We start from the raw sequence: 70679 nt of genomic DNA on the forward strand, positions 1-70679 counted from the left end.
CTTTGAACCGTGGACTTTATGCTCAGGATACAGCGCGCCTGGACGGTCCAGCGCTGTCCGCTCACAATAGGACGCAAACCACATGGTGACTTTGTGCTAAGCTGCAGCTCAGGAGCTCGACATGAATGTTCCAGAGGAGCGGAGGGAAGGAGGCGACGGAGGGACCGGGGGGATGTTGGTCAAGAGGAAGGTGGTGTCAGCCGTGAAGGGGGACTGGAAGAGGAATGAAGGGACAGACGAAGATGAGGCGGAGAAGGAGTCGCTGATGATGGAGCTCACCAGAATGGTGCAGAAGGTGGTGAAAGAGAGCAGCTGGTGGGAGAGGAGAGGCATCGATTGGAGCATCCTGGCGGCGGCGTTCCTGTGTCTGCCGCCCGGTAAGACTGCAACGCTGGAAACGTCCTCAGCAGCTCCCCGTCACAGATTTACATCATAACGATGCAAATCATTTTGGTGATGATGTAGGAATCTGACTGGCATTTGCTCTTTTTGTTACCTTGAACTATTGTTGGTTATCTCTACAATGCAGAGTTTATGCTGAAATAGATTGTAAAATCGTTGGGTTTTTACTGGTTGACCTTTGGCATGCTTTTTCAGAAGCATTAAAATGAAAACAAAAAAAAACCTGTCAGAAAAAAGGGAAAAATTGACCAATTGTTTATGAATATTCAACTTTTTTAACAAGTTGCTTTTTTTAAATCCAACCCAGCAGTCCAAAATTAGAATGAAAAAAAATCCGTTTTATGTCAAAGTAGTTTATGAAACCTGACAGCCACATCTGAGAGTCTGAAACTAGTCAAAAATAACCAGCAAGTGCTTCTCGCTGATGAGGCCCAGTTGCCTTCAGCAGTTTAATGTGTAATCCATACTTGTAGATGCACCTGAATCATTCGATCCTCATTATTTGTGACTTTTCCTTTAATCCACACAGCATACACACGTCGCAGTATACGAGGATAAGGAGATGAATATCAGCATCGGCTATCTTAAATCCAGCTGCTGTACCGACCCAAAGGAGCCTCGAGCATTAGAACTGACCAATCAGACCAATCATCAAGCTGCGTCTTCAGACAGGAAGGAGGCAGTTGTCATTCTTGTAAATAATTAATCGGGAGTATCGGGGTTGAGATATAGATACGGCAATCAAGAAGATAAGAATTTCAACCTTGATGCAGGAATAGAAGTAGAAACAAAACACAGAGATTTAATCACGACTCTTATCTTGTGTGTGGAATATAAGAATTCTGACCAAAAAAAGGAATTAAAAATCCAGATGCTCCAGGTAGTTGGAGGTAGAATGCCTTTATGTCGATGTGATGGAGCAGGCTTGTGTAAGTGGTCCGAACATTTGCTGGATAATGGTGTGGGTCTGTCCTCTCCTGTGCTGTCTCACAGCCTTCCTGCTGCTGGGATCCTCTCGGATCCTGTGTTTCTCAGCGGGCCTGCTGCTGATGGGCGTGGCTCACGCCGTCATCACCACCAAAGGGGCACATCTGGCCAGCCACGGGGCGCTGAGCGAGTCGCAGGCGTGGGGGAAGCTCTGGGCCATCTTCTTCATCGAGGTGCGATGCTCAGAAATAAACCAAACGCTGACATCGAGCACCCGGCTTAGAACATTTTTTTTTTGTTGTTGTTGGTTATAATTCTCATTTATAACCCTGATCGGTTGCAGCACTTAAAGCACCAGTTTGATATTTCAGGGAGGAAATCTAATTTTGCGTTCTTGCTTAGGTTGGAAGATTGATAAAGCTCTTACGTCTGCAGGGTAAACGTGAAGCGAGATGCTTCGAGACAAATAAAGTAGCAGAGCGACTAGAAAAGCGGGGGAAGGGGGGGGGGTGGCGTCCCAGGCGTTTAAGGTAAAGCGAAACCTGCACCTTTAAAGCTAAATAATTCATACAGCGAGGTTCATGCTCAAAGAAGCAGACCACTCGTACATAAATGTGAAATGCCTCCCTGTGCTTTGACTCCAGAAGCATGAATATTGACACGAGTGAGTGATTACCCCGGTGGCTCTGTTTAATGCTGGGAATCCGGTTATTAAAGCTGCTGGGACAGTTCAGTGAACTTGTGAACCCTGGATGTGTCTATTTACTGGATGTCCAGCAGCTCTTTAAGTAAACAGAACATCATCATAACATTTACGGCTCTTTCCCCTCGGTCTAATGTTCCAGTGATCAAACTGAGTGGAAAAAGAACGTAATGATTGATCTCCCGGCATGTTTTTGTTTTTTTTAACATTTAAATATCGATTGGTTTGTCTGCCAGCAAGAGTTTAAGGATATTAACCAGCATGGCAAATAATAACAGGCCAATAAAAGTACCGAGGCCCGTGAGCTTCCTCCGATAGCCACCGGATCCAGTTTCAGATCTGGGACGTTAAAAATCAATATTTTGAGGGTGTCTATGTATATTTGGACACGGTAGGGGTAACGGTAGATAAATGACGGCGCCACCAAAACGTATCTGAGATGAAGTGGATTTGAGGGTCGATGTCTTCTTTCAGAGGCCGGCTGAAAAGCAGCTGACACCGGATTACAAGTCGCCGCATCCTGCAGTCGAGTTTCCTGATTGATTTAACGGCATTTGTGGAAACTCGTTTGCATCCCGCTGCATCTTTTCGTGGACGCTCATAAGCTTGTGTTCTTCCACTCAGATCTGCGGCTCCTTCTCGGCGCGGGCCGCCATTCGGGGTCACATTAAGATGCATCACGCTCACACTAACGTCATTGGACTGGGGGACTCCAGCCTGTGGAAGGCCCCCTTCCTGCCCCGCACCGTCTACCTGTTCGTAGCGCCCCTGGCCGTGCCCATCATCACTCCACTCGTTGCACTCGGTAAGAGGCGCCGCAGGACCCACGATAGATACCTTCAAGCTGCCCCGCCTCTCTCGCTTGGGTGCGAGTTTATTGTCGTGCGTGCGACGGCCGTCTGATCCTCTCGCTTTGCAGCTCATCTCAGAGACTCTTGGGGCCACACGGACTCTTGGGGCCACACGGTTCGGACCATCCTGATGGTGTCGCTGGGCCTGCGTTCACAGCACTGGCTGCTGATCCGCGTGTCCGGCTTCCTGTCGCCTCTCAGCGCTTTGCTCTGCATGCTGGCGTGCAGAGCGATGTTCTCGGTGCCGTACATCCATGTCAACATTTTCCAGGTGAGGAATACCTGCAGCAGACCAGCAGAATTATGACTATAAGATGAATATTTTTTGGATCGCATTCTTACAGAACTTTTTGGAATCAAACTGTAGCTGAAGAAAACCTTCTCATTCCAGTCTCCGTCGCTTTACATCTATCTGCGGATTAAAATCACGTGATTCAAGTGAAAGCTCCGACCAGCACTGAATTCACACTGAACATACTAGAGCTGATTTACCGTTCCAAATAGTTATGATGGCAGCTTTTGTTCCACGGCCGTCTGAGAAACCTTTTTCCAGTGCAGCTTCGTGTGTGATCGGAGCAATCGGGGACCTAAACAGGATAAAAAAAAAAAAAAGGAACAAGTCATGCATGGTTTCTCCAGACCACACGGGTCAATGTGCATTGTTCTGTTCAAAGCGTGAGAAGGTGGATTAGAAAACACAAACTCTTGATGTGAAATCGGGAGGAATATGTACATGTAAAAGCAAACAATGGCCTGCTCAAATCACGTTGGCCATTCTGTTCAGTTTACTGATCATAAATCAGATAAGATATATTATATTATATTGTCGCTGTAGAGATGATTCATTTTATTAGATTTGGATTTATAGGAAAATTAATTTGGGAACCCTTCAATATTACAAACACCAGTAATATAGTTCATTATTTATGATCATATTATTTAAAGGTAGACACTTATTTAGAATAAATGAGCACTTTAATCAGCTTCTATTAGATATTATTAGCTATGAAAAGACAACTTCCACTTGGAAAGAAAAGGCTCGTTTTTGACTTTCTCAGCATCTTATTTTCTTCAGCAGATTAAATAGATTTTTTTTTCCCTGCTTATTTTCTGTGTGATTTCCTCGATAATTCAACCAAATCCGTCTGTGTAATCCGCAGCACATTGGCCTCCACATGTTCTCGGCGACCAGTCGACCCAAGAGGATTATCCAGATGACCCACGGGGTCCTGAACCTACCGCGAAACGTCCTGCTGGACTGGATGTTTGGACACTCGCTCATCAGCTGCCACGTGGAGCACCACCTTTTCCCTTTCCTCTCTGATCACATGTGTTTGAAGGTAGGAAACAGCATTATGTCATTCTGTAGTATCTTGTCCCTTTGAATGGCTAAAAGTTATTGATGCAAATATCGGTGTCTATAAATCTGATCCCGTGTCTCCAGGTGAAACCTATCGTGTGCAAGTATCTGAGTGAAAAGAAGCTTCCGTACCAGGAGGACAGCTACCTTTCCCGTCTGCGCCTTTTCTTCCACAAATACAAGGAGCTGATGGTGTTCGCCCCGCCCATCACAGAGCTAGTGGGAGTGCAGTGAAGGATTGATCCCACTCAGATCAATGACAGCTGATGCTCCCGAGCACAACGTCCAGTGTTTAGACTCTGAAATACGACACAAAGTTCCAATCTGTAGAATTTAAATTTAACATGAAATCTCTGTCTTTGTTTTATTATTATTATTAAATTATAGACGCAGATTGAGATTATTTGATAGATGGTACTTGTATAAATGCTCAACCAAAAGATGACGTGATTGGGTTCAATCACCACGGGAGGTTAAACACAGCTTTTGACCTATAAACCAAATCGTTTCACTCAGTGAGCTGCTCTTTGGTCTGCTGGTGCAGAATAGCGCCTCCTGTAACTTTGACGTGCAGCATCAGGAGCTGATGAAATATATGTTAATAACATTTTAAAAATATGATCAGAAATAAAACTCATGCTGTAACTTAATATGTTTACGATATCTTTGGGCTTTAATGCACTTTCCTGCACAATATATTGGATTTAACATTTTTAGAGGAGTTTTGATTTGTCCAATTGTATTCTCTCTCATCTTGGACTTCATAGAATTGTGGCTCCCTGCCTTCAGCTCCATATTTGCACTTCGCGGTCATACACACAGTATTTCCAAAATGTCCTTTAACTTTGTCAATGTTCGCAGGTCTACTGCAGATAATAGAAATGTCTTTTACTCATTTTGATTTTTACTGAAAACTAAGGTGATCTAGGGAAACAAATCTGCAACCAATGCTCCTCAAAAAGAAGAGCCCTTGTTTCCACGGTTACACATGTTGTTTTTATTGATGCAAATTCTCTGTGTTCTATGGCATATTCTTAACTGCACTGTAAGTCCACTAAGAACAGGTGTGTTTGTTTCTCATTTTAAAAAGCACTTTACTGTTACCTTATAATAAATATAAATTGTCTTCTATTCCAGTCTGCTTTCTCTTCATCCTGATTAAATGAATTATTGCGTGTTTATACACAAACATATCCTTTAAATATAACTTCCTGGAAGGTTATGATCAGTTATGACTTCACGACCATGTGAAGTAAAATAAAAATGTAAAAATCCTTCATTATTGTTAAAAATACTTTATGTATATAATGTTATGTGCTGTACTGTACATATGCCACTAGGGGGCAGCAGAGCAAACTTAACACTCGCTGTAGAACATTAGTAAATAGCTGTCTGTTTACTTTGACTCACTTCACAGGCAGCTGAAAGGAGATAATGGAACATTCAGCAAACATGAACAAACTTTAGCTTTTAACTGTACTGTGTTTATTACAAAATGATGAAGTCTAATATCCCTGAGAGAGTCTGGCCAACATTCTCTCTGGGTATCATAATAATTCTAAGTGTTTACACTTTGTCATTTGATCCACAGATGAGATGAAGTTATTGATTAGTGCAGGATGTTTGGCTCAGAGAAGCCTGCTAGTGGTGGTTGATGCTGCCCAGAGATCAGTACAAAGTGCCTCGGCCGTGATTACACGATAAATTTGCTACGTTAGTTCTCTCTAAAGTGTAATATATTATTTAGAACAGTGGGGCTTATTGATTATGCCTTTTAGAAATGTGTTTATTTATAATTTTCTAGCTCAACAGACTTTTCTCTCTCTCTCCCCTGACATCGCTCGAGTGGATGAAATCAAATGTTTGGAAGGAGGCAACAATTGTCTTTTATTTCCACACTGTCCAAATGGCTGGAAACTATTGATTCGCAATTTCATATGCAAATTAGTTCTTCAGAGCACGATTAAAAAAAACAAAACACTCGGGCCTGTTTGATTAAAGAGCAAACCACTCATCTGATTGGCTTTACACTCCTGTGAGTTACTCACATGCCCATGTGAGAGCCGCCCTACACTCCTCACACTCCACTGTGAGTGAACGTCTCATTCTAGCAGATAACTCTGAGCATAGTTCTCTGATAAGCGGCCGCTGTGGTCACACGGCGGTGTGACTGTACCTGCCCTGATTGGGATTTCTGATTCTGCTGATTCACTCAACTGCATTCACATTTGCTTTACGGATTTGCTCCAAGGTGGAGCAGCCGAAATGCCGCATGACAAAAGCCTGTGTGAATGATATTTAACAGAGCAAGTCAATGATCAGGTTATCAGCGTGCTAAAAGGAAATCTGCAAACAGTGGAAGCCGGTCGTGCTCAAACACAATGCATGTTGGGACTGCAATGCTGAAGTGCACTTCCTAGTTTGCAGTGTTGGCTCCACCCTGTGATTTCCTTTTTCTCCAGGAAAGGGGTGGGCGTGTTTTGGGGGGGGGGGGGGGGGCGTATCTGCTTGCATGTAAATGCATCAGGAGTGGTTAAGAGTTTAAACTGAACCTACTGTAGGGGCATGGGCTGACATCCTCGAGGTGTGGCTTTCTAGGCTCTTCATTGTGATTCAGGAACTCCTGGCAGACAAAAAAAAAAGTGGCTGAGCCAGTTATTTTCAGACGGTGCAAGAGAGAGGAGCCCGGAGACAGAGACTGGAGACATGGCAGATACGGCAGCTGAAGAAGCGGTTCCCGCCCCCCCTCAGCAGGTAGGTGCTACCTGCTCAGGTGCGGGGGGTGCTGGAGACAAGCCAGCAGCCGGTGGTCACTCTGTTTGTGGCTCCTGCCTCGAGGACAAAAGCAAAGAATGTCCCAAGTGTCTGCCGAGCCCTGACAAGCCCGCGCCTGGTGATGTTCCCACGCAGAATGGAACTAAAGTTGATGATCCGGTCATCAAGGGCAACGAGGATCAAAGCCCCGAATCAAAGACGGAGGAGACCAAGATCCAGAGGGATCTGAAGGAATCTGAGGATCCCAAGAAGCCCGGGGAGAAGAAGGCAGACGAAAAAGAAAAGGAGGTGGAGGAGGAACCGTTGGGCCCCGATGATGTGGTGTGTGACTCGTGTATCGAGAACCCCCGTCGGGCCCTCAAATCCTGCCTCACCTGCCTGGTGTCCTACTGTCAATCCCACCTCCGTCCTCACCTGGAGAACCCAAAGTTTCAGAACCACCGGCTGGTGGACCCGCTCCGGGACATCGAGAGGCGGACCTGCGAGAGCCACAAGTGGCCCCTGGAGCATTTCTGCTGCGCTGACGCCTGCTGCATCTGCCAGGACTGTGTGATGGAGGACCACAGGGGCCACAACACCATACCTGTGGTCGAAGCTCGCAGCCGGATAGAGGTATGTGATACTTTTCCCACATTCTGAGCCATTTCTTTTTTTTTTGGGGGGGGGGGGGTTATAAAACTTAAATGTCAAAGATTCCTCTGTCCCTGCTCCCAACCCCCCCCCACACACACACACTCTTTCTACAACATTTTTTGCAGAAACTTAAATTAATTGTATTAAGCAATATATATATAAATAAAAAAAACTAAATTTGACGCTGCCCTTCATCTGCAGTTGGAGCATCACAATAATCTTTCGCTCCCACTGCCCCGGCTTTCCGTGTGCCCAACTGAGCCGCTTTATGGATGCAGCTCTCATCACCAGTCGTGAGGGGATGAAGTGCATCTGCCAAATGCGCAGGTGTTCTCACATATCCTTCAGCGCAGCTTTAAAAGCAATGAAGACAGTAATTCTGACTCGACGTCCACACTAAAGCTCCTCAAATCATAGTCTGCTCTCTGTGATTAATGAGGATGTTTGTCAGTCTGGTAACTCAATCCACGGATCTATTTAGCTCCTCTGACGCCAAGGTGGAGCCCAAGTGTCATTCGTCTCATTGTGACATCCTGCGGCCCCGCAGGTTCGTGACATTCCTGCAGAGGTCCGTGTCTTTTAGCCGCCACCCATGTTATTAGCGATGAAGAGCAAACTCTGCAGGGAGGCATGCAGTGCCAATAAAAATATTCAAAAGTGGAAATATTACAAATGCTATTGCTGTTATTTAAAGTCATGCGTATAAATGAATAAATAAATAAATTATCCTGTATCGATGTTGTGTTGGCAGTTTTCTGTCACTTTGAATAATTGTATAATAAAGACACATGATTATGTAAGATTGGTCTTTAATTATTTTACCAAGGCCTTGGGACTTCAGTTAGACAAGCAGAACACCGGTTGTGATTGTCAGACTGAAGCCAAGGGCAGTGAGCACATCTCGCTTATATAGGCACACATTCTTTGGTTCTTGGAACAGCAGGCAGGTGTTTATGCAAGGGAAATTCTAAGTAACAATGTGGGAGGAAGTCATAATTTCTAAGTGTCAAACACGGAGACTAAGTGTCAAACACGGAGATGCAGTCCAGAACTGTTTATCACGAAAACTCTGCCGCACACGAAGGTCTTTCGGTGAAGCGTGAATGGGAACCTCTGCAGACAGTTATTGTCTTACTAACCGTCCCTGTAGATCAGTTACTTAACATTGTTTAATCTCCACTTAATGATTACTTGATTGCTTTTGCAATTATTAATTATATAATTGTCATTATGCTTAGTAATTATTCTATTGCCAATACAATATCAGCAGAAAAACATGGTCTTGGACTACTTCCTGGTCAGACCTCATGTTCCACAGTGGCACCGCCTAAATCCTCTTTTTTTTAAGAACTCATCACTCTTTAGCTGATCCTCCTTTCCACTGCTGCTTCGTGTGTCATCCAATCCCAGGCAATGCCTCTCGTGCATTGCATTCTAATCTCACAGGAAGGAACGGCTAAAACTATTTGAAATGTCGCTCACCTTTGTTCTGAGGATATTTCCAGTGTCCGCCTGTATAAATAGATTCCTTCTTCTGCACATTGTTCAACTCAAGTCGTTACTATTTCCTTCCCAGGTAGCAGGAAATGACATATTTTCTTGAATTTTCTGTCACAAAATTAAGATGATATTGAGGTGATAATTCTTCAAATACCGGAAGATCTGTATTTCAAAAAAAGTTGCCGGGACGTTTCTTTTTTCAGCTCCTTTTAAGGCTAAAACAGGAACGGCGAATAGATTCCTATTTCAGCTGTATGTCATAAATCCACACGTGTTGAGTAGCTGTGATGTTGGGATCCTTAATAGCCGCTGTCAGATATGTCACTGTGCCAAACAGTGGATTTGCTCGACCTGTTTAGAATCGTATTAGCTGTGATGACACATACCGACACGACGCTTCGGTTTCATGTATCACTGCGAATTATTCTGAGCTCGAACGGGTCGGTAGGTCAACACGTAAAATCAGCTCATCTGATTATCCATCCATCCATTTTATGCAGCAGGATTGGAAAGAGGGGGGGGGGGGCTGGAGCCTCTATCCCAGGCGGTCACCCTGGGGAGGATATTTAAACTCCATACAGAAAAGACTCAGGTCCTCAAGTGGGATTTGAACCCAGAAAACAACAGTCTAATCTGATACACTCATAGCTAGGTTCTGGTACAGATGGACTCGAATCAACATGATCGACTTTAGTATTTTTGCACTGGAAAGGGATGAACTTTGCCTCTCTAAGGTTTGAGTAAATATGAACTTTTACCTCAGGACTGCAAATGTGCACGAGAGCCGGGCAATTGTTTGTGCGTGGTAAAATAAATGCCACAAACAGCAACAGCGTTTCACTCTTCTAAAAAATTCTGATGTGTTGATGCAAAGAGGAAAGAGGAGTAGCTGCAACCGTGCACGGTTCTCCTCCTCAAATGAAACGAATGATGCCGTGTGCAGGGTGGATCCGTGACAACATGACCCCCCCGCCCCCCGCCACACTAGTTCAAGCAAAGGAAATGCTCCCCTTTAGGGCCTAAACTTTAAGTTCAAGAATTTAACTCATGCGCCAACATCAGCGCCGGAGATGCTTGGGCCTGCCCGAGGAATTCAAACACGGATCTGCAAAGAAGACGATGCTCTGAAAACCAGAACTATGGGCACGTAAACTAGCCCGTTACCCCTCGTATAATAAAGACGTCGCATTTCACATTAAAGAAGCAGCCTTAGAGTTGACGGCTGCCAAATATGTACTGTGTATATATACTGCCTAGGAACCAGCATACTTCCAGCCTGACAGCATGGCTGTGGGTTCGGCTGAATTCTTGTCTCTTTCTTTTTTTGCGTTCACAGAAGGAACTCAGGGAGAAGCAGACTGAGATGGTGAAGACGATGACGGCAGCGGAGAATGCCATTAACAAACTCCAAGTCAACACGGTCTCCATCGAGGTAAGCACCCCCCCCCCCCATGACAAATCTGACATGGGGCCACTGGCTGGATTCAAGTGAATGTCGTAACATTTAATGGACGTCAGTAGGCGGCGGCTATTTCTGGCATTAAAACAAAACACCTGAAGCAATGGACCACTGAAAACAGACCCTGTGGTGTGGGAGGAAATCCGTGTTTTAGTATTGTTGAGCAAGGGGCGGGGGCGGGGGCGGGGGGGGTCAAAGAATTCCCTCCATGAGTTTGCAGTCATGCAACATGACCAGATGCGTTCCCTGCTGGTTACCTGCCAGAGACTTTGAATGCATCACTGCCGCCCTCAGAATTTAGAGAATGTCGAGTCCATGCAACGTCATTTAAAAACCAAACCTCTGCTCCTCAGAATTCTGTGACAGAGGTGCGAGGAGTGATCGAGGCCCAGTTCCAGGAGCTGCAAGTGGTGGTGGAGAGGGCGAAGCGGGAGGTGGAGGAGATCCTGGAGGCCGAGGAGAACCAGGCGTTGAAGCAGGCCGAAGGCATCCGGGTCCACCTGGAGCAGAGGTGCACGGAGTTGAAGAAGACACAGGGGCAAGTGGAGAAGCTGTCGAAAAACAAGAATGACGTGGATTTCTTGCAGGTAACAACAGCCGGATCAACGCGGCTCATTTCACGGGGACAAAGCCGAAAGGCTGCTCTCATTCCTGAAGGACCCTGTGTTTGTTTGATAGGCCTATTCAGAATGGAAGAAGGAAGCCACGGATATCTCTTTACCCGGCATCTACATCGGCCTGACGGACCGACTGAATTCCTTCAGCCGTGTCATTAAAGACTCCACGGAGCAGCTGTGCGCCATGCTGGTGTCCTCATATATAGAAAAGGTTAAAGAGACGTGCAAGAACGGTAAGAAAACATGATACTGCCGGGGGGAAATCCTGCTCCAACCCAGATCAGCAAATAGTTGTCTATCGGGGCGTGTTCACACACGTGAAAGAATTTTCAGCCTGTGTCATAGCGTTAGAGTTCAGGTGCGCTATAAATCTGTGAGCGGTGGCTCACACGAGACACTTTACGTACCTACAAGCCACCTGAGTCACCTGTTTCGTATGTCTTCAACAGAAGTTGTAAGCCAGTGCATATTTTCTTACGACTGAAGCCAAATTTCATGCAATTAAATTGAGATTCAACTGTTTTTTTTCCCCTTCCACTGCAGACAAAATGGGAATAAAGACGACGGTTAAAGCAATCGTTGCAACAAAGCAAAACATGTCACTGCCCGATCCGAAGAAGCACGATGACTTTGTCAAGTGTGAGTGTTTGATTTGTTGAAATGCGGTTTTGTTTGGCTGAAATCCTGCATTAATGATTGCAGCCGTGATTTTAGAATATATTGACGTCGCATCAGAAGAAAGCTACGATTTTCGGCATAAGCTTTGTGCGTTTTAAGGTTGCGCTTAGATCGTTGTTTTTTTTAGATCATCAGCATCATTCAGCTCGGATAGATCTGCTAAACAAAAAGCATCAGGCTTTAAGATTAAAAGAGTCTGGCCCCTCCAAAGGGTCACAAGATAAATTCGAGTTGTATTTTAGATATTAAATGGGTTTTTTTCATCTGTTTTGAAATATTTTACTGCTGTTACTTATTTGGATTTCAGTCATTTAGAAGAGAAGTTCAAATGCCTCTTGAGTTCAACCGCAAATGAGAGAACTTGTTCTGCAGCTTACGGTTTAAAATGAACTGTGACGACACCTGCAGGGTTTCGCACCCTGTTAACTATTTGCTGTTACAACACGAGTAAACTAACATGCTCACAATCTTTTGACCAGATGCCTCTCACTTGAGTTTCGACGCCGACACAGCTCACAAGTTCCTGCGCCTGACGGAGGAAAACAGGAAGGTGACGAACACCACGCCCTGGCAGCATCCTTATCCTGATGTACCCGAGCGCTTTGAAAACTGGCGGCAGGTTCTGGCAACAGAAAGCTTTTACTTGGGACGTCAGTACTTCGAGGCCGACGTCAGCGGCGAGGGCACGCACGTCGGTTTGACCTACAAGAGCATCGACCGGAAGGGAAACGAGAGCAACAGCTGCATTACAGGAAACAACTTCTCCTGGTGTCTTCAGTGGAATGGCCGCACCTTCTCCGCCTGGCACAGCGATGTGGAAACACCTCTGAATGTGGACAAGTTCACCCGTATCGGCGTTTATGTGGACTACACGAAAGGTGTCCTGGCTTTCTACGGCGTGGCTGACACCATGACGCTCATCCACAAGTACCAGGCAGAGTTCCTGGAACCTCTTTACCCCGCATTCTGGTTGTCTAAGAAGGAGAACATTGTTGCCTTGGTGGCACCAGGGGAGCCATTGAGGCTCAAAAGCCCCTCTCCTCCCACCTCACCTACTAATAAAATGCTTCTTTCATGATTGGCAGCTTATAAATAACTAAAGCAGATGAAAATCAATTTCTAGATTACAGTTCAGTAATATTATACCAATGGTTTCATAAACAAAGCCTTATAACCAAAACATAAAAAATAATAAGATGGAAACTTGCCATCTCATGTATATTTGGGGTCAATTTGTATTTATTCTGTCTATGTTTAGGACTGTTGCATTTCACTGTACTGTGAATTCAGAGGTGTTCTCTATAGTCTGTATGCAAATAAACACAACATTTGCAAAATAAAGAGTTTTTGTTCACTATTCAGTGATATAAAATCAGAAGGTTCATTTAAATCTAATATGTGGGATCATTTGGATTTTTGTTATTGAGGATTTCTTAGGACATTATTCTATGGATAAATGGATTGGGTGGATATACAATAAAAATTGTTTTTGCCTTTGATAAACACTGAGTATATCAGAAAGTAGTAGAGTCATAATTGAATAAAGTTCATTCTAAAATAAAAATATAGATAGTAATGCTAAAAAACTCTAGCACAGTTTAACGATGCTAAACCAGTTTTGTATTAAGTATAAGAATGTAATGTGTGAAGATCTTTTAAATATGCATGAATTTTGAAAGTTTTTTCAACAGCTCAAAGGTCATGTTCAAATGTTTTAAAAATTAAAAATGTACTTTATAACTGTATACAATGGTGACAATTTGCATTGTTATACAATAAATCAGTTGTCTGGGGTATTATAAATACGCAATGCAAATAAAAATATATACAGTACAGGACAATCAAACGAGCCTCTATTGCTTTGTTTTATGTATTATTAAGCGCACAATGATGATTCTTTTTAAAATAAACTTTATTGACAACAAAGAGAAATGCAACTACAATACAGTACATAAAGGAAAAGAGAACAGCCATGCCATTTAAGTAATACAAATAATAATTTACAGTGAAAAGTATTTTAGAATTTATTTAAAGTTATTTAAAAAAATAATGTTTTTATCCAATAATAACGCCATGACGTGGAAGCGTACGTGGCACATTTTTGTCACGTGACCATCCAACTTAGCATGTAATCAAGGAAGAGCCACCTGAAATTCAACATGATAGCAGGCGTAAGTGATTTTTTTTTATTATCGTATGTTTTTGTCAAAAGTATGTGAATGTGAAAAATAGACGCCGTCATTTAATCGGCAGATTAAGTTTCGAGCACCAAATATTTCCCAGCTGCGAGGAGCTGTCATGCTAATGTTGCTAGGTATTGGGTTAGCATGCTAGATAATAGCATACAACAATACTTTGTTGTCCGACCAATGCTATTTAACGTTTTCAAAACCCACAACAGTATAGTCTTGTTTGTGTTAAATATCTGCAATATTATTTTTAGTGTGTCCACTTTGTCACCGGTAGCAAGCTAATGATAATTCGGGGCTGTAATGCTTATGTTCAGCTAACATTCAGTTAGCTTCGATGTGAATCAGGAGTTAAAACGCAAATTAAATCATCGACATTCCTGCCTGGAAACCCGATTTAGTTAATTGTTGTGTGTGGAGGGCCTATGTTTAATTAATGCAAGCAAAAGGTACGACTGCGGTTTAGTCTTCTGACCCAGGACTGCATACTGATTTATGCCCTTTCTTGTTGGTCCTCCAGGATACTAATGATGAAGACGTTGCTCTGTTTGATTCGGAGGAAGATGCGGGGAAAACTTCAAAGAAGACGAATATTAAGTGAGTTAATATTTTAAAGGTCTCTGTCACACAGCGGTGATGCTACATTGATTGTTTTTAGTCCGAGTTGTGATCTTTAGAGGAATAACTTTTATCCAACTAACTTCAAATGACCACATTTTACAACTAACCCATCCCTATAAAAATATTCAGAGGATTCCTGCATGACTGGGGGGGGGGGGGGTTACATGACCGGGATGGTGTCACTCTGATGCTGGTGGAAGTCGTTGTTCACCATTCTACAGTATTATGTGCCGCACTCAGAAGAACAACAACAGATGGCCCCTGCCCTGGTGCATCATGTGTGATGATCCAGAATCAGGATCAACATACCTGCTGCATCTCAGGAACAGGTTTAGACTGGTTACTGCTACCATAAGGAGGGGGGGACTGCTGCCTGCGGATGACACTCAAAGTACTGGTTGTCTGGGATACTTGTTTGTTTTTGCTAGTTAAACATTTAATAATCATAAAAATGTAATAACAAAAAAATGTTATTTTTTTGTACAGCAAAAGTAAACTACAAAATGGTGTGTTTTCAAATCTATGGATTGTATTTGTTGAACGGTAACTTTGTGTCACCTTCGGCTGCTGTGAAGAGATGGACATTTATTTATTCCATCTCTTAATCGATATTGTAACACAAACTAACGAATCACAAAAGTAAGAATGATTTGTAGGACAGTATTCTCTTTGTTTTCCCATTCCTCAACGGTATATTGATCACATTGAAATTCTGTTACCAGGCATCCAGTGGCCTCCTTCTTCCACCTCTTCTTCAGAGCGGCTGCCATCCTCGTGTACCTGCTTTGTGAGGTGTTCAGTGAAAGATCCATTGCCTGTATGGTGACAATAATCCTTCTACTGTCTTGTGACTTCTGGACGGTAAAGGTGTGGCTTTTGTTTCTTTTGCGCGACACATTTTCTGCAGGAAATCTCGTCACCACGTTGGTGTTAATTTAACTCGCAAAAAAAATCCATTTGTGTTTTCAGAACATCTCTGGGAGATTGATGGTTGGTCTAAGGTGGTGGAATCAGGTGGACGATGATGGACGCAGTCACTGGGTGTTTGAGTCGAGGAAGGTTCGATGCAGATCAGCTCTTTTCATGCTGCTTTCTCTGCTTTCTGTTACAGTAAATGGTTCGGCCCCACATAACCATAAAAAATAAAAAGTACTGACCTTGTACTGCGTGGCCTCGATAAATCAACTTGTTTACTGTCCGCAGCCCTTATAGTATTTGCAGCTGTCCTAACTGTGAGAATATCCTGTTGCTTTCAGAAAACTGGGAAGCAACAAGGATCAGAGTCTGAGTCCAGAATCTTTTGGCTCGGGCTGATTGTTTGTCCAATCCTTTGGATCGTCTTTGCTTTCAGCACCCTCTTTTCCTTCGAGATCAAGTGGGTGGTAAGTCCTTAGTTTTAATCGGTGGGATTTTGTTCTTTTAGAATTTTCTTACTGTCAACATTCATTAAAAAAAAAGGACTGAAATTGTTTTTGATCAACGCTGTTGCTCAGTTCTTAAGAAGTTTCCTCCCTGTGGAGAACATGATCAGGTTTTAACCTTGAATGATCTCGTCCTCCTTGCAGCCAATGGTGGTCATGGGTGTGGTGTTGCAAGGGGCCAATCTCTATGGTTACGTGCGGTGTAAAGTGGGAGGCAAGACCAGCTTAAAGAACATGGCTACTGATTATTTTGGACAACAGTTCCTCAAACAGGTGACAAAAACTTTAAACACATTGAATACCGAAATTCTTCTGTTTCCTAAATCCTCATGTGTGTCGTGCTTTTCATCCACAGACGCTGTCCAAAGAAGAGGAATCGTAAAGTGTAGCTTTGCAAATTTCCCAAAACGTTTGCATTATTGATGAAGGCACCATACTTTTAGCAAGTGGATGAATGGAGAGAAATCTTTTCAACACATGAATTCATATATTTTCCTTTTATTTAATGTTCGAATACAAAGAGTGCTCTTTGTGGTTTCTGTCTGAGGTCTGATGTCTGTTTCCAATAACTGAAGTGGAGCAATAAACCTTCAGCCTTTTAACTCCTACTTTATAACAAATGATGACTGGAAAGTGTGGAAGGGCTTGAAATGGGGAACTGTAGTTTGATGTATGCCAGATCCAGGAAATATCTCTACAAGTTTGTGTTGTCATTTCTTAATTTTAGTCTTTGTAAAATTAAAACTACTTGTTTGTCAGAAGGTTATTTTTGTGCAAAAACACTTTGTTTGTATCAGACATGGTTGTAAACAAGGATGTAAAGTATTCCAGGAGACTTGTAAATATGTATGTAATGAATCAGAACTAATTCTGCTAATACATCACTGACAATTTTCTGTACTGTATTGTCATTTTTAAGATTTATATTATTGTTCACTGTAGAACTTTAAACTTTAGCAGAAATGATACATGTAATAGAGTATAAACTAAATATACAAACAAATCGACAAACATAAAACGCAATTATACAGCGCTTGGTTTATTGATGAATGATCGGCACTCTGGTATTGATCGCTTATGGCTCGTCACTTCAATAGGCTGCAGCGACACCTAGCGACATGTTTGAGTCGACGGAAATGGTTTCAGTTCCCTCGACATGAAATATCTCGCAGTATCTTAAATAAATTAACATGTATATGTACTACCATTGTGCTGCAGTTCGAAATGATATAAAATTGCGAAAACCACAAACTACTTCAGTTTTGGTCCAAGCAACAGGCCCGGAAGTCATGGTTGTCAAGTTTCCATACAAACATACATACCGGAAATGAAGGATACGTCTGTCAAAATAAGGCTGCATTTTGCACACGCGTAAATGTGAAATTGTAATGGCTACGCTTTATGTTTAGAGACATTTGGTTAGGCCAATGCATTAATGATTTATATACTGATATACGCGAACATTTTACCGCCTTAAATGTTGATTATTCATAACAGATACATGGCACGTCAGATAACCACGGTGTTTTATTCTTAAAACCGGAGAGGAAATCGTGCTAATCGTTAATCTGCCTGGCTTAACTGCTCTTAGCTATCCATCCGGCATTAGCTGGATCCATTATTGTCGTCATATCAATGTGCTAAATTGACCTGTTAATCTCTATTATTTAGCTCCAGAATGATTCCTACCGAGGACGCGTCCGCCAGGAAGCGGGAGATAGAAGAGAAACTGAAGCAGGTCAGACATATCCGGGAGGAAGACGCGTTTTAGCCACATACGTGTGAAAGTAGCGCCATATTCTTTGTATATTATTGGGTTTTTTTGGACATAAAAAGCCACTTTCTGCTGACAGCGTGAGAGAAGTGAGTCGTTGCGTTTTTGTGTGATGTTCCAGGAGCAAGAGACGCTGTCATTCATCAGGGAGAACCTGGAGAAGAGTGATCAGCTGACCAAGGGAATGGTACCGGACACAAGACCTTTAAAACGGCCTTAAATAAAACGCAATCGAGTCAAATGTAGTCTCAAGTATTATTATTATTATTTTTAAATAGTGAACTCTCCCCTTTCCACCAGAAGAAATTATTTCTAATTCATAAACAGTCTTTTGTAGCTTTTTTTCCCCCCCGGCATCGCTGCAGGAAATTGATGCGACTCTCTTCCCGGAAGGTCTCCATCCTGTCTTCGTTTGAAAGCCGCCTGATGCAGCTGGAGAACTCCATCATCCCGGTCCACAAACAAACGGAGAACCTGCAGCGTCTGCAGGAGAACGTGGACAAGACCCTGTCCTGCATGGACCACGTCATCAGCTACTACCACGTGGCCAAAGACACCGATAGGATCATCAGAGAGGGGTGAGGGTTTTATTATTATTATTTTTTTTTGCCTTTCATTGTGCACGTGCATAAAAAGTTCACTATTTTTGTATCGTCCCCCTCAGGCCGACTGGCAGACTGGATGAATATTTGGCTTGCATTGCCAAGATTCAGAAAGCTGTGGAATATTTTCAAGATAACAATCCTGACAGCCCCGAGCTCAACACAGTGGTACGGCTTCCTGTCGCAGTCCAGATCATCTCTGTTGTGTAAATTTAAATAAAATAAAAAAATCCAACATTTACGGTTGTTCGGAAGTCCGACGTAGCTTTCCTGCATGACGTTGTTGCCCTGCCGCAGAAAGCGCGCTTTGAGAAGGGCAAAGAGCTTCTGGAGGCCGAGTTCCGCAGCCTCCTGACTCGCTACAGCAAACCCGTCCCCCCCATCCTCATCCTGGACGTCATCAGTGTCGACGAAGAGCTGGAGGTCCAGGAGGAGGTGGTGCTCGAACACCTGCCCGAAGCCGTGCTTCAAGACATCACCTGCATCGCCGGCTGGCTGGTGGAATACGGACGTAACCAGGGTGGGGAACCTTTGTGATTGGTTGGCTTCACATCCTCTTTCCGGCTCCTTCCCTCCCGGTCTCGTTTTAAATTTTTCTGTTTCCTGCGTCTCACACAGACAGATTTCCCCCAAAACGTGCGTATTGTAGCGATATGAGAATAAGTCTTCTCATCTGCCCTCCTGCAGATTTCATGAACGTCTACTTCCAGATCAGGTCTAACCAGCTGGATCGCTCCATCAAAGGCCTAAAGGAGCACTTCCGCAAGAACAGCGCCTCCTCCGGGATCCTCTACTCGCCCGCCGTCCAGACCAAACGCAAGGACACGCCCACCAAAAAGGCTCCCAAGAGACCAGGTCAGCAAAGTCGGCGTCTCCTCAAACCAAATCCATCATCCCCTCCATCGCTACGCTTCCTGTAACGCTGAAATCCATTCAGCACATCGATTAGCCGACCGTCCAGCCTCCGTTCTGCTTCCTGTATCCTCCACGTTAGCCTCTCCTCACCGGACCGTCGAGAACGGCCGCCCGATGTTACCCTGCGATTCGACAATCGGCTCCAACTAATGCTTCATCCTGTCCTCTTTTTATAATCCCCATGTTGTTACCTCACAGTCTACATCCCAGGTAAACGGAACGCCCCTGGCGTGCGCTTCGTGTTCGCTTCTGTTTGTCTGACGCCACTTTTCAGGGCCAATGAGCGTCGGCGTGCGAAGCGCCGCTGGGCCGCGTCGGTCCCTGCTCTCATTGCGCTGCTAGAGTCGATGGATGAGACCGAAGCCAGGCTCAAACTGGAGTGAATGTTGGATTAATGGGACGCCAAAGTCGCTTTGTGTTTGCTGCATGGGGTGGAATTTGGGCGGCTTGACGCCGGCCGGCGAGCCATGGGCAATGAAAACGGTGCGGGTAAACCAGCGGTTTTTCACGTTGCCGTAGAGACGACAGGAGACGAGAGCAGCTTTAAATGTGCTACATGCTTGCTAACGCGCTAACCACGCACAGATGCCATGTTTGTAGTCCTGAGATTTGTGTCTAAATGTAACAAACGCTGCTGTGAATGCTGGATATGTTAATTGTGATACTTGTGATGGCTGTTTATTAATCTGTTTATTCTGTTCTTACATGACCCCGTTTGAGCACGTGTCCCCGCCGTGTTCTGATGACGTAGCTGTAGTCGCTCTGTCTCTCACCTGGTCATCCCTGTGGGTGTAGCTGTGATGCTAGGCTATCCCCTCCCCCCCCCACCCCACAAATACACAAACGTCTGCTGCCCGTCTCGGTGGTGGTGTCTGTGCTTCACTTCCTAGTTCTCCTTTTTCTTCTGTTTTTCTTCCTGACACTGTTTCTTGGCTGTCTGGACTCGCCCCCCCCCCCCCCCTCCCCCTCCCCCTCCCCCTTCTGGACCCTGTCTCTGTGTTTATGGGACCAGGGACCATTCGCAAGGCTCAGAACCTTCTGAAACAGTACTCACAGCATGGGCTGGATGGGAAAAAGGGGGGCTCTAACCTCACTCCTTCGGAAGGTAAAGCACTTCAGTCTTCCCTCCGGTGTCTGTGCGACCCCCCACCCTCCTCTCCCCCCTCTTTGCTGACGGTGTTCCGGTGAAATGTTGTGCTTCTGGTTTATGTCTCATTCAGAGAAACAGGCGCAGAGAAAGCTCACAACAGCTTTAAGATCATTCAGTAAGAAATGAGAGATGGAACTACAAACGCAGGCACAATAAATAACCCGGTTAAAAGTTCCTGCGTCCGCTTGGTGATCCGGGTCATCGGCGAAAGGTTCTGAGTTCAACCGTGAAAAGTAAAAGTGAATCAGAGTTTTTAACTGATTTTTGAATCCATAAATGGGTTTTTAATGTTAAAATGTAACTTTTTTTCTGGATCAGATCCAGAATGCGTGAATTTAATGCATATTTTACGGTGAATAAAAAGCTGTTGTGATGTTTTACTTGAGCCTGATTTCTCTCATGTCCCTGAAACGCACACCGTCTAACGTAGGAGTCGCACACAAACACACAACAAAACCTCTCTGGGCCCCCCCCCCCTCCCTCACTTTACTTCAGCGGGTGTCTCCTGCTCCTCCCCCCACCCCCCTGCTGGATGCTTGGTGATGGTGGTTGGTGCAGATGGTTTGCCCTCCTCCACCCTGTCCCCCCTCTCGGCCTTGTTACGACCCCGGTGGTCTGACTAGGCCTGTGTTCCCGCTGCCCCCCCCCACCCCCACCAGGTTACGATCATGACCTGCGGGTCAAACACCTCTCTGACGCCCTGACCGAGAAGCACGGGGCCGCCTCAGGTGAGTGGCAGGAACTCGAGGGAAGCGGAAGGAACAAAGCGGGCCTCGTTTATCGTTTATCGCGGCTGTGACGTTCCGTAACCCCCCCCCCCCCCCCCATAGTTTACGTGTATTTTTACCTTTATAAACCCCCCCCCCCTGCACTCTTATCAACCCACCCTGTATTACCCTCCCACACGCCTACAAACACTTTTGTATTGTAATACAGTAACAGTAGTGTGTATTTCTTCTGCTCCAGAATACTCGGTGCTACTTGTACTCTTAATCCTAAATGAATTGCACTGTACAGTAATCCTACATGGAGTACAATAATAATAATGGTACCTTGACCAGACTAAAATGTGAGAGCAGAGCGGGGTACTCACCATTGAAGACACTGCAATGATGACGATGATGAAGGTGATGACGATGATGAAGGTGATGACGCTTTAGAGCTCTTCTGATGCTCTTTGAAGTTCTCCTTCAACATGTACTGTACCGTACTGGTACTGCATTTTATTTGTTGCAATACTGTATACGTGTTGTAATACGCGTTTTCATTATTTTTCTTAGGCTAGAAAATGCTTATTTTATCAATAAAATGCCAAAAATAATGGACATTTAAGCATTTATACACACGTAGTGAATCTATGGAAAGTGAACCGCGATACAGCGATGGGACGACTGCAGCCTAAAAACCATTTGAGCACATACAAATACTCAGTAACTGCTTCATGGCCACCGGCCAGAGCCCACGTCTCGATGTGAACTTGGACTTATTTATTTTATTTCCTGGCTGACTGGATCTTTGGTCATGTACCTCAGGAAAGGATGACGTGCTGGACGTCGAGATCGACTCCTACATCCACTGCATCAGCGCCTTCGTGAAGCTGGCCCAGAGCGAGTACGCCCTCCTGACAGAAATCATCCCCGAACACCACCAGAAGAAGACGTTCGACTCCCTCATTCAGGTCTGAACCGGCCTCACTGGGCGCAGCCAATTCTTACCGGAGGTTTTCACGAAGAAGTAGACGCATCCCTCCTGCCCTGCACGCGGCGTTTCCATTCTTTAGTCTACTTCCTGTCTCCTCTGTCGTCCACAGGAGGCTCTGGACAACCTGATGCTGGAGGGAGACAACATCGTGTCTGCAGCTCGCAGAGCCATAATGCGCCACGACTACTCGGCCGTCCTCACCATCTTCCCCATCCTCAGGCATCTCAAAATGTACAAGTCTGAGTTCGACTCAACGCTGCAGGTCTTTACAGCTCGTCCTGTTTTTGCTTCGCACTGCGTGGACACGGCGCGTGGGAGAATCTTTAAGCTCCCGTTGTTGTTGTTCTTGACTTTCCCTGCAGGGAACAGCAGCGAGCACCAAGAACAAGCTGCCGACGCTCATCACCTCGATGGAGACTATTGGCGCCAAAGCCCTGGAGGAGTTTGCAGACAGCATCAAGGCAACAGGCTCACTTTTTAATCTCTGATTATTTTTCTCTTTAGTTAAATGCTAAAGTTTCTCTCTCTGACCACAGAATGATCCCGATAAAGAGTACAACATGCCCAAGGATGGAACAGTCCATGAGCTCACCAGCAACGTAAGCTAATGCTCACACTTCAGGCTCAGCCCCCCCCCGCCCCCCCCCCCCGTCTCCATGGGAACAGCGGCGTTTGTCCAATCGATAAAGCCGAGGTGACGCTTACCTTCATCTCTCTCCTGCAGGCCATCCTCTTCCTGCAGCAGCTGTTGGACTTCCACGAGACGGCCGGAGCCATGCTGGCCTCACAAGGTAGAGCCACGCCAACGCCCCCCCCCCCCTGTCATCCGTCCTCATCCTAGACTTCCTGCTGCCCCGCTAGCATGCTACGCCGCTGCGTCCTACAGTGCAGCAGCGGCCCTGTGATTTTAACTCCGTGTCTAAAACTATCTGGATAGAAAAGCCGGCAGGTCAGAGGGCAAATGTGTTTTTAAGGATTAATTGGGAATATTTGCTTTCGAATCGACTCGACAAGAGAACGTTCAGACGGAATGTTGTGTCTGCGCATGGCGTGACCTCACCGGCGGGGCTACGGGTTCTGAAGCATGAGGCGGACACGTGGCCTTTTATTAGCAGTGAACGATCAGACGGACCCCTCCCTCGGTCAGAATCACGAGCCGTGTGTCCCAGCAGCGCCGGTCCCACACACACAGGTTTCCTCCCGTCCCTCATTCTATTTCTACGCACCTTTCATCCCCTCTTTCCTTTCCTTCTTCTTGCCTCATTATTTGTCCCTTCTCTAAGCGGGAGCATCTGTGTTAACCCCATCCTCACTCGTTCCAGGATCTTTCCGGGTCTCCGGCTCCGTCCTGTCCTCCTGTGCCTTCCCCCTTTTCCCCCAGTCCCTCCCTGCCTTGGCTGATGACTGTTTGCTTACTCTGCACTAACAGATCTTTTCTAACCTTTTTGCACTTGTGCCTCTTCCCCCCTCCCCCCCCCTCTCTTCTCTCTCTTGCCTTGGCTCGGCCCTTTTAGTACTGGGGGACACTTACAATATACCTTTAGACCCCCGAGGTAAGCAATTAAAAAAGACTGTGTGGAGGTCCCTGAGCAGCGGTGGAAGTACTTTGATCTTTATTGCTAAAGTAAAAGCAGCAGTACTTTAGTGGAAAAATACTCTGATACAAGTAAAAATCCTACAATCAAAGTCTTACAAGAGTAAAAATACACAAGTATAAGCAGTACATTTTACTTAGTCAAATACCTATATACCGAATTGCTCCATTCAAGGTGTTGCAAAGGATTGATCTACCTGTTTTGGTGCTGAAACGTTTTGCATTTCCTCCAGAGGTGAGTTCATCAGCGAGCAGCTACACCTCCGAGTTCAACAAAAAGCTCCTCAGTACTTATATATGTAAGTATCGAGGAAACACCCCTTCAAAGTTAAATGACCTGCTTTTATTTTGGAAGCTGACGCAGGAGTGTTTTTAACTCTCAGGTAAGGTGCTGGGGAACCTGCAGCTGAACCTGCTCAGCAAATCCAAAGTGTACGAGGATCCGGCTCTGAGCGCCGTCTTTCTGCACAACAACTACAACTACATCCTCAAGTCGCTGGAGAAGTGCGTATAGTTTTAACACTTATATACATATATATATATATATATAAAAAGACTGTGTGGTGTTCAAGATCCCCAACTGCTGCAGCTGGAGGTCTGCAGGAAGTAGGACATGAAGAAAGTCTAAAAAGTGAAGTCCTTTCTTAAACGTCTCCAGGTCCGAGTTGATCCAGCTGGTCACGGTGACCCAGAAGAAGGCCGAGAGTTTGTACAGAGAGCTGATCGAGCAGCAGATCTACATGTACAAGAGCAGGTAAATGCAGATTTTAAACTGTTTGCATCGTCCCGGTCACCGCCTGTTTCTGGCCTGATGGATGGAAACCTCTTGCAGCTGGCTGAGGGTCACAGAGCACCTGACAGACCGGAACATTCCAGTCTTCCAACCTGGCTCCAAGGTCAGAATCGTATTACCCGTTTGGGTTCGACCACAAGCGGCAACTTTAACATACCCGCTGTTTGTTGGAATAAGCATTTTAAATCAAAATACTTATTATTTTCATAATTCCTCTTTTATTTCCCATTAAATCAAACAATGAATTACACTAAATATCACTATTTACACCAACATCCATAAATTAAATTTTTTTTATGTAATTGCACTCATTTCTTCCTGCAGCTGAAAGATAAAGAGCGACAAGTGATTAAAGACAAGTTCAAGGTGAGGTCAGAGATCCCCCCCCCCCCCCCAAAGAAAATCACACAATTGTAGTGAAAGAAAAGAACAAACGGCGGCTTCCTGCAGCTGATCCCACCTCTTTTCCTCTCAGGGTTTTAACGACGGCTTGGAGGAGTTGTGTAAGATCCAGAAGGGTTGGGCCATCCCTGACAAAGAGCAGCGAGACTTCATCCGCCAGGCTCAGAAGAAAGTGGTGTCCGACGCCTACAGGGCCTTTCTGCACAGGTGAGAGAGGAGCTGGGAGTGAAAGTCGGGAGTTTGAGCGTCACGCTCCTGTTGTGGGTCTGGCTCGCTTTCCCACTTCTCTCTCTCCTCCTTTGCTCAGATGCGCCAACATCTCGTTCACCAAGAACCCCGAGAAGTATCACAAGTACCGGCCGGAGGAAGTCGAGGAGATGATCGAGAGGCTGTTCGACACGTCCGCCTGAGCCCGCAGCTGGCTTTCCCCGCGCTCCCTGAACACACCTCACAAGCTCTCGTCTCCAATCCCGTCACTCTCTCTCTGTCTGATGAGTGTTCTGTACAAAGATATCAACCGGATGTATTTATGTAATTTAGCCTTTCCAACAAATAAAGGGAACTCCGACTTGACTCTCTTTGTGACTATGAAACAAACTTCGAACTTCGTGCAATGGATTGGCTTCATCAGAAGGAAAACATTTATTTCAGAGGAGTCAGCGTGACCTGTTCCATTTCCCTCCCTAAAGCCGTAAAGCTTCTGGCCCTTTATATAATTTAAATGAACACACACACACCGCTAAATTTAACAGGTTTTACCCATGAGGATGTGGATGTCTGATTTTTTTTTCTCTCCCCGCAATCAAACATCCTGCAAAAATCCGTGGAAGTTCAACGAGTCTAAACAGAGCTCTGCGTCTATCATTTAAACGGACATGTTTCCTGTCCACCAGTAGAGGGCAGCAGAAGCCCGATGAATGACAAGTTTACTGACTTGTCTGACTTCATGCTGTGGCCCAAAACACAGAATTCATGAGGGAGGATGCTTCAGATGGGCTGAAGATTCTCGTTCATGTTTACATGCTTCCCATAAGTCTGCCCGTCTGTCGTCGGAGTGCAGCAACGACTGACATTTGCACTGTGCGCCTCTCAGAATTTGTTTAAAAAGTAAGAAATGACAGAAAATGAAAGTATTGACCAGCTTGCGGCTGCAGGTGCTGAATCATTGCAGGCACTAACCAATAATTCAACGGCATATATATCTTTTTTAGGTGATGGGGAAACACCAAAAGTCAATTTGAGACGGATTTCGTGACTCTCCAGACTGGTCCACCACAAGGTAATGCTTAAAGTTATCAGATCAAGACTAACCTGAGTCACATTTTAGATGCCGTCTGTGGCCACCATAAGGAAAAGAACGGGAGCCCCTCGAGCAGGAAATGACATCATCTGCGTGCGATCATTGACCGAGCAGAGCAGGAATGCTGAAGGAAGTCTGCAGGGTGAGGGTGGTAAAGCACACGCCAGACGGCTGGCGACCAAACACGGGGCTGTTTCATCTTGGTTCAGATGGAATGATCAGACTGTCTGGACCAGTCAGGTGAGCGCAATGAGCTCTGGAAAGGAAGTAACAGCGCAGATGGGTTTGACACACCTTTTGTACCTGCAATGGGATGGCTCCAGTGGACGCGTCCTAAAATATCACATGGAAGTCGAAATGTCACCGCGGTGCACGAATATCAAAAGAGAGAAGTTGGATTGATTGGACACTGGCAAGCGAAGGGTGCAATTACAGCTAATCATTTTGCGCTTGGATATATGAATGGCAGTGGCGCCCATTTCTGCGTATCCTATGGGCCACAACCCACACATCATGATTCCCTCATTAAGTATGACTCCAACCCGCAAGTGTCAACACTTCCAGCGAGGCGGATCGGGAAGCAGCGACCTCAAAACATCTGCTCTGTACAACAACACAGCGTGCCGTTCATCCGCCCATACAACAGAGAAAAGAAAAAAAAAAAAACATGACAGAACTCCACAGTGGAACCGGCGGATAAATCTCCAGCTAACGGACATATTGGAGAACGTCCTGACACACACACACACACACACACACACACGCACAAAGCCCTTCTAATCCTCTCAACTCCCTGCCGCCATGCCTCACTGATGGTCCCACACATTATAAATAGCGTACACTTTTAATATGCGCCCGTGTCCAGTGGATAACGTCAGCGCTTTGGGAGAAAGGCTCAAGGAGTGTTTCATTATAAACCTGCACCATTAAAACTCGCTGGCTTGGTCTGGATTTTGGCTCTCACGTCCCCTTCTCAAACTTTTACGAGGCCAGTTATGATCCTAAATCGATGAAGGGAACTGAGATGGAGGAATTGGGTAAGGTAAGCCGCTGCCACGATCCCACGGGGGTAGCGGTGTGGGCTGTGGCGCCTTCGCATACTCATTGTTCAGCTTTTTCGGGTTGATGCTGCATCCTCAGGTACCGCGCATTTGTTAGTCGGACAGACATCGGCATGTACGCAAGTAGCAATTTCACACTTTAGCATGTGAAAAAGTACAGAAAGTGCTACATAAGCATTGAGAGTGAATATATTTTAAGTATTGTGTGTGAGTATTACACACTAGATGGTTCAGTGCAGTGACACAGAGGGCAGCCTAAAGTCCGCCAATGTGACTTTAGCATTTTGTTGCGCATAAAACATCCTTAAACAATAAACTGGGGGAATTTAACGTTGAACACTGCTTGATGTGATTTACTTTACAGATTAAGTTCATACAAATCATAAGTTTTTAGCCGCCAAATAAATAAATATAGGCTGTTAGGAATAAAGCACAAGCTTTTTTTTGAATTGTGTATTTTTCTCAAGCAGCCCACAAGAACTTTCGATCCATACCAGTAAACACATTTTCCACACACGATGATGACACGGCTGACGATCAGCTGGAATTTGAGGTTGTTCTCCGGTCATGTCGAGTTGGGGCGTATTATTTTGGGTCACATTTTGTTCTATAAGGAGTTACTTATGAACACGCTTCTACGTAATAGTTTAACCTTTATAAGGATTAGCGAGAACCTGGATGAACGAGAATCTACGTCATTGGGTCGCAGCGAGCGAATAGAAAAACCCCGAAAGTTGAGAGACCTCTTTGAAATCCTTAGAGTCGCTAGTCAAACGAAAAAAAAAACAAATAGACCAAACTGAACCCTGAATCTGATGCAACATAGAAACACGTGTGCACTGTGATCAAGGTCAAAGGTCACAAAGGTCAAACGTCGAGGCATGCAGGTGGCTCGGAGAGCTGCGAGACGAAGTAAAGCAGGGGAAGCGGAGACTGAGAAAACTGCGAGAGAACCGCAATCACGCAAACTGTGTGGTTTGCTGCTTCTCGCCGAGACGTCTCACTCTGCATCCCAGACTTTCTCCCAGTTACCCAACCCCCCCCCCCTGTCATCTCCACCGGCTGCCCTCCCTTTTCCCGCTCTCGACCGCACACAAGTGGTTTGAATAAGAAGTCTGCATGACTGGGCCGGAGCTACAGATGAAATCCTGAGGAGTGATAGTTTACTTAGCCTAAATACCCCCCCCCCCCCCGATTAGACAAATTGAAACATTGTTGTTATGCGGTGGAAAACTCAAGGACATATTGGCCCAGTCTCTTCGCCCCTTTCCGGAAAAGGCAAGCGCTCGCAGGACTTCCGCCATGCGAAAACCGCAACAACAATAACAAAACAAAAATAATATTTATAAGCTAAAACCCTCCACAGTGAAACAGAAAATGAATCTTGTCACACAGAGATGATTCACAAAGGAGGCCGGCGCACGCGACTCAGGCTTCTGTAACTTCTGAAAAACATGTCCGGCCACAAACCTTCTGTCTTGACTTATGGTGTGCCTCATGATGTCACATTTTCCCCTCTCATTTGGATCACAAGCAGAGGCCACATCAGCGCGCTGCTCTGAAATGATTGCAGCCCGCCCCTCTCGGAAAGGGAGAAATCAATCGCAGCGCCACACTTTGCGAAGAAACCGATTTCAAACGGTTTGACTTCCGATTCCCACACCGCTTAGAGCACAGACGACTTTTAAAAGCGCCCTGGCGTTTAAAAATCCGTCGTTTGTTAGGCCGTGGAGACATTTTTCTTCTAGCCACCTAAATGTTGCAGCACACACACACACATGCACACGGTTAATAACTTTGCAGCCGCAGTCATTCTACCAGACTGGAGCTAAACAGCAGTGGGGACTTGTAAAAACAAAAAAAGGAGCGGTAGCTGCTTGATCTGTGTGTTAGACTGGGAAGTCTGGTGTCAGCAGTCACCGGCTGGACTGGGACGCTCTGCATCGCTGACACAGTTCTTGCAGTGAAGCCATTTTTACCCCAAATATCATCATTATTGGAAATTCTAACAAATACCAGAGGATCAGCCTCTGATCCATGACTGATGGGCAGAGTTAACTATCATACCAAAATGCCCCAATCAAATTAAAATGTTTTAGAGGATAAGAAAAGAGGCAGATTAATATATATATATATTTTTTTGCATATACCACGGTATTACCAAGCAGGTATTTACCTGTAAAAATAAAGGGGCTACCAATTTCGTATTTTCCTCCTTGGTTTCCTGGCATGCATCAGCGTAGAATGCCTCAACAATGCTGTCGGCCTCCTCTTATGCTTTATTTTTTGCAGACGGTGATTCAGCAACTGAACAAAGGAAAGCGACTCATACCCCACACGCATTACGTCACTGTTTTGTTCACCTCTGGGTGAAGCAGCCTGGAATTATATGGCTTTGATTTTTGGTGCAATTAGAGCATCGGGTCCTTTTTTTTTTTTTAACCACCTCCCCTTGGAGTTCATATGTTGCGAATGTCCGACTAAACTAATAAATAAGAAATAAATACAAACCATTTTATTCGGGCAGCCACATCCCTTACATTTTCAAAGCATCTGGCATTGAGACAAAACTCTTCCTATGTGTAGGTAATCTGTTGAGAAAGTCCGGCGTAGCAACATAGTGACCAGAACTAAAGGAGCAGAAGCGCTTTCCACCCGTGAAATTATTTCCAGCCTATGAACACATTTTAAAATAAGTGCTCACACACTGAAATTACTTGAGCCTTACTCTCCCTACAAGACAGACCCTGCATGATACCCCTACCCCTTTTGGGTTTTGCACTGGTAAAGGTATAAGCACCTCTTGCAGCTCTGCTGTGTTTTGAAACCAAAGGTGCAATTTGGATGATGTGCAGTTTTAATTTGAAATTAAATCACTTCTCATCTGCAAAAATTCCCCGGTCGACTGGGTCCCGTTGCCACAGGCGATGCCTCCTGTCATCTGAAGCCTTGGTCAAGGCACCCTATATTACTGACCTGTTTTTAGACATTTCGCTTACAAAATTCTCCTTAAAGGAAATGATGATTTGCTTATGAGAATGTGGAGCTGCATAATGCGGCTGCAATCTGCAACTCAAACACTCAGGTAATAATGATGTCGACGCTAAAGCTCAGCGAGGGCACGCAAACTCAATGAACTCTGAGTTCAAAGCCAGAGGAAGCTTGTAAATCCTACATGTAGCAGCTGACGTAACATGCAGGGATTTTTTTTTTATACTCCACTACCTGTGTTCTCCGCCTGTAAGAGCTTTTATAATCCCCCGCACATGCTTGCCCGATCAGCCACCCAGTATGTCCTCTTCCAGAGGCCGAAAGAAGTAAAGGGGCGCTCTGCCACGCGAGGCAGGCAGAGTTTCCACTCGTTTAATGAGAATCGCAGACAGTAGAGGAAATGTGCAGAGTATTTATAGAAAAACGGAAGGAATGTAAGCCCCCTAATTGTGCTTAGTCTATCTTTCTCCTACAGAACCTACTCGCCGCTGCTATCCATGAGTTTCTACATGGACTTAAAACATGTGGAGGGAAAAGAAAGGAAACGGGACAGTAAAGGAAAAAAGCAACAAAAAAAAAAGAAATTCTACGCCAGATTGTTTTTTTTTTCTTCAGTCAATTTTTCATGAATGGAATGGATTTGAGGATGTTTTAGTCATTTCTGTAAGGGGGAAAAAAAAGAAACTTTCAACAGTAGCTAAATAAGTTTCTCACTTCTGCCACCCATTATACTTCTAAAAAACTATATTTCCACTATTAGGAAATTCATTCAGATGAACAGAAAAGTTATCTCTAGGCACTTTACAGGTGTAGCAGGGAAAGACCTGCAGGCAAAGACAGAACCCAACTCGACCCTTAAACAGGCAGAAACCTTGGACAGAACCTAAGGCTCATAGTGGGCGGCCGTCTGTCTTGACCGGTTGGGTTGAGAAATAGAGAGAGCCAGAGAGAGAGAGGTTGAAAGGCAGAGCGACAATGACAGAGCGGAAGAGAGAGGCAAGGACAGGGCGGAGGATAGTCAAAAACAAAGGGAGAGAGAGAGAGTGATAGAGACAGGGAGAACAGGAGCAGACAAAAACATGATATATTTACACGACATCCAGTGATTCACAACATGCATTCTTGTATCTGGACAATTCCATTAATACCTTTTTGTGTCTCCCGTATGACTCTCGTTTATGGAATTTCATTTTTCCATAGGTTAAAATACTTTCTTCCTATATAAACCTCTCGCATTAATTCACTCTCATAGGCATCGTGTCGACGCTACACCCGCGGCTGTCTTGGACATCCATATCTGTTGAATGGAAGAGTGCTCCTCTCGACTTTAAAAGGGTTTATTACCAAACGTTGTTGTGGTTACGTCCGGACTTGTTTTCTTGTCCGTTTTCGATCCACCCCTGAAGCTCATCTTGTAAGCTGACCTCATTTTTTTTTTAGACAAAATTCCTTTCTATTCTGACATTTTCTCACTAATGTAGGTGATCATACTTCTGCATAGGGATGTCTTTCCTGCAATACGTGCACGTGTCACCTCATAAGGGCCGAGCTGCAGCACCTAAGGTGAATTAAGAACGAAGCTTTCAGCCGAACACAAACATTCCAAAATGGCAACTCAATTAAAAATGCCCTTTAAGTTAAATCTAAACACGTTTACTCATTGGATGACTTCATGACAACATACATTTTGATTTCCATTGCGAGAGTTTTCCGCGTTTCCTTCTTTTCCTCTCAGGAGGTAATCACTTTGAGGTGGACGTCAGGTAAAAACAGCCTCGTTTTCCGACCCTAAAGCTTAGGGTTGCTATGTCTTTTATGCAGTATGTTGTACATGTCTACACAAATCACATCCTGTGAGGGTTTAACCTCAAAGCAAACTCCCAACGGAGATTAATTCACCATCCTAACCCAAATCCACACACGACCCCTTTCTTTCTTTCTCTGATTTTAGGAAAAACTAAGAAGCGTGATGCGCAAATAGCCTTAATGAAACGCACACTCTTTCCTTGGTGCAGTAAATCACTCGCGGCGTGACTCTGTGTTTATGTCATGTTTACCCTTTGTTGTCACTAAAACACTGTCCCCACCACCGGCACTGTTTTTTTTTTTTTTTTTTTTTTTGCAAGGTGCATTCAGGAAAGAGGCTTTTCCACTTCAAAGTAGATTGTAGTCGTCGGCGATTAAATACATGAAACAAGGCTTCATAATGAGTTGAATTAGGTGGATGATGCATCACAGGGATGAGCAGCATGGAAAATAAGTGTAATCTACTTCAGTGAAAAACTCCCAAACGCACGAGCGTAACACAAGAGCATGTGCCGTCAAACGTTATGTCATTTTGCACGCAACCAGATGCTCAAAGCGCACACATGTGTGAGTCTCGGCTCGGTGGTGTAAAAGCACCCAAACACCGGCGACATGACTGTTTGGATTTCTCCACAATGAGGTGCGATGACAGATCGAGCTGGCGAGGACCGACTGCAGAATATTTCATACTGACCAATGGGAACTCTATTTTAGGATTGTATATTACAGAAGTCCTGCCCCATCGGGGCAAAAGTGTTCCGTCATTTCTTTATTTATCCTGCAGGGCCACATGGTGGTATTTACCCCCAAACAGGCAGTGGAATGGGGAGGCAGAGCGATAGGATCTTGCTGTTTACTAAACAGGGGCAGCAATACACCTGTTTCTGCCCTTAATCTTCTCCTGACCTCTTGCCGTCCTTTTGGTCTTCCTGTTGTGTTGAATGCCATTCTGCATTTCCTTTTTATTCAAAGCGAGGTGGTTAGTCCCCCCCCCCCACCCCTACCCCTCCTCCTTAAAGATGTAATCTCTAGAGTGAAAAAAGATGAATAAGTGAGCACGGAGATATTTGGAGTCTGCAGCTCCGGCTGCTTCCAGATTGTCGATGCCGTCTCGTCTCCGACTGCTCCAGAGCATTCCGCTTCTGCTGTCTGAGCTGAAAGCATGATGGGTGCTGCTGCTGCCGTGTCCAGGGTTGGCAAGTTATGAAAGCCCCAATCGGAATTAAAAAAAAAAGAGTAGCACACACGCCTCTAGTCTTCCTCAGAAGATTAGTCTCTCTCACAGCTCTGCTGTGATTGTTTCCATGTTATTCTGATCAAGGTAATTAAAGACAGACATTTTTTTTTAAGAGGCTGAGGAGACACATATTTTATTACTGCTAAATATCCTACAGAATGGATGCATTTCTAAAAAAAACATATATATAGCATTATTCCTCATTTAGACAACAATGTAAAATCAGGATTCTGTAGTAATTTTAGAACTAGTTTTTCCCTTTTAGATCTGTATTTTATTCTCTTAATGATCCATTTGTCTGGATCAGCTCAGGTCAACCGTGTTAAAAGTTTCCATGACCAAGTTTGCCTCAGCGGAGCTCATGCAGTTTTTGGGGGCTGCGAGGTTCCAACAGTTCACATAACGACGTGAACAAGCCATAAAGTTTATGTTATCATCCGACAATTGACCGTACTCCCATTTATCATACTCCAAACTTCATAATAGTATTTGAAAAAGCTGTTTCCAGCTATTGCATTATTCACCCCAGGCCATAGTCATTTTGCTGCACTAATATCCCCCCCCCCCACCACCACCACCACCACCACCACCACCACCAAAAAAAAAAAAACAACAACTCTGTGGTTTGACCTGTTACTTAAAACACTGTCGGCTCACAGCAGCTTTAACAGTTTGGTTTCCTGTTCTGAAAAAATTCACCAACCAGCATCATGTAAAAAAACAAAAACAAAAAAAGCCACCCAAGAAGCATAAAATAGAGTAAATGCAAAAAAGAAACAGATAAAAGGAGCTTGAAATGCATCAGACAACTTTTTCGTCCAGTGTGACGCCTCAACGGACAAATGTAGAAACAGGTGTTTTACAGCCGATGATCCAGAAACTCATCAAAAGACGAAATGTACGATCGCGTTTCTTTCACTGACATGAAAAAGTGAAAATATACAAAGGCTAATGCAGCTATAACCTTTGTCTGATTAGTATAATCAGAAAGTTCTGTTTCCGTGACTCGCTTATTCACCATGCTGTCGAAATCAAGTTATTACTAATGAAAATATCACCGTCTGTGTAAATGTTATGTCTGCGACAGCTGCCAGAAAGGTCATAGAGTCATTAAAAAAAAAAATACATGCGTAGAATAGGATAGGCATCACTCTGACAATAAGATGATTAAAAAAGACGTGAAGAAAACTATTTGGATCGAAGAGCAAAAGCGTGGCCTGCAGCGGTACCTCATCCCACACGTTTCCTCCTGATCTCACAGCTGCGCAGGCCAGTTGCACGGGAACCGTGGGCTCTGCCAGAAACCTCTGCTGCAACTCCCGCTGTATATCCTGGGGTCACGGCAGGATTCCACTGGAGGTCTGAGGATCGAATGATGGACCTTCCTCAACATAAGAGCTGCCGCTGATGACATGTCGACGGAGGCCGGACAGGATCGTGGAGGCCTGTTGGCAATAAAAAAAAAAAAAAAAGTCTAAACGGTAGGAAGGCAATCGCACACCGAGCCACTTAAAATACAGGCTTAGACTTCTTTTGATCGAAGCTGCAGACTCTGCAGGGAAGAAAACGGCGTGAGAGGAACGGTGTGGAGCATCCAGGCAATGCTTAAAGTTAAACACCCAGCGTGCGAACGCATGGTCAAAGGGAAATGATTCTGCTTCCACTGGAGTATCATGTGTAGTTTTTATTATTTAATTGCCCTCCTATTGCCATCAAAATATCCCCATGCCATTTCCCCCCCCAACAGTGAACCGTCTCTGAATGCGACGGCATATTCCCAACGACAGTATGGGGAGTCGAGCGTTCATCTGACGTGCTGCCATCGTCATCGCTATCATCGCTGCCAGGTGGCTCCGGGTGTGTCACAGTTCAGTGGCGCCTGATTTGAAGCATTCTTCCCTATCTGAAGAATGCTTCAGATAGTTATTCAGCGTCTGCTGTTTTTCTCTGTGTTTGCGGGATGCGAGCAGTCGGCTTCGGTGACTGTTCCAGAGGGGTCTGGGTGAATGAAACAGCATGAAGCCCCGGGTCGTGTTGTTACAGTTGCCTACCCCGAGGCTTGATAACAGCCCCTGAAGAGAGGGGCCAGGGAAATGGATTAGGGCCCGCAGACCAGCCTTCCCCGTTGACCTCCTCCAGACCGAAGAGGTCACAACCCTCACAGCTGAGCTCCAAGTCTTGTCCCCGTCCTGCTGGCTATATCCTACTGGTCTGTATTCTCCAAACGGATATTGATTATTTACCTGCTGCTCGGGCGCCCCACGTGATCCGCCGCCCCTTGATTTTCCTTCCTGGAACCGACTTAGACACGTGACAAACTCAAATTGCATCAGTCACGAGGAGAATCACCTGAGAGCTTCGGAACGTTCACATTTCGCATTGCTTCTGAGGAGCACATTTTTTAATGTGATGTGGGAATAATGGGAATAATTCCAACTATATCAGGCCAAAAGCCACGGAAAAGTTTTTTGCCAATTAATTGGATTTGCGCAACACAAAAGACCACCCTTTTGCAGAGGAAGCATTGTAGACCTCTCACACACGAAGGAAAATCTGAGTCATTGCTCACTTCCAATAAATATATTTAAAACAGATCAGATCTTGTGCCCATGCCCACTGTTATTCCGAGCAATGTCAAGAGGGAAGATGCTTTTTCAAACGTTACCTGCTCTGTGGTCGGGTTTGAGACTGACTGACTCCCAACACTGATAACATCCGGCAAAAACAAATTACCAAGTTAGAGTTGAAAATTATTTGAAGCCTGGCCAATGGCTGCTTTTGACAGTCAGAAATGACAAACAAACGCCATTCCAACATTCACAAACACTTACAAGTGATTTAACCCTTTAAAGCCCGCACCATGAAGTAATCATCAGAACAATAAAGTTATTTGAAAATAAGGTCTTAATGGAACCTTTTGACAATTTTGATTTAATTTAACTTTTGACAAAGTTAAATTACATTGCTACTGGTGGGAGCAGGAACGTTGCCAGGTAAAAATGTCACAACCCACCCCCCTAATGATGACATGACAGGACATGGCGCTGTCACTACAGTTGTTGCTTTGTTTATTTGTGTTGTTCCCATCCTCCTCATCTTTATTTTCTTTCCCCTCCACTGTTAAAGGTCACAAGTTGATTTCTGTGTGGAAAACCAGGGCAGCGTTTCCACCACGGACGCTGCTGTGTGTCGTTAACGGTGCACACGGACAACATGAATCATGTTCTTGATACCGGGGCGCTCCGCCGGTGAAGTCAGCGCTTTTCCTTTGAAACTGATTGAAAACAGCGTCTCGGCTAAGGTGAGGGGGAACGGGCATTTATCATTGTCATTTATCTGTCTATGTCTGTTTGTCTCTCTATTGTTTTTAATTAATCTGTTATGCATTTTTATTTTAGCATTAAAGAAATGAGCAGAGATGTAAATTTGAGGAAAAACAAACAATAGCAATATTGCAAAAATGAACATACAACATAGCGCATAAAGACAACAGACAATACAGGAGTTCCCCCCGAATATAATGCAAAATATGACTTTTACTGAAAAGAAAAGTGGCTGCGGTGCCAACAGTTATTTTAAAAATGAATAGGAAAAAAAAAAAAAAACTAGAGCGACACGCTCAAATCTGAAAATCACCCGGCAAAGTGGTCAGATTGGAGGTTTCACAGGGCATCAAAAATACAATTTCAAACATTGTTCGATGATCTGACATGGCCATAAGATTATTATTAGATTTATCTCACAAGGGGCTGACCGATAAAACTGCTCACAATTTAGTCGGATTTCCTTAAACGCATTACAGACGAAAACGCAACCTTTCCTTTCCAGGTTACTTATGCTTGACTTGTTTCCATCAATAATTCAATCATCATTTCTGCATTTCCCTAATAACTAGACTTACTTCAGGAGCGGATAATTCTACTGAATTTTTGTATGATTATGTTTGAAATTAAACATCACAGTGGATGACCGCTCGCTCAGTCATGGGCTCTTGTAGCAGTTCCCCCCCTTTTTTTTTTTTTGACTGCATCATAAGGGCTGTGAAATTGCACAAAATGCTGTGTCGTGATTACAGTCCTTTGTAATCAGTCTTTGAATTGCAGCGTCTTTGTGGAGACTTTGCAAAAACAAATCCATATTAAAAAGGCCAACATTGAATGTCTATTTATCCACGTTTAATCGTTGACTCAGCAACCATTTAGAGCAAATCAGGAAAGGCCCCTGTGTTGTTTCTTATTCCCGAAGCCCTGGCAACAACCTGCCAGCATTTAAGAATGCCGTGGAAAGAGATCTCGGGAGTAGGTAGTACATTTATTAGGAGCTACTTACAGTTGTCAGCGGTAATGTATAAACTGTACCAGCAAGAGAAACGTGGCTTCCAACCCTGACGATGTGACAAAGACTTCTGTAAAGCAGTCCCAGAAAACAAACTCTAGTGGTCGATGCCTTTCCAGAATTTGACACGATCATGTAGGGTGGGGGGATCTCTGTTTTACCAATCCGGATTGTGGATTAAGATGATTCAAAAACTGCATTTAATATTAGCGATATAGATTTCTGACAAGCGTTGTATTATAGCTGAGACGATTCCACATCGGAGCAGTGTCAACGGATTTGTTGCCTCCGCAAAGGTGATTATGGTGTTGATGGCATTTGTCAGGATTATGATAAAACTGCTGGATAGATCTTGATAAAAAAAAATTATAATCTGAAGATGGGTCTTGGTCTATCTTAGATGCACTATCATGCAAACTGTCTTCTGGATCTGATCCAGAATGAGGTCAGCAAAAAAAGATTAAATTTTAACATTGAAAACTCCATTTACAGATTCACAAATCTGCTCCGATTCATTTTTACTTTTCGTGGTTGGTGTATAAAGATACAAAGAACAAATCAGAACCTTTTGATGATGATCCAGATCATCCACGTGGATGGTGCAAATCCAAATTACAAGGGGAACGAGCTGCTTGGCGGAGGTCTGCGCTCTCAGAGTGCTTTTCTAGCATTGAGACTGCACCATTAACATCAGCATCTTCGTGAGAACCGGTCATTTGTGGGGGATTAGCATTACTATACCACACGACACTGACAACTTAGCCTCACAGAATGCTTTGAGGGGTCAGGTGGACCGAAATGTGACAGCATTTAAGTCAGATTAGACACGCACAATGGGAATGCCATTAGATACTACGCATGACTAAAGGTGTTGCTAACACATGTTATCTGCAGCACATGCTGCTTGTCTTTCATGGGACATCATGGAGCCTGTGAACAGACTTCACCCCTGGGACATGGCACAGCTGGACAATGACCCAGCATCCAAGGCCACAGGCGATCCTGTTCTACGCCGGTCATGCAGCACTCACCTCTATTTGCACTCAGCATGGCCTCGTTGACGCTAGACACAACCCTACCAGATTCCTCGCTGGCTGCAAACTTTAATTGACAACAGACCAGATTGGTGCAATCGATTAAAAGCTGGGAGCAGAAACATCTCTGTGTCCTTTTTGCTACAGTCCTCATCTGTCTGTCTTTGCAGAGTCTGGATGCGTCCAGAGTAAAAGGAAGCTGACACATTTTCAACGGGTTTATTTTAGGTTGTGTACGATCGCTTGAACCGTCAGCAAGCTCGGCTAGGCGTGTTTTTTAACACCCCACCTCTGTGCAATGGACCTCTCCCCCCAGGGATGGAATGAGGTCATGTTGTTCAGGAACCCACTCATCCATTGGGACAATGGACCACTCGTAATTTCCCAGGGTGCAGTGCTGAGTTGTACCAATCAGGTGTCTGGGAATGAATGCCCGTATCATTTCTTGTTTCGGGTATAACCAACCATCTGATAGCACAAAACTGTTTCCTTCCTTGGCGAGCGTTGAAGGGAAACCTAACAAAGCAGCGTTAACACCCGAATGTGAGCAGTTCCTCCCTAGTGTAACGGTAAATCATAGCAACTAATCATAAAGTTATTACATCTGATGCCGACGATGAAAATCTCACTCTGTGTACAGTTCTTCTCATTTTTTTCTATTTTTAGAAGTGAAATAATGACTTCTTCTTTTTTGGGCTGTTTAGACGAAGATTTCTCATCCCTTTGGAATCTAATAAGATCCTTCTTATTATTCTTGGCATATAATTGAATAAAGGAAATGAATCACTGCATTCTGAGTTTAGGATGCCTTTGTTGTATGGGAGTAGCTGTATGTGGATTTGGACTGAAGCACAGGACATTTGGTTTGATGCATGACCTCTTTGCATAAGAATGCCCTGTAGCCCAAACAGTTCATGCAAAAAGAGTCCATTTATCCCAGATGAAAACTGAATGTTGATGTTATGTATGCAGAAATGTTTTGTCTGGTAAAATAAAGGTAAAATAAAAATCACCAGAAGCTGACTATTAACATAGGTAGGCAAAAAAATGCCTTGAAAGAGCTGCAAGCGACTAATCAATTAGCTAAGCAAATGAAAATGTGTTTACTATTTTGATAATCAATTTAGTTAAATATAAAGCAGAGACATCGAACATTTGTAGCTTCCAGCTTCTTCATATATTCTGATTTTCTGCTTTGCTTCGTGACATAAGAGTAAACGGAGAATCTTTGGAAAGAAATGATTTGGAACATTTGGTGGTATTAATTTTATACATTTTCTTATTGATAATCCAAATTTCTCGATACGCAGCCCTACGGACTGATGTTTTGGGTGGCTGTGAATCTCACTTCAGAGTGACATTAACATTTTTTTATAGTTTAATCTTGCAGGTTGCGTTTGATTACCAAAAATGTTGGTCAGATAACAGACAAAACGCCTTGTGTCAGACCTGGAGAGCCATCAAAGGAGCAATCTTCAAACTTTTGCTGCTGTGACTGAGATGATTGTTAGCGCATGTGGCGGATTAGGGAGGATGATAAAAAAAATGTCTTTCAATAAAAGTGTCGTGGGCCACCTCTCGCTGACCCGGCACACTTTAGTCCCCATATCCACATGGATGGGAATCAGTCATGGTTGCTAATTTGGAAAAAGTGTGACGCATGTATCCTGTTTTGATATGTATTTTGATGCACATCTGGACCCTCACGCAAAAAAACCAAACTATTTTCTCAATTGTTATAAGAGCATTCAGAGAATTGTGCACCCTGTGTGACTGCTGCCGTGCACATAGTTTCCACTGTGCAGACACCCATAATACCCGCATACAAGTGACATATTGTCCATAAACGTAATCATTTAACAGTTTATAGAGTTTAGCCTTTGAAAATCCAAGTTGCAGTTTTTAGATTGTTGGCAAATTATTCAATAATAATCTGAATATCCCACATTTGTGCTGTAAAGACAATTATTATTATTTTACCATTTACTGATATTATCTGGACATTTACAGATAAATTTGCAGATAATTTAAGACTGCAGTCAGTGGAGACCAAACCAGAGTTTAAACGTGATGGGGATGAAAGCATGCGATGGAAACGCCGTTTGCTGTAATTTATTTCATGAAGAAAGTTTTGCTTTGATTTGACTCGCACCAGCCACAAATAATCTATTGGCAGACAATCGCTGCATATTTTTAAGACCAGACAAAGAGCAGCAAAAATGTCATGTGCAAGTAATATTACAGATGAGCAACAGCGCTTTGGCTGCACACAAGTTTCAGAAACTACCCAACCACCTCCCTGACCCACAACAACAGCAGCCGGTCTACAGCTCTGACTTTTTCAGCTGTGTCTAATTTGACTGCTTTTTTTTTTTCTTCTTCCCCTTCAGTAAACTTTATTATTATATTTAATCATAGCAGTTTCCTCTTGCCGTTATGTTAATATCTCCAAATGCTCTCCTGCACCCTCAGATCGTTAGAACGCTTTTTTGCGTGTTGCGTCTGATGAGCCTGAAGCTCAGGCTTTGTGTTGGCAGGCAAAAATCAGCAGCAGTCGCAACGCTTTCCAGGAATATCTTAAACGAATCAGGTGTGTTAGCTGGAATGGAGCGAAATTGCACATTTTCCATGTCCTCTTTCCAAATATGCCTTCAACCAGGAAATCCAAGGATTAACACCTTTAGTTGAACACTTCTCCTGGCATTTCCATCAAAAGACTAGAACATTCATCTGAGTGTAAACAACATCTTTTTTTTTTTCCATGCCTTTGGTTTGTTTGTTGTGTTTTCCCAGGCAACAACAGAATAATCTATTTGCGCACCTCTGTCCTCCTCCTCTCATCCTCTCCAAGCTTTTCCAATGCATTCTCAACAACACACTTTGAGTAATTGTAGTGGTGGAAGCAGCAGGCCAGATATCCAAAGAGGAAACAGGAAAAAATGCCGAAATTATTCCGATCGAGCAAGCTTGGACGACGGAAAAACGATGGATGAGGAAACATGAAAAGGAGGGTCAGAAAGTGCACACAGTGGGGTGCTTAAATAGCAAAAGGTCCTGGCTCGCCATTGAAGTTAGCTTTCTGTTTATTCTCTTGCGACTTTTATGATGTCCCTCTGCTACACGCTTGAGACGGAGGGCGGCAGTGAAAAGAGAATCGTTGTGGGGTTGTGCTCGTAGGTGTGTCGCTGTCCATAGTCCTGAAATACGCGATTGACTGACAAACAGACGGATAAGCAGCTGTCACTCAGCGCAGTTTCTTTACCTGCTTGCTTTTTGTGTTCAGCCTGAGCAAAATGACATCGCATGCTAACCTGATGGACAGGTTTATATGCAAAGCAATAACCATCAAGTTTTTTGACGCATGTCTTTAAATATATTTTTTTTTATCAACTTAACTGCAAATAATTGTTAGAATAACTATAAAAGAAATTTCCCAGTTATTCCTAAATATACATTTAAAGTCAGGAGGAATTCCACATTCTCAAGACTTTCGGCTATGCTCAGGACAGTAAACTCCACTCAGATGTACCATCAGGAATATCATTGGACACCAGGAACAAAACTCCAGTGAAAATAGAAAACTCACTCTAGTGGGAAATGCATTGTGACATGTTATTTTACAGATTCACTGACTGCCGAATTTAACACCGAATTCACAGGGGGGGGGGAGATTAGGTCCAAACTATAGTTATCAGAAGGCCAAAAGCTCCCGACTCATGCTGCACTCTGAACAACATCAGAGGGACTTAATTGAAGCCACATTCCTACAAGTGAGCCTTGAATTCCAGAGCTATTCCCGCATAGAGTCAATGCTGTATACTGCAAACCAACCCAAACATGGACGCCTGCCTACGAGCAAAGGTGTGCTTCTCTGGGAAATAAAGTGATTTCATCACTTTGAGGTTTTCACCATCACAGCACCGAACTCCTTATCTCCTTCCAGAGCGATGACAAACTCTCTCTCTGGGATGTGCTTGGGACCTTTTTTTTATATTTGAATGTGTGGTTGTGATTCACGGTGTTTACACAGTAACTTTTCGACAGAATGTCTCGGACTGTTATGGAGGCGGCTCAACAAAATCCTGGGCCAAAGACATCAAAGACCTTTTTCAAGATCATTCTGGTCAGGAGCATGAAATAGCACTGTGACAAACAACTCGCACGGAAGGATACAATGTCCCTCATCCGTTTGGATTCTGTTCTCAATCAGATTGCTTAGAAATGTCCAAAATTAAACCAGGCCGCTCCTTGGAATGTGGCTTCATGGTTGTACTGGAGCATAACACAAGCAGGTCAACACCACGAACAGCCTCTCTCGTCTCAAACCTGATTGGATCTCATTCACGTGACGCATCGAGATTGCTCAGTATGCGAAGGACAAAGTACGATTATGTAATCTTTGCAGGAAGTGAGCAAAATGAAAATCACTTGTCGGAGTGGCTAAGAGCTTCTGCAAGCCCCGGCATCCCACACCGGCATCCGAGCCGCGTGGGATGACGCCGGAGTTGACGTAGAGTTTAGATTACCTTTAGTCCGACCTTTGAAATCCCACAAAGGTGGGAGTGACTGATGCAGCAGCTGTAGAGGAGTGAGAAGTGAATAATATTAATGGCAGAGAGTTATTGATTTTAAGATGAACAAAGTGAAATATTTAAAGTGTCACTCCCTGAGCAGAGAACTCAAATATGTGCAGACTTGGTTCACAACCACAGCCTTTCAAAACGTAGATCCAAACAAAATCAAAGCTTGTGATGTCATAAGGGGCCTCCCTGAAGCTCAGTTACGGAATGTCAGATTAAATATCTGGACACAAAGACAAACTTCACTCAGTGTTTTAGGTCCGATTATATGAAAAAGAATCCTATCTTATCCTGTGCATTGCTGCCTATTAGTGCGCATGTGCAGGAATTTCCCTTTGGTTTTAATAAAGTATTCTAAATCTGAATTATCTTGAAAAATCAAATGTCAATTTGTAATTGTTGTCAAAGCTTTGCAGGCAAATCTCTCGCCACTACCTAGAAAGGGTCAAGAATTCTTTAAATTAAATTGCGGCTCGACGTTCAGATTGTTTTCGCGCTACCTCCCTTACATCTGATCATTTCTAATCCGTATTTTGCTTCATCCACAGGACTTTCGCTCTCTTTGCTGAGCGTACTGGGAAACTCTGTCGGAAAGTTGAGAGTGTAGTTGTGAGTGTAGTCGTGTGCGTGTACTGTCCTGTGTGTCGGGTTGCAAGTGCACGCAGCCACGGACAGCTGTGAAAACAGCATCTCATGCACTCGCCGCTGCAGAGGAACGACGGAGAAGCCGTGCGTGCGCGGTGAACCTGTCGAAGACGCGCACAGGTGAGCCAAATGGGACCAAATGCTGCAGAGCGGCGTGTCCATCATCGGCATAAGATGATGCCCTGTTGCCGTTTGTTTTGGGACTTGTGTGATCATTGCTATGTAATTAATTCAGGATGAACAGCATGTTTCGGACCCGAGAAATGAATTCCACATTCATCGCCTCATTCCATTCCTCGGTTCCACATTTATTCCACAAATGTTATTAAATTAAAGAGTTAATGTTAATTTTCTTTGAAGAGAAATTATTTGTATTAATATAAACCTGCTAACAATAAAAGGGAAAACAATCCGCTGGGCCAATCAGAACGCAGAGGCAGCTGCCGAACTAGATCTCACTGCGGATTCCGGCATCCTGCCATCATTTGCATTGAATTTCTACAAATGTTTTACAAAAGTCCTCGTTTTTGAATGCTTTTCATGGCTGCACACCTCACAGGCCAAGAAGCACTTGCAGGGAGACTAAAGCGAAAACAGCGGCGCTTTGCACTGCCAGTGAGCCAACACACCTTTGCCAGCGTGGATGTAGGAATTGTGAGCTGCAGCAGGTTCTCCCTCAGTTGAAATTGTAATGCACAAAAAAACAAAGCTGCCTGAATAGATTGTGCTCAAAAACTCTCATGCTACTTAACCGAGAGTCCAAGCAGAATGATAAAGCATTTGTTAACATGTAGCTTTCCAAGGGAATACAGGATCTAAGCCGACCGTGGAAATGATACATGATAGAAATCTGAGTCTGGCTGCAGTAAGGAGATATAAATATGTGGAAAATGGAAAAATAAAGCACTTTACATTCTCACAGATGTGTGTGGGGGGCATGCATGCACAAGAGTACACAGCAGAGAAAGACAGAATGAGATAGAGGTCGTACATACACGCAAGGACATCTGGATCTGATCAGTATTTCCCACTGAGCTGTCTGGTTGTGTGGTCATCCAGTGTGTGTGTGTGTGTGCGTGCGTGTGTGTGTGTGGTAGTGCAACACGGAGAAGCCTAATGTGTTCATAGAAGTGCTGTGACATAAGGACGTCCGCTGGCCGTCCATTCGGTTATATAAGCATCCTGAAACGAACACTTCGGTCAAAGCGTTGCCAGAACAACGCGAGGCGAGGAGATGACAGGAGCAACGCGACATTTTCGAAAGCGATGACTCTGGTGTTTGTTCTGCTCTGACGCGTGTCCCCTCTGAAGAACAAGATGGTCATATTCAGTTATGTGCCCCCCCCCCCCCCCCCACACACACACCCCTAACCCTCCTCACTCATTAATGTGTGGCAAGGAGGAAGAAACACATGGCAGCAACGCGCCTTGGCTTGCTCATACAAGTTTATGAAAGTGGAAGAAACCAGACACGCGAACCGGCTTCTCTGGCCTCTCCATCTGCATGCCTGGATGTGCGTGTGATTTTCTGTAAGTGGCTGCTGCATTTCATTTTTCAATATTTATTTGCCCCGGCTGTGGCCTTTGAGGTCCGGCTGTTGTCCACCAGAGCTACAGATGTAAACTAACTAGTAGCAGAGCTCTCTTTTTCTCCCCCTCTAGAAGGGTTTGGCCGAGGCCGCCCAGCAAACACAACCACCCATACCAGACGAGTGCATCACCCCCCATTCGGAAAGCTTGAACACATGGCTTCCTAATTGTTGCAGGTATTTGTGTATCCTTGAAATGAGCTCTTAAACTATAGGCCGCAATTCACTGCAGAGAAATTCTGCCTTGTGACATCTGCATATTGTATTTTGATCATTAACAGCACTTTGTAAATAGCTGATCACAAAATAAAATAATAATAATAAAAAAAAATCAACAAAAACAAAGATACTGACTTTCCCCATCATGCTGAAAAGGTTACAAAGTTTTCCCACTCGTGACATTTTGGAATTTAATGTCTTTTCTCTTGAAAGGGTTTGATCCAGACTACTGGCCCCTATTTGCAATGAGGTCAGCACTGTTTGTTCCTTTAACAGCGAGTGACCTGACTTTGTAGTCCCTCTGATTAGAGCCCAGCTGAGCTATGACAGCAGGCTCCAGCAAGAAGACATCAGGACCGCTCTGGAGCCCCTTAAAAAACACGCCATTTAATTATTTTTGTAAGTGTAAGTGAACAAGCGAGTGGAAACTATGTCGATTCCTGTCTGCCTGTGCAGGGGGGGGGGGGGGGGGGGGGGGGGGGGGGGGGGGATGTTAGCTTGTGGCACAGCAGTGGGGCGCATGTACACATCATGCATATAACCATGTATAGGTTATTTCCATTATTAATTTTACTTTGATAATTTTTGTGGTTAAGGAATTAAATGAGCTGGACCCAATGAATGTTTGACATCTTTGCAAAAAAAAAAAAAAAAGAAACTTAAATAGTATAAAATTACTTAAATACTAATTGGGTGTGCTTCAGATTAGTTAGACTAGCAAAGTAGCTAGACAGAAATGTTAAAACAGTATTCTCTCTGAGCGTCCAAACGATTGTTGACGGTAAAACCAACAGATAGAAACAGCTGGTGGAGAGCGGAAGAAAATGTTCAGAGAAAAGTGTTTCAATGGGAGTAATTATCCCTTTTATAGTGTAACAAAGGCTGGCTATATAACTTAAATTGAAATGGATGATGTTCAATTAAACACTTAATTCAAAGCATCTTTTATAGGAATTCAGGCCACCGGCAGCTTCTGTACTCGGGGCATTCCTCCAAACTACTGAACTATCTGAGCCTCCGTCTGGTCAAGGCAACATCTTCACCTCTTACATCACAAAAAGCGTCTGGCCCATCCATCATCCTGTGTGCTTTTCTTCGCGTTTACTCCCTTTTCCAAGATCACTTTCTCCGCTCCCGCTTCCCTTCTTCCTCCCTTCCTCACCTCAGCATCTCCGCCGCACGCTCTGTCCCCGTCAGCCTCTCATTATTTTTAACCCACCAGAATGTGGACCAGGTCCACTTCATGCAAACAGAAAACCACACATTTTGTTCCGCCTGGACAACATCCAGCCTCAAGAGCTGTTTCAGTCCGTTAACTTCGCGTTTCCCTTTCTGGACAAACTGGCGCGCTGCAAGAAGAATGGAACGAGGAGTCGAGATTTAATGGCAATTTCCTGAAATCATGAATGAGACACAAATAATAAGGAAATTGGTCAGATCTTGGAGGTTTGGTATGTTCTAGGTAAAAAGTATTTCTTCCTCTACTCATAATTACCCCTTTAGTGAAAAATAGGATGTTAAGGACAGCCAGGGTTATACAAAGACAGGTTTAACAAGTTTAACTGGATATATCTACAATTATTTCATTAGCCAACTGTACATTTTCTGTTTGAAACACATTACCATATTTGAAAAGCCAAACATGATGTTTGAAATGGGCTGAAAGTTGTGGCAGAAATACCCCCCCCCCACGGAGGCCCCACTAGAATGACTCTAATTTATACATAATTAATGTAAAGTGACTCAAAATACATCAATTCAAAAGCACCTCATCTCAAATATTTAGCCATTTTGAAAAATATGTGCTTTTTTTTGGAGTTTCAAATAGTTCTACATAAGTCAATGAAACTGGTCTTTGAAGGCCATAAGCATAAGCAGACAGCATTTCATTATTCAGTTGCGGCGCTTTTATTTGCCTGGTGACTACATCAATGAGGTATTTGCTGTTCAACTCTGTCCACGCCAAGAAATACATAACAACGCATAAAAGGAAGAAGGAAGCTCGGCTTTTTAAAAAGAATAAAAAGGTTGTATCAATTTCCCCCAAAAATACGTCAAGTCGAATGGGCAGGCAGAGCTCACACTTTAAGGAGTTTCTGGCTCATATAAAAAGGGATATGTTTTTCCATGTCATGTCTCATTTGCTTGTTCAACAATCAACCCAACTGGGCCAAATAATTGAGTCCAGCTTTGAGTGTGTGAGTGAGAAGAGAAAGCTGGATTGATTTATACACTGAAACATCTATAATAATTGAATAGTCGCTATAAAGCTTGAACAGAAGGAAAGGATTCGATTAAAATGCACCCTTACTCAGAACCACTCTGCAAAATAATGTGTCTGAGGCCTAATAAGAAACATAACCAAATAAGCTCTTTATAATGAGATGAACACTTAGTTCTTGCCAGCAGCGTTATTCTGCTTAGTTCTAGCGAAAAAATTTACTATTTGGTTGTTAATTCAAAAGTCACAACTATAAATACTTCATGTAGACAGGGCGAGCAAAAGTGAACTCTAAACTGCCTTTACAGATCATTGCAAGAAGAACTGTAAGACCCTCGGAATTAATTCCTGACTGTTCTGCACCTTACATCCCCATAAAGTAAATAAATAAATAAAAACAATAAAAGTGAAGATCATAAATAAGCCCAAGGCTAATGTGCTGGAAATCTAATCATTAGGATTTTTTCTTCTTCATGGTCTTCATCATTATGAGATCATGAGAGCAGGCGTTTTTCTACATTTATTCTTTATCGTATCTTATTTAGGGAGTAGGTATCTATTAGCGTGTGTGTGTAATGTGGTGCAGATTACGCAAAGATATCCATCCATCCATTTTCTTCACTGCTTTAGCCGTAACATAAAACATACATTCTGAGAGACTCCTCACAGAAAGGCCGCAATTTGGATTTGAGCCTGAGACCTCCTTGCTAATCCACCAAATAAAGATATTTGGCTGTAATCTCAAACAGTAAATTATCATGGCAATAATTATTTGACTTTTTGTTTCAATCATGTTTTAGTAATTTACGTGACTTCTTTCGTTCATATTTCTTTCACTGGCCATGATGTAAAAAAGCAGTAAAATACTTCTACAAGACAAAAACATGTTTAGACACTTGATACATGTCAATAATAATAATAGTGAGGTCAATAACAATATTTATTAACCCAAAGAAATAGTGATCATCAGAATGTTTGGCACTTATAGGTGGATCAGGTAGATTGTGTGTCTGTTTTGAGCAGCAGCAACAGACACTGGTGGTGGTGGCCGATGATCCTGATGAAGCTGTTGAAATGAGCGAGGTGGAGGGTGTGCAAAAGAGGAGCGTGAAAGAATGCGAGGCACGTAGAGAGTCATACTAAAAAAGACAACAGCTGTGTTGCTGTGTAGATGTGGCCGTCTGACGAGAACAGCTAATAAACAGAACAGCATGAGGAATGAAGTATAGCTGGAGTGAGCAGAGGTTTCATCTTCCTGACTGAACTGACCTTAAGCCTTTTTTTTTTGGTGGATGTTATTACCGTTAATACTATTAAAAATAAAAAATAAAAAATAAAGTGAAGAAAAAAAAATCCCATACGTTTGTCTGACGTGTTTTTAACATAGATCTGAAATTCTGAGCTCACAAAAACAATTGGCCTTTGCTAATAAGTCACACGTTGTTTGAGTTGTAACTTCCACACATGCTTTAATGATTTAACAACGAGCTCCGACAGAAAGGCAAAGTGTGCATAAATGGATTACCAAAGTGTGTTTGCCAGAGAGCTCAGTGGACCGCTAAAATCCCTCATTAAAGGCTTTGCAGTCGGGCTTTGATTTGTTGCTTCTACACACGTTCTTAACGCGTCTCCTTTTATAAAGGCTAATAAGCACATTTAAATAGGGGGTACTCATTTGGAACATTGGGCAACATGAATGAATATTGTGCAAGCAGAGACTGGATAATGTGCGGATGATGTGTTGGAACTGATTGTGCAAATGTGGGAAAATATCATGGAAAATATTAGCAAATCGGAAAATGTTACAGGTAGTTGGAATAGAAGAGATACTATAACAATATAATGCCTTCTGACCTTGATGACATATATTCCAGAAAAACATGAAAGCTCACCCTTTGCTCTCTCGTTTTGCTCATTCAGACACGCACACACACACACACTGGTGCGTGGTGAGGATTGTTTCACTAATGAGTTGGTTTGGCTGCAGGTTGAGTTATGGGCATGAGAGCATGGTGGGACGTCACTCCAGTGCAGCCTGAGAGAGTGCACTGAGTGCAGCAAACACCACGGGCTGCCAATGACCTCGACTGACTGATCAATCGGTCCATGGTGTGGACGGTGTGTGACACACTTTTGTGGACGGGGTGTCGTGACGCGACCCTAAACCTTCTGCAGAACGTATCCCATCGTCAATATCATTATAAAATGTGTATTCACTTTGCCAGCAACGCTTCGCTGCAGATGGCATATTTAAAATGCATGCATTTCCTCCTATACCTGGACCATGGAAATGATGCGAATCAAATGAAGATAAAGATGTGTCAACATCCAACTGTACGTGCCACGTGAATATGTGCGTCGCTTCCTGTCGTAACGCTGCCTGCTGGGAAGACTGCATCGGACGGTCAGAGCGAGACGAAGTAGAAGAGACAGAGAGAGAGAGAGCTAGTAGAGGAAGACTAAAGCGGGCAATCGAGTAATCACCTCCCGCTTCTGTGCTTAGTTTGAGAGGTTTAAATCTGCAACCACATGAGAAATGATCCATAAAATTTACAGCTTAGGAAAACCATGCGTGTGTGGCTCTTTAACACTCCTTGACCTATGCACGGCCATATTTAATGCCGCTCTGGAAAAGAGCTGCGGTCGCTCTCGCAACATTTCCTGGACCACAGCAGACGGCGACATACGTCATATGAATTTTTGAAATTGGAAAAAAAAAAAGGAAAGATCGTGTTACCATATTTTAGTCGAACCTCAAATACTACACGCCAAAACAGGTATATAATCTATAAATAATTCAATATATCACGTATAACATGCTCTTTACCAGGTCAGTGGGTTTAGGGTAAATGCATGGAAGAGTACTGCATTTCTGGTTGCATCTGTCCGCCCCCCCCCCCCGATGATCCGAGTGAAAGCATTAAATGGCGTCAGTTGACGGGAGGAGCTAATAAAGCTGTTTATTGTCACAGGTGGGGCAGTGTGCGATGCTATTGAGGTTGGAGGCCCAGCTGGAGGAGGCCCATCCAGACCATGCCTGAGGGCCCGCTCCAGGATCAAGTGGACATGTTTACATGCAAATGAAGATCCGACTCTAATCCTTTATAAAAAAAAATCGACAATTTTTGACTTTCCAGCAGCCACATAAAAATCGATCCACTGTTCACTGCATAAACGTCACCTGCCCTGTTGGACAGCTGCCCAGTGAACTAATGCGTCCCTCTCCGGTGCTCAGTGGTGTTTTGCCCTGGGTCAAGCCTTTCTGAGTTCCTGCCAGACCACCGTACACTGGCAAGAGGATTTGCAGCGCTCCGGTAGCTTTACCCACTGGGATGGTGGATGCAAAAAGCTATTTTCCCACTTTTCATTCTCCCGTTTCCTACAGTTGAGCATCTCAGTGCTGATCAGGCCCATGAATCTAGAGCCCTTTCAACAAAGTCTTTATTTCTATTCCCTTTGGAGACAACCAGGCAGTTTCCTTAGCCTCTCTTCACAGAAATGACTCAACATCTATTTCAGCGGATTCCAAAAGGGGATGATATGTTCCATAATTATTGTTGAACTTTACAAGGACTCTGAAGTGTCTGGGTTCATAGAGTTTCTCCTGCTTGGAATCCAGCTGACTATGCTTCCACATTTCCTCTCATATTATTCTCAGATCCTGTCCTACCAAGTACTTGGATTATATTAGTTCTCCTGATATTCTCAGAACCTTCCCTTACAAGTTTGTTGAATGTGCTGCAAATAAAAAAAATATCTCTTTAACCAATTAGGATTTGCAATCACTGAGGACATGGACGCAATATGCTATTTTGGACATTATTTGCAACTTTGCAATCTATTAAAGAAAGGTCTGCAATATAGAAATTGTCATTACTGAACTTTCAAAAATGGTGCATGTCATAAAAGGTGTTGACGAGACAAAGAAATCGTGGAAACACCGATGAGCCATTCTCCTCCACTGTTTCAGTCTCCAAAAAAAAAAAAAAAAACTCCAGAGAATTTTCCAAAGCCGCACCAAAGTAAAGAGAGAAAGGGAAGGAGATTTAGGTTAAAGAAACATTAACCTTTAATTTGACTGCAGCCACACTTGCAAAAGATATGTAGTCTCTTTTGTAGTAGTATTATTTGGCTAAATATAATTGGGGTTTTAGAATTTGTATATATTTAAATGAAATGTAATGTTCTTGTGCAACAATAAAAATTAAAAGATGCAATTTTTTTGATAATTCAAAAACAAAAACAAAAAACTTCAGCATTCTGTGGTGCAATGGGACTTTGTCCCCCACGCTATTGGGTCACTCATTTCTTAAATGGCACGTAATGTACAATGTCGAGTGTCCAGGGTTACTCTATGATTTTAGAAGAGAGCCTTGCCAGCCATTATGGACTCCAAGCAAGAACAAAGACTTTTTTGGTAGGATTTCAATCCCAGCATCTGCGTTCAGTCATAAAATTTGAGGATAAATCTTGAAAAAATAAAGCATCAAACGTTTTGCTATTTTTCCAGCGTTTGGACTTTTGAACACATTAGAAAAGTAAGTGATCGTCTCCCACATGCAACTATAGTTAGTGTTCTTCTTTTCTAAGCATTAGTTTATCTAAATGACTGAATTCCGTTTGTCAATGAATTTCAAGTCTAAGATTTCTAAAAAAAAAAAAAAAAAAAACCTTGGCTGTCTTTTACCCCATAGTTTAAAATAAACCAAAGCAACATCTTTCTAGATAGAGACTGTGGATGAATTAAGCATGCTGTATTCATACAATTACATTTCAACCTCAGACACACTTTGCCACGTAAAATGCTGTCGACACAGTTGGAATGTTAATGTTCAAACCAAACTAATGCGGCCAAGATTGCGAAAACCGTGCTTTTAAATGCAGCTGCAATGACATTGATCCAAAGCAGAAATTACTGTCCAGTACAATTGGAGAAATAAAGATTTGGCTGTTCAGCTATAGTTGTACGAAAACCGATTGTGTTTCTAGACCTTTAAGAAGAAGCAGTAGCAGAAGGAAAACAACATCAGAACAAAATCAGCAGAGAAGACTAGATTATATGCGGTGGTATAGCTGCTGCCCACTTTGAAAATATAGCATGACCTGGACAAACACAGGCCCTGTTTTATTGAGGTACAGAAGAGGCAGTTTACGCTGCTTGTATAATCTCCAATAAACAGCTCAAATGGATGGAGGAAATTGTTTTCTTGTCGTTCCGTTTCAGATACCTCAATTTTATAGATCCAATTTTCCGAAGCACGGCATCGCGAACTGGCCTGTAACATTTAACGTCTGATTAAAATGTAATAGGTTAACGGCTATCTAAAAAGAGTCTAATATAATGAATATTAAAGTATTTATAATAGTATCATAAGGCTTAGACTGTACATTATATAACACTTGGAGATTTTGAGGGAGTGTCTGGGAGGGAACTTTTCAGGGGTCACTGCTCATGTCCGAAGGGAACATAAACCAAGCTGTTCAACTGCTTTACAGCTTTGGAGGGTTTACACTAAACACTAAATATAAGTAATACTTTCAGCGGGGCACGCTGCCTCGAACCCTGTGATTATCTAGTTCTGACTTCTTCCTCAGGAAGGAATACTGAAAATAAGAGAAATTATAGATGCATGAAGGAGCAGAGAAGTAGCGAGGGAAGAATAACAAGTGAAGATGGAAACCTGCAAAGTGTGCCAAATGGATTGGTGCGGTGGGGAGCCAGTATAGAGTAGCTGCTTCCCTCCTGGTGGTGCTGGTCCAGATCAGCGTCACATCATGAGCCGTGACGTGAGAGTGCTTATGAAACACACGCAACACATAGTAGTTGTTTCGGAATGAAAGAAGAGACACACAGGCCAATGTAGTGCTTGTTTTGTGTGCGTGCGTGTGTTTGTGTGTGTTTGCGAGGACAGAATTTTGAAATCGAAGCCGTTTCCGCATACAATCGAGTAACAAAGGCTAACCTAAATTTTCTGTGATTGAACAAAGGGGCCAAACTCTTGTGCCCTTCTTTAAAGGCCGAGAAGAACTCACTACTGCTAAACGAGAAGATATCAGGTATAACCGCATATCACATTTATGTGAAAGTGTGCTTCAAAATAAGTATTATTTTGGTTAATTTTATTAATTCCAGTGGAGGATCTTTGCCCAAATTGAGCATTTCAAAATTCTATGAAATATTGACATATTTGAAAATACTACTGAATAGCAAAATCTGGCTTTTAATTGATGGAGTCCTGTTTTAATTACTTTTCATTTATTTTAATTTACATTTTAATTTTTTTCTTTTTTTAATATATTTATTTAACATTGTTTTATTATTTTATGATTATTGCTGGGTACCTCGTCTCATCACTGGTGCCCTGACACCACTGTTGCTTTTAAACACCCATTTTACATTGATGAATGTTTGTTTATTATGTATTTTTTGTTTGTATGATTCATGTTGATTTGTTATTATCTGTAAAAGCACTTTGGGAATTTATTTTCTAAAAAAGTGCTATATAAATAAAGTTTATTATTATTATTATTATTATACAGTATAAATTCAACACTTATTCAAACAGACTAAAATGTGATGTTAAAAAAATATATAAATGGCAACCCATAATAATGCAAGCAGGTGAAAGAGGAGAGCCAATGCATTGTTCGAGTCCCGCTTTGTGATTGGCTGACAAAGAATGAGTAATTTAACATGAAACAAAGCAAAGAAATAAGATTTGGTGCAAGGAAAAAAATCTTCTAAATGGAAGAAAAGAACCAAAAAAAAAACCCACTTTCTCGTAAAAAGAAAAGAAATCTTTGGTTGTGATTGTTTAGAGCGCTGCTATGGAAATCGAGGCATGTGTGGTAACATCGGCTATTCCAACAAAAACATTTTGCTGCCTGTTAAAAGTTGACTTTGAAACTTTCATGGTTCATAACAAAAGGCTGCCATAACTAAGAATGTGTAACAGCCTAAATATAATGCTTGTGTAACTTCCTTGATCTTTTAGAACCACATTTGATCCTGGGGTGAAAGCGAAGAATAATGCAGGCCGCCTGGGTTTTCTAGGTTCTCCGATTTCCACCAAAAACATGCAGTGTAGGTGAATAGATTACTCCAAATTGTCTGTAGTGTACAAGTTGGTGCGTGGGCCATTTTCAATTGGCGCCATGACAACGGAGGTCACCTGACTGTAACAACAAACCATGAAGGTCACCTGACACCAACATTGCACTTTCTTGAATGTCCAAACCTCAAAACAAAATGTGGGAAAAGTAAAAAAAAAAAAAAAAAAACATCACAGAATGCATAAATATGAAGTTCGAAATTGCCTTAAATTATGTGCTGGTGTTCTATTATTTCTCCAAGCTCTTTCACAAATATTTTAATTATTTCCCATCTTTGAGCTAAACACAGAGAAAGGGGGTCACGGTTATGATGAACAATAATGAACATGAAAATCAGGAGGGTCCAGAGAAGGTTTAAGAGCCCCTTTAAGAGTCATTATCAGGCAGTGCCAAGCTTCCTACTGCAAAGCCGTTTGCTTGCTTGTTCTACCTTTAAGGACAAAATATCCTTTTTTTTCTTTGAAATTCTGGAAGAATTGACGCTTATAAAGCAGCCAGTGTCTGTATTTCACACCCTAAAATCTTTCTACCTCCTGCATTTTGTGCTTTGGCTTTGCGTTTGAAGGTTTGATCAGAACTCTGTGCACAACATCATGCTCATGTATTTTTGTGGATCATTTTTATTGGGAACAAATCATTTATTTTTCCTGGAAGTGAAGTGATTTGTTATGGGTCCACTTCTTTTTTTTCTTTTTTTTTTTTTGAGACCCCTGTTAACCCACCAAATATGTGCACACACAATGCTTTCGTGCCCACAGACATGCACGGACCCACACCACGCAGATTTGTTCACTTTTAAAAAATGTAGTTAAGTTCATTAAAAAAACTGGCATTCTCTCACAGACACAGTCTTTGACACCCCAAAATATTTACTGTGCTTGAATAAAAAAAATAATAACAAGGGCAAGCAAGGGAGAATACTCAACTAGCATGACTAAACATTTTTCATTGTATCACAAATTACTCCGATAAATCTCTCTCGAAAACCAAAGAATCGTGCAGGCATGATATGCATCCATGCATAAACTTTCACACACACACACACACACAAAGGTACCTGTACGCGTGACATCATGTGAAGCCGGAGGGAGGTGTTAAAGTTTAGTTTTTGCAGTGAAAAGTGGGCTGGAATATTCCAGCAGGTAAATGTTAGTGATACTGTGCATCCCCCGTCGGACAACTTTCCTACTCAGGTACAGACATTCCTGCAACCCGTTCAGCATTTATCTTTGCAAAAGGTAGGAAATAATCTGAAAACAATCTGTAAAATATTTTTGCTTCTCCTGCACTATAGGTCAGAAATCTCAATGTCAAACTGTCAAATTAAATCTCGGATCCGGAGAATTCAAGGACTATTCTTTGTACATGTATATGATATAAGGAAATAAGTATAAGCATTGTTGCCTGCAACAAAACATTTAGATGTTAAAGATCATTAACATTTTATAACCGTCTTCTGAAGGGAATATATTAGATTATAATCTTTGACAATTTAAACCACGCTCTTGTATGAAATTAGAAGTTGCTATGCATCTAAAGTTGTCACGCCGAGTTGGAAAAAAATCACAATTTGTGGCCAACAAAACAATCTGATCTGGTAATCTGAGCCACAGGATTAAGAGCAGCATTACAATGCCTGATAGATTAAAAGCCAAACAAGATGTGGTCAAGGTGATATGCGATGTGATCATGTTTCACAACAGATTAATGAGAAGTTGAAATGCTTTCAACGCAGTTCTGTCCTTGGAAATCATTCAGAAAAGAATGGGAATGTTAAAAGTCGAGGCGCGTCACGTTAAGAAGACCAGAATGTGTGAAGCGGCGTCGCTGCTGACACAACAGGAAGAACTCTGTTTCATAAATATGAGAGTATTGATCTTTTACACAGTGAATCACGCAAGACTGCAAAACATTGACGGTTGTGTCAGCCTTGATGGAAAACATCCAGCCGACACAGCAAAACGGAGATGTTAATTGCTGCTTGTTCTTAAGTGCTACAAAAATATGTGCTTTAAATGCCAATTTAAGGGATTTGTGATGATGCAAAAACCAAACCAAACATGCGCTGGTCTACTTGACTCTTTGAAGCTCGAATAAGCCATTAACCTTCAGGGACAGGCTGCTAAAATGCAAGACATAAAAACACTGTATGGAGGCATTGAAAATTGAAAAAAAAAAAAAATCCACAGACATCAAGAAGAAGAAACGCTTCTAGAAAAAAAATCATAAATAAAGTGGCTTGATCTGGTCACTGCCAAACCATCAATTTGATAAGCATACGACGGATTAACAACTTGTTATGGTGAAAATATTTTTGCAGTGCTGAGGCTTTAAAGGTCAATGAAGGCGGCAGAAAGCCCCAAGGCAGAGGTAAGACCAGCCACCCATGTACGCGGTTCTGTTCCACTGAACCACAGATGGGTGGCACAATGTCATTTGCAGCAAGTGAGCATGTAATGGAGTTGTAAGTGCCCCAAGCAGGGGAGGAAATACGCCAATTGCCTTAGTTGCTTCCAGAGTTCATCCCTCGATTCCCATTGTCAGCGGCGGATGACAGACTTTTAACCGCAAACGAAAAAAAAAAAGAGACTCAAATGTCCAAGATCTAAAGCAACACCGCTCCGTTCACAGAAAGCGCAGCACGAAGGTCAGGATGTGTTTTTGGTGCAAAGTGGCTGTCCTCTGTGATGTTTTGTACACAGAGCTGCTCGTTTCAGATCACAAGCTCCACAAATTGGCAGCGTGAGTGTGGAGAAAACAAGTCAACCTAGTGGGTCAACAGGACACAAGGAACTATCAGGGGCCTCTCCTTTACACAGCTACATCACAACAGCAAGAGACAGTGATTTGAGGTTGGCTTGGGTGAAACTGAAGATCAGGAATTGCCACTCGATTTGAAGATGGTTGCATCCTATCTAGATAAGACTGTGTGAACGCACCAGAGGTGATGACGTTTCTCAAGCGACCCAGAAGTGGCTCTATACTTTGATGTAGTGCATTTGCGAAGGCAGCCATGCACATGTTTAATCATATTCAGCGTGGCAGACAGCGCTTTGATTTCAGACTGATAACCCGTGAATGCTGCGATCAACAAAGCATCTTCCGGGTTTCCGGCAGGATGCCGCCTTTTTCTCCCGTCATCCATATCGGAGTATTTAGGAGAGGATCAGTAGAAGCTAGTAGGACATTATTTTCTATGACCTCATGGAGTGAACTCCGCAGTCTGGCAATGGGAATGTTTTGCGGTAGCCAGGAGAAAGTGGAGTCTGTGACTGGAGCCCAGTTCCCCCAGTCAGATAGCGGTGACTGAAACCCATTTGTTTTGGGCGTAGAGGATGCTCTCAGTGGTTTGGCTGTGACTGACCCGTCCTCTGTCGGTGATCGCACCATTGCACTATTCCAGTTTCCACTTTCATTTTTCCTTCTCAACTGAGACCAGTTCAGTCCTGTGGCACTTCCGTTGTTGGCGCTCTGACAGTTCTTTGACCTCCACCCAGTTAAAAAAAAAAAAAAAAGAAACATATTGGGCCAGTGCTTTTGTTAGCAGCAAAATTTGCATGGAAATATTATTGCTTCTCTACTGGAGAAGTGGAGCAAAAAAACACGTATCCCGCTGTGGCAAAACCAAATGAAAGAAGATTTCCTGCACAGAATTTTCCAAATTATAAAACCCAACACAGATAAAAATGTATTGAGATGGGGATGCATTAAAACAGAATGCGCTGCATCATTACATGCAACAAAGTGGTACAGAAGCAAAGAGAATAGAGCAACCCAATTGAGTGCTGTAATGGGTTTTATTCTCTCCAGGCAACTGCCTCATTATGATTAATGCACCGACGGTACAAAGAGACAGGGGGGGGTCATACTTGGTAAACTTTCCTCAATTCCATCTCTAAAATTACCCTCATATAGCAATCAAAGTGCTGACAGTAACTGCTGGTAAATTTTTTTTTGCTCCCGTTTTACTTTTTGTTCTTGTTTTCAACGGTGCTGCTTCGTTATTGCAGCCTATTTATAGTAATTGCTACTGTATGGAGAGCAAAAGGTTACAAATTTCCAGTGATCAGCCAGTGTGTTTTTCAGACTGCTGCCGTTTCCTCCGACAACCTTGGCTGGAAAAAAACAACGGTGGAAAATGAACAAAAGTGGTTTCGGCGAACGGCTGTTTTCTGTATCGGAGCAACAAGGAAAAACCATTTTCAAAGCGCTCGACATGATTCACAGCGAATCACAGTAAAGATGCATTTTCATTCGCTATGCAACTCTCGCTAACGATTTATCTCAACCTTCTTCTCCATCTTCTCTGCAGGTTTAGAAGGATGCATAAGCAATACAAGTCGGTGATTCCCACCAATGACATCAGCATCAAGACTGAGAAGGGACCTCAACCAACGAAACACCGCTACATACGTAAAGAAGGCACCTGTAATGTTGTGTTTCGGCATGTTCCAGAGGAGTGGCTGCTGTTCGTCACGGACATCTTCACCACCCTGGTGGAGATCAGGTGGAGGGTGATGTTCCTGATCTTTGCCCTCTCGTACATCTTGTCCTGGCTCTTCTTTGGCATTCTCTACTGGGTCATAGCTCTTGCCAACGGCGACATCAAAGACCACACGAACGAGCCATGCATGTACCAGGTGCGCAGCTTCACAGCCGCGTTCCTCTTCTCTCTGGAGACTCAAACCACCATCGGCTACGGCTTCAGAGGAATGTCCGAGAACTGCATGATTGCCATCATCATCGTTACCATACAAGATGTCATCAGCTGCTTCATCGACACATTTGTTATCGGCATCGTTGTCGCCAAAATGGCGTCGGCCAGGAAGAGGGCCCAGACGGTGGGTTTCAGCAACTGCGCCGTCATCAACCTCCACGACGGATTCTTGTGCCTTTCCTGGAGAGTTGGGGACTTCCGCAGGCACCACCTCGTGGAAGGGACAGCTCAAGCCCAAATTGTCCGCTCGACTGTGCATGCAACTGGGAAAGTGGACGTGACGTACGAAGATCTGGTCATTCAGCAGAAGGAGAACATCCTGGTCACGCCGACCACGATATTTCACAAGATCGAACCAGGCAGCCCATTGTACAAGATGAGCTTGGTCGATCTGAGGAACGCCGACTTTGAGCTGGTGGTATCTTTCACCTACACAGACGACTCCACGGGCATGCTTCATCAGACCCGAACCTCATACACCCCGGCTGAGATCATCTGGGGTCACCTATTCCAGGAGATGATCAGGGTCAGCAGGAGGCACTACAGGGTGGACTACATCCTGTTCAATCACACCGCTAGGGTGCTGGTGCCCGAGGTCAGCGCCGAGCAGTACGAGCACAAGAAACGGCTGCGGTACTCCGCACGACCTTCACCTCGGTCTTCCCCAGGACATTCGCCGCGATCTTTCCCACGCAACTCGCCGAGGTCACAGCTAAAAAATCACGACGATAAGCTGAAACTGCCAACAGTAACTGTGGAAATTGTGAATGATAAGCCAACCGATCCAACATCCCAAGGAAGCAATCCACACGGAGACATTCTGACTCGGTCAAGCGACCTTACAAATGATGCATAAGGCAGACAGACATTGCACTTTTTTTTTTTTAAAGAACCCGCCAGTGAAGAGGAATATTAAAGATGCTCCCGGCTCTCAAGTGTTTCTGTTGAAGGTGATGATTCTGGTGTAGCGTGTGATTCGTTGAGACATTTTATCCTTAGTGCTATACAAGTTTGATGTCCAGATTTTTGTAAAAGGACAAAGATTTAATGTCATCAAATGTTTTGGGCTTAAAGAAATTCCCTAGTCTGTTTTCTCTGGCAGATTTTCCAGATGTAATTTTTTTTTTAATACAGATGCGTAATATTGAAACCATATTTATGATGCGGAATGGTCATTTACAGTAAAGTGATGCTGAAATGTCCGGTTCGGATCATCACCATCCTCCACCTATATGTCTGTAATAGATGGTGGTTCTCGTCTAGGAACAAATGTTCTGAATATGAAGGTTACTCTGATGTCAGCTGGTCAGAATTAACCAAACACTGCTCTGTAACTCTGATATGCAAATCTATGTAAACCGATTGAATTTTTTTTTTTTGTCTAATCACCTATTACATTTTTTTTTAAATCTAAAGCTAAGTGCACTGTCTTAGAATAGTTGCATTAATTTTGTGAATAAAAAAAAAAAATAGGAATTTGTTTATTCGGTTCACTCCAGCAGCCATGATATGTATAAAGTACTAAACACAGTATGTTGAAGCGTTTGCACTGTGTGATAAAAGCACTGCTTTGCCCTGCAGCTTGCAGCTCAACTACATCTTCAGTGTGGCTGCAAGAAGATATAAATTCTCTCTCACACACACATACAGCATCTTCTCCTTAGTCCTCAGCATGGACACACATGTTTCTCTATGGATTTAACACATGACATGGTTTGGTTTTCAGGCGGGGAAACATTTAGGTTGGTCTGAGTTCAGGACGGTTCCAGCACTGGAGAGAGATGTTAGAGGCCTGTGGAAACAAATCTGAATATCATGCACAGTGGAGAGCTTTTAGTCCCAGTAAGGTCATTTATTGCTCCCCGAGTCCTCGTCAATGAAACACATTGAACAATAGCGATTCAGAAAAAGCGTCCACATGAATTAATCAACTGATCAGTCTCAATTTCAGCAACCGGTTTTATATTTCCCTTTAAAAAAATTGAAAACATAATGTCAAACACTTTCAGTGAATCAAGCAAAGCTTTGCCTTGTGTTTGCTTTCGTGTTTTCATGCTAGCAATGAGGGCAGCCACAGGCCACAGCTGCTTTTAAACCAAGTCTGACGTCACAGTTTTGGTTTAACAGTCGGTTCAATATGAGATTACAGCCAACAGCTGGTTATCTTATTTTAGCACCAAGACAAGAAATAGAGGGAAACAGCAAGCCTTCATACCAGCATCTCTTACAGCTACTTCTATTCACCATTGTACCTCATTTGTTTCGTATATGCACACGATGTAAAGTGTAAAAATGACAGCATTGTGTGGATATCAGAGTTAGACAGCAAATACTAAGCAAAGTAACTTCCAGACGCCTCCGTTCACTTCCTGGGAACCGCTCAGAAACGTTTTGTAGAAATTCTTCTGTTACTGTTAACTGTTATTAACAATAACAATTAACAATACTCTTCCGTGTTTACTCATTTCATCTTCATGACACGAGTTGCATGAGAAGTTAAGAGTCACTTTCCTGCTGTGTTTGGTGCTGCTGTTGGCTGACCGCTCATATCACAGCTGTGTGTGTGTGTGTGTGTGTGTGTGTGTTTTCACTTCCTATTATCAGTCTCCAGCTCTCCACCTTGTGGTGCACGTAGAGTACTGACAACTGCATGCATTGCTCTCTTTATTGCTGGAAATTGGGCATGGAAAGTCAACACACACACACACACACAGTTCACTTGACACAGGTGGTTTTGGGCTAAATATATATGGAGCTATAAATAACCTAAACTAAAAATACTACTCAATGGAGGTAAAAAAACAAAACAAGCCTTTTTGAAAATCATGAAGTTGTGGGTTAATGTTTATCATGAATTAGTAGGCAGGAAGAATGATATAGTCGATGGCTTTAGGACAACACGGCTGCAGCCCGACCTAAAATTATAGGGCAACAGATGCATAATCTAAACATCCGAAGCAACTTGATAGCTCAGTGGAGAAAGACAGTCATATCATAATACAGGCATGTAGGACTTGAGTGAGTCATTCTTTCCGACAGAACACATTTTCCATACCCACATAAAAAAAAAAAACATCTATAAAAGAAAAGAATATTGCAAAAATGAGGGTGACGGACAGTTGGCGCCCGGTCAACAGCTGGTAACAAGTACAAAAGTCTGACATTTTTGGAGGATTTTAATTCCTCTTCAGAGGAAATATAAATTACTGTTTTGACATTTATGACTGAAGCCTGGACTTTTTTTTTTTTTTATCCCTGTTTTATATTATCTCCCACCCATGCTGCACCTTATCTGTTCTCCGTGTAAAAATGAAAATACTTTTTATTTTTTCCTGTATTCACACATTTTGTTATAAATCTCTCAAGTATTTAGAAACCTCATGCAGGAAAAAAAAACATGCACATTTTCTGATATTTTTTTTTGCTTAATATTTTAGTTTTTAAACTTTCACTTCCAATTTGGACGCAACTCCTGACTGAAATTTAACGCGTCACCGGTCTATCGAATCCAAATTACTCTAATCTTTCCATGCTGTGTTCTGTTCACATCCTATTGATCCTCTCTCTTATTGGCCGCGCTCGGAGAGGGGGCGGGTCGTGCCGGTGCGCTGCAGTTTAAAACGCTTTGAGGGCGCTCACGGAGAAGCGCATTATGGAGACCGGTCACCGGGAGATGTGATGGACGTTTTTGCACTTGGTCTCGTTCGACCAAAATAAATATAAAAGCGCGCGGAAACTACGTCAGGAATAGAAGAGGCCCAAAAAAACAAACGATCAAAAAGGACGGGATTATATTTCATCGCGCTGAAAGCAACCTTGGAATGCCTTCGAATGAGCAACAGGTAGAGGAATAAAGACTTTCAGCCATTTCTTCTAATATTTGTTTTAATAGATGTAATGAGCTTTATTAAGTGCTGTGGTGGCGCTCACTTCAACAGATGTGAGCGATGTTCTCTTTTTTTTTTGCAATCAATCACGCAAAATTCTAAGTGATGATTTACTTTATTCTCCATGACGCGCAGACTTCCTGATTTACGCACGACTGCTGCTGGCACCCGCCATCAAGTTTCACTTAATGCGCTCATATCTGATCTCGCTGCTTGTCTTTTTATGATTTTAAAATAAGTGGTTGTTCTTTTTTTTCTTTTTTCTTTTTTCTTTTATGTCCTGACGTGTCTCAGTTTGAGGGGTGTGTGTGTGTGTGTGTGTGCGTGTGCACGATTGCATCAGAAGTGTGCTCGTTTTTTCTACCCCGCACCTGTTAACATTTGTCGCTGGCATTTGGTGCATTCTGAGAGTGGCTCTTTCTGTCTCCTAAAAAGTTCGCCACTGCTTGATAATACCATATTTATAATAGTAAATAGAAAATAATAACTTCTAGGTTTGACAAAAAAGCACGTTTGGTTGCACATTATAATTTATTTTGTTTCCTTAGATCTAAATCATCGGAGAAAAGATGACATATTATTGCTTAGAAGTAAAACATCCTTCGTTTCACAATTGTTTGTGAAATACATTTCGATCTTAATGCAATTAAAATTCTAGTATGACTTATTCTCTTCCCACCATCACCTCTCAGACCTCAGACAAAAATCCATGCCAACAAAAACAACAAAAAACATGTCATAAAAGAGCAGAACGCTGCAGTGATTGCAGAAGTTTAATTTAGACTTTGTTGCCAGGACAGCCAAAACGAATAGGTGGTGCTTTGAGTTCTACCAGGAGACAGCCATTAATTAAAGCAAGCGGAAGTCCCAGAGGATTCTGTAAGAGTCAACAAGCTGCTGCGTCTCTTCGGCACAGCCAAAGTCAAAGCCCACACTGAATACCTCTTTAAAACAAAAGTACAGTATACCGAACTTAAAACCAGCTGACGTGTCTATTTCTTACGTCTAATTTGCAAATCTTTTAGCAGTTTAATAATAGATTACAGGGAGGTAAAGGTTTCTATAGGGGATGTAGACAGACATTTTAAATACTGTAAATGTAAGGCAAAAACAAATTCCCAATGTTCATTAATAATGCACCAATGATCAATAACAAAATTTGCAAATACTGCGATTACATTGAAATCAATACTGAAAGTGGTTTCTGGTTCAATGCATCTAACTTGTAAAGCACACTTTCATCTTCTTGCAGTATCATTCAGAAGGCGATAGGACGGAAAGGATCTGCTTGTCTGGGTTATGCAAAAACCTCGCTTTCATGGGGTTTCCCGCGGAGATGCTGAAACCCAAAACCTACCAAGAAACGATCGTGCCAGTGCAAGGAAGCCAAGACAAACAAGTCTAGTTTGGAAGTGGCCAATAACAGCACAAGAGTGCAATTACAGGGTGGCCTCTGTCAGTGAAAGTTGAAAAGCTAGATCAGGGTAAAACATCACGGATGAAATATTGCTGGCACAGGCAGGCGAGCTTTGCTGATGCTAGGTATACAGTTTTAGATGGGTTTTTCTCAAGCCACACACACACACATCTGACTTAACGGTTATGAAGTCATAATGTTCCAAAATGTTTGGTATTAGTCTTTGTTGTGTGTTTTTTTCTCTTGACAATGTTTTCTTCAAATGCCCTGAACATGACTTTATATATATATATTTTAAAGCTTCCTTTCTTTTTTGACTAAAGGACATTTTCTATCTCTCTTTTTTGTGGCAGATACCCTTGATGAGGTCTAGTCAACTGATGAAAGAGGAGTGACGGCTTCATCCTCCTCTCGTTGTTCTTCATCTCAGGAGAGGGGGTGGGTGGGTGGGGGTGGGGGGGGGCAGAGAGGCTGAAGAGCTCCTTCAGCCCACCTCGTTTTTTGCCACCATTTCCTCTCCAAGTTGGTATCCCAGAAGTGTTTCAAAACTGTTTCTCCAGCGCTTTTTCCAGAAACTTAGACTGTTTTCCAAGGAAGAAGCAGCACAGCCCTCCCAGACAGAGGTGATGGGAAGCGTGCGAGCCAGCCGCTACAGCACCGTGTCATCAGAGGAGGACGGCATGAAGCTTGCCACTATGGCAGTACCCAACGGCTACGGTAACGGCAAAGGCAAGGTGCACACGAGGCACCAGCCGCAAAGCAGATTCGTGAAGAAAGACGGTCACTGCAACGTGCAATTTATCAACGTGAGCGAGAAAGGCCAGCGGTACTTGGCTGACATCTTCACTACGTGCGTGGACATTCGCTGGAGGTGGATGTTCATCATCTTCAGCCTGGCCTTTCTCATGTCGTGGCTGTTTTTTGGCTGTGTCTTCTGGCTGGTGGCCATCTACTACGGGGATTTAGAAAGTGACGGCCCAAAGTGCATCTCTAATGTAGGCAGCTTTACTGCCGCCTTCCTGTTCTCCATTGAGACGCAAACGACCATCGGCTACGGCTACAGATATGTGACGGAAGAGTGTCCGGTTGCGATTTTCATGGTGGTTTTTCAAAGCATCCTGGGCTGCATCATCGACGCTTTCATCATCGGCGCCGTCATGGCGAAGATGGCGAAGCCCAAGAAGAGGAATGAAACTTTGGTTTTTAGCCATAACGCCACGGTGGCCATGAGGGACAACAAGCTCTGCCTGATGTGGCGCGTTGGCAACCTAAGGAAGAGCCACCTCGTAGAGGCGCACGTTCGGGCGCAGCTTCTAAAATCCCGGACCACTGCGGAGGGCGAGTACATCCCCCTTGATCAGACGGACATAGATGTGGGCTTCGACAGCGGAGTCGACCGCATCTTCCTGGTCTCCCCGATCACCATTGTCCATGAGATTAACGAGGACAGCCCCTTCTATGATATGAGCAAACAGGACTTGGAGACCTCAGACTTTGAAATCGTGGTCATCCTGGAGGGCATGGTGGAAGCGACCGCCATGACCACGCAGTGCCGCAGCTCCTACGTCGCTGGCGAGATCCTCTGGGGCCATCGGTTCGAGCCCGTGCTATTTGAGGAGAAGAGCTACTACAAAGTGGACTATTCCCGCTTCCATAAGACTTACGACGTCCCCAGCACACCTCTGTGCAGTGCGAGAGACCTCGCAGAGAAAAAATACATTCTCTCAAACTCAAACTCATTCTGCTACGAAAACGAGATGGCGTTGGACAACAAAGAAGACACGGACGAGGGCAACGGCGGCAGCGTTGGCCCCGATGGCACCCAGACGGACAATATTTCGGAGAATGAGCACAGTGAAGCCACATTGCCGCTAGAGCCCCGTCCTCTCAGACGAGAATCAGAAATATGACCTTTCAGACCTTAGACCTCACTTGAGAGATTTTTTTTTTTTTCATCAAATAGCCTCTCTGCCCAAAAAGAGGGCGCAACGAGCCGAGTCGGGGCTTTGGGCAGAGGACAGGCCGAACGGTACTGCTGTGGAAAGCAGCGAGGTTTAGGACTTTGTATGTAGGAGTCCGTCGGAACTTCCACTACATACAAGTATGACAAAAACGCAGCACGACGAAACATGTGCATATTGTAGGAAGAGTTCTCCATGAAGGTCCCCACCAAAGCGCGTTCAGGGTCCGGTGGTGGCGAGACCGCAGAGGGAAGGAGGTTGTCGGCTTGACTTTAAAGTTGCAGGCATGTCTCAGTTTTTCTGGCCGGCAGGAACACGGCACTTTCAGAGAGGTGGGTCTAGAAAACTGAAGTTAAACCATTTTCTCTCAGATAATAAAAAGGTAGATGTCTGGAACAAAGGTACAAGTAGATGATTTGTTCACGAGCCGGTCTCACAGCGGACATCGCTACCTTAAACCTTTAATATGCATCAAAGGTCAAACGAGACTTTAGTAGTACATTTGACTTGCTGGCGATCTTTTATCCTTTGCTGATGTGAGGAAGTGTTCATTGCAGGTCAGACCGATGGAAACATGCCTGCTCAGGTCAAGCAGAATAGTATTAACAGCATCAAAGAGGTGATGGGCAGAAGAAGCGTTAATTTAAACAGCGACTGGGGGTAATATGAGAATCTGAATGTTTTTAAAAGTGCTGCTATAATGTTGCTTTTTTTTTTTTTACAGTCAATAAAAATACCAAAGAGTATTATGATAGTTGTGTTTCTTAAAAACAATACCCTGATTAGATTTGGTACAGAGTAGTAGACTGCATAGGGAGTTTTATTAAGCGTTGTTTTTCAAGAATGTGTGTACAGTTTTGGGGTTTTTTATTTTTATTTTTACACGGAACATCCTTTTCTTGAGCCAATTCATCAAGCCTTAATCAGGAAACTCAAAATAGGATGGCAGTGAAGATGTCAATCAGCCAGGGAGGCGAAGGCTTTACTGTAACAAGACATTAAAGACGAATCACAAGTCCAATTTTAAGTGTCATTTTGAACCACAACACAATTTTTAATCCAAACATCCTTGAAAGGTGCTAAAATATGAAGTTTTGTGATATGACTTGGTTACAAAGAGAACTCGAACACCTTTCTCGTGCCAGAATGTGATTCGGTGTTGTGTTTGGGCATCAAAGATGTTTTCTTGCAGAAACATCAACTCTAAAACATTTTCCCTCTTTGCACCATGACAGATCAGTCTTCATCAGAAACACTGTGAAGCCGAATGTACCGTCATCCTGGCACATGAACGTGTCCCTGCATGAGTTTGCATAAATAAACATTTATAGTCTGGATCGCTCTTGTTTTTTTAAGAAAAGAATAGCGACGGAAGGCCGCTTGGCTCCGTAGGCGCGCGTGTAAATACTTCCCTCCCTGTTGCAGTTATTTTGTATTAGTCTTCCAAATGAACTGCAAAACCACAGAATGTACAGATTTTTGTATTATTATTATTGTACATGATATATTGTACTTTTTTCAATAAAATGTCATGGGACAAACAGAATCATGATGTCTATTTTGCTGATGAGATTTCCTTTTTTTTTTAAATGAGTAAAGTAGCTGATGGTCAAATGAGACCAAATTAATGCTTTAAATTATTTTAAAACATTGCAAAAAAAAAGGTCAAAAATTGGCAGCAAAGTATTTTATTATGAGTTGTACATTTATTACTCAATTACTGTTTTTTATGATTTGAATGTTTAATGTCAATAATTTTACTATAAAATATATTTAAGGTTATTTGTATGTAAATCCCTTAGTAATAACATATTTTTTAATTCAATAAATATGCTCTACAACAGAAGATGCCCATACCACATGCCTACTTTAATAGTGAGGGCACTTTGCTGCTAAATATTTTGTAATTTATACAAGGTGAGGATGATGATACTGATGGCACCATACACAAAAAATATTTCTAACACACACCAGCCAGTACTGCTAAATACTTGCCAAGCATGCAATCAATACCCGTTTCATGTAAGCAGTACTTTCATCAAAACAATCTCTCTGTAGTTCAGTTCAACGTTTGCGTTGGCCTAAACGTCTTACTGGCGAGGGAGGAATTAACGTCTTCTGTGCTCTCACTTGTTCCCATTGTGCTCCTTCATCTCTCATCCTGTCCTTTCATCCCTCGCTCACTGTGCATCCATTCAACTGTTCATTTTTCAGATTTGAAAAGCTTTTACGGTGGTGAAACCGAGTCATGAGACCACGGACGTTGTTCAAACAAAAGGAAGAGATTAAATGGTGGGGTTAAGCAGTCGTTTGTAAATGATTGCATGTTCCGTTTACGGCTTTATTTGAGATTTTTTTCTCCCCTGGCATTCCAACATTTTGGAAATGGGGGGTTAATTCAGTTTTTTATTTAAATAATGTGCAAAGTGTTTGCGTTTAGTGCTAAACAAATGCGGTAAACATAACACCAAATACATACGAGCATGTTAGCATGATCGTAAAGCTGTTGAAGCTGAAGTCTCCTCGTGTCACATTTATTGCTTCGTTAAAGTTTATGTGGTATTGTTATGAATAGTAGTATTTTATCCTCTCTTTCTCACAGTGCTGACATTCTTCCTCAACTCTACCTCTTCATTAAAATTGCTACTGAGAAAAAAAAACCCTCCAAAACTGGACATGAACCCAACCCAATGGAAAATTCCTTGGTTTACCATTAAGGAAGACTGACACTAAAGTCAACTTCTGGAGGCACGCTACATGCAGAGTCAGAGCTCTGGATGCGGTGCTTCTCTTTGTGTGTTTGCGTGGGCCTCTGTGGGTGGGTGTGTGTGCGTGCGTGTGTGTGTTCCATTTGTCTGACATAAAGCAATTATGATATCGGATTCATCTCGGTCATTTGTAAAGAGCAAGAGAGGGAGAAAATGAGTCAGCCATTTCAGTTGCTTATTATAATCAAGATTTGTCTTTTCCTATTTCATTTAGGAAGCCTAATTTATAATCTAATTTCATGTTTTGAAACCACAACAAACAATGCAGTGAATAAAAAACAACAACAAGAAGAAGAAATTCAAATATCACATTTAGATTTTGTCAACAAAAGGCGCGTTTCCTCCCAGCGCAGGAAGTGACACTGGTGGGAAAGCAAGGAGCTATTTTCCGTTCACACCATTTAATATTGCATTTATTTATTGAATTATTAAGTTGTGACCAGGAAAGGCACATTGAGGCTACTTCCTGCACAAAAGACAGAATAATGCCATATTGTTAGGCGCTGTGCACTGCAACAGTGTGGCAGTAGGTGAACGGCTGTTTTTTTCTATTGTGCAGCTCCGCTCGCTGCCTGTTTATGAAGACAATAACATTGTCCAACAGCGGAGTAAACATGCAAAGGTAAACGTTAGGCCAACTTCTGTTATTTCTCTGTAAACCCCCGAGATATCAACGATTCAAGCAGTTTACTTTGTGGTCGATATTTATTTGCGTTATACACGATGTTCAC

At 43.1% G+C, this 70679-nt stretch overlaps 6 protein-coding genes across 6 annotated transcripts; all 6 read left to right on the plus strand.

Annotated features, from left to right (window-relative positions):
• Nucleotides 1-256: 256 nt before the first annotated feature.
• fads6 (fatty acid desaturase 6) lies at nucleotides 257-4477 on the plus strand. Its single transcript, XM_068754691.1, has 6 exons — nucleotides 257-377; nucleotides 1396-1562; nucleotides 2657-2837; nucleotides 2952-3154; nucleotides 4044-4223; nucleotides 4328-4477. Exons 1-6 carry the CDS (start codon nucleotides 266-268, stop codon nucleotides 4475-4477), a joined length of 993 nt encoding a protein of 330 aa, XP_068610792.1. The 5' UTR covers nucleotides 257-265.
• Nucleotides 4478-6949: 2472 nt separating this feature from the next.
• Nucleotides 6950-13502, plus strand: trim16 (tripartite motif containing 16). The gene is made up of 7 exons (XM_068754412.1): nucleotides 6950-6997; nucleotides 7106-7630; nucleotides 10488-10583; nucleotides 10964-11197; nucleotides 11289-11460; nucleotides 11771-11866; nucleotides 12385-13502. Exons 1-7 carry the CDS (start codon nucleotides 6950-6952, stop codon nucleotides 12981-12983), a joined length of 1770 nt encoding a protein of 589 aa, XP_068610513.1. The 3' UTR covers nucleotides 12984-13502.
• A 511-nt stretch (nucleotides 13503-14013) lies between these two features.
• tvp23b (trans-golgi network vesicle protein 23 homolog B (S. cerevisiae)) lies at nucleotides 14014-17044 on the plus strand. Its single transcript, XM_068754392.1, has 7 exons — nucleotides 14014-14076; nucleotides 14615-14691; nucleotides 15438-15582; nucleotides 15685-15774; nucleotides 15972-16097; nucleotides 16281-16409; nucleotides 16492-17044. The coding sequence occupies exons 1-7, from the start codon at nucleotides 14065-14067 to the stop codon at nucleotides 16516-16518; spliced, it is 606 nt and encodes a 201-aa protein (XP_068610493.1). The 5' UTR covers nucleotides 14014-14064; the 3' UTR covers nucleotides 16519-17044.
• Nucleotides 17045-17732: 688 nt separating this feature from the next.
• On the plus strand, nucleotides 17733-25640 carry exoc7 (exocyst complex component 7). The gene is made up of 22 exons (XM_068754356.1): nucleotides 17733-17874; nucleotides 18032-18097; nucleotides 18304-18488; nucleotides 18575-18680; nucleotides 18810-19032; nucleotides 19200-19367; nucleotides 19626-19637; nucleotides 20440-20532; nucleotides 21237-21305; nucleotides 22110-22255; nucleotides 22388-22540; nucleotides 22641-22739; nucleotides 22815-22877; nucleotides 23003-23069; nucleotides 23793-23831; nucleotides 24106-24171; nucleotides 24256-24376; nucleotides 24531-24626; nucleotides 24705-24768; nucleotides 24990-25031; nucleotides 25141-25274; nucleotides 25375-25640. The coding sequence occupies exons 1-22, from the start codon at nucleotides 17815-17817 to the stop codon at nucleotides 25475-25477; spliced, it is 2175 nt and encodes a 724-aa protein (XP_068610457.1). The 5' UTR covers nucleotides 17733-17814; the 3' UTR covers nucleotides 25478-25640.
• Nucleotides 25641-59520: 33880 nt separating this feature from the next.
• Nucleotides 59521-60771, plus strand: kcnj16a (potassium inwardly rectifying channel subfamily J member 16a). Its single transcript, XM_068754856.1, has one exon. It carries the CDS (start codon nucleotides 59521-59523, stop codon nucleotides 60769-60771), a length of 1251 nt encoding a protein of 416 aa, XP_068610957.1.
• A 5074-nt stretch (nucleotides 60772-65845) lies between these two features.
• kcnj2a (potassium inwardly rectifying channel subfamily J member 2a) lies at nucleotides 65846-67129 on the plus strand. The gene has a single exon (XM_068754940.1). The coding sequence runs from the start codon at nucleotides 65846-65848 to the stop codon at nucleotides 67127-67129; it is 1284 nt and encodes a 427-aa protein (XP_068611041.1).
• Nucleotides 67130-70679: the final 3550 nt, after the last annotated feature.

Source organism: Brachionichthys hirsutus, chromosome 21 (assembly GCF_040956055.1).
Source record: "Brachionichthys hirsutus isolate HB-005 chromosome 21, CSIRO-AGI_Bhir_v1, whole genome shotgun sequence".
Lineage (NCBI taxonomy): Eukaryota > Metazoa > Chordata > Actinopteri > Lophiiformes > Brachionichthyidae > Brachionichthys > Brachionichthys hirsutus.

Excerpts from the sequence above, each read along its gene's own strand:
- trim16 (XM_068754412.1), top strand. The coding sequence starts at position 6,950 with ATGGCAGATACGGCAGCTGAAGAAGCGGTTCCCGCCCCCCCTCAGCAG. Across the intron at positions 7,631-10,487 it reads AAGCTCGCAGCCGGATAGAG|AAGGAACTCAGGGAGAAGCA; the intron begins GTATGTGATACT and ends TTGCGTTCACAG. Across the intron at positions 11,198-11,288 it reads ATGACGTGGATTTCTTGCAG|GCCTATTCAGAATGGAAGAA; the intron begins GTAACAACAGCC and ends TTTGTTTGATAG.
- kcnj2a (XM_068754940.1), top strand. The coding sequence starts at position 65,846 with ATGGGAAGCGTGCGAGCCAGCCGCTACAGCACCGTGTCATCAGAGGAG.
- tvp23b (XM_068754392.1), top strand. Across the intron at positions 15,775-15,971 it reads GGGTGTTTGAGTCGAGGAAG|AAAACTGGGAAGCAACAAGG; the intron begins GTTCGATGCAGA and ends TGTTGCTTTCAG. Across the intron at positions 16,410-16,491 it reads GACAACAGTTCCTCAAACAG|ACGCTGTCCAAAGAAGAGGA; the intron begins GTGACAAAAACT and ends TTTCATCCACAG.
- kcnj16a (XM_068754856.1), top strand. The coding sequence starts at position 59,521 with ATGCATAAGCAATACAAGTCGGTGATTCCCACCAATGACATCAGCATC.
- exoc7 (XM_068754356.1), top strand. The coding sequence starts at position 17,815 with ATGATTCCTACCGAGGACGCGTCCGCCAGGAAGCGGGAGATAGAAGAG. Across the intron at positions 22,256-22,387 it reads CGTTCGACTCCCTCATTCAG|GAGGCTCTGGACAACCTGAT; the intron begins GTCTGAACCGGC and ends TGTCGTCCACAG. Across the intron at positions 25,032-25,140 it reads TGATTAAAGACAAGTTCAAG|GGTTTTAACGACGGCTTGGA; the intron begins GTGAGGTCAGAG and ends TTTTCCTCTCAG.
- fads6 (XM_068754691.1), top strand. The coding sequence starts at position 266 with ATGATGGAGCTCACCAGAATGGTGCAGAAGGTGGTGAAAGAGAGCAGC. Across the intron at positions 378-1,395 it reads GTTCCTGTGTCTGCCGCCCG|CCTTCCTGCTGCTGGGATCC; the intron begins GTAAGACTGCAA and ends GCTGTCTCACAG. Across the intron at positions 1,563-2,656 it reads GGGCCATCTTCTTCATCGAG|ATCTGCGGCTCCTTCTCGGC; the intron begins GTGCGATGCTCA and ends TCTTCCACTCAG.